Genomic DNA, 72089 nt, shown 5'->3' with positions numbered 1-72089 from the left:
GAAAATACACTTTTAGTGTAAGAGACGATTGAAAAGACTGCCTGAAATTTCGTCCTGTTTGGGCGAGATGGAGTTTTGGCCTGGTGACATTAAATTAGTTAATATACCAATAAGAAAAAGGACTTCCAAAAATTGCTACTTCAGCAAAAGGAAGGAAGATCAGGACCCTGATTCTAGATCATCACTCCTACTCTGTTAAGCTTGATACGGCCCCAGATCCTAAATTCTGTTTCCATTCTCACCTTCTCTCTCTCCTCGAACATCCAGAAGAAGGGGGTCATGGCTCCGATGTCCAGGGCGTGGGTGGTGATGGCCATGATGTGGTTCAGGATGCGAGTCAGCTCTCCGAAAAGAACTGCAAAACAACAGAAGTAGACCCTGAAAAGTCATACTTACTTACGTAACCACTGTTGCCCATCTTCTGCCTGTTTGGAGATTGTGTAACAGGCCCCAGTTCCTCTGTACAGTTGAAGTCAGAAGTTTATATATACCTTGGCCAAATACATTTATACTCAGTATTTCACCATTCCTGAAATTCAATCAGAGTAAAAATGTCCTGTCTTAGGTCAGTTAGGATCACCACTTCAATTTAAGAATGTGAAATGCCAGAATAAGAGCGAGAATGATTTCAGCTTTTATTTCTTTCATCACATTCCCAGTGGGTCAGAAGTATACATACACTCAATTAGTATTTGGTAGCATTGTCTTTAAATTGTTGAACTTGGGTTAAACGTTTCAGGTAGCCTTCCACAATAAGTTGGGTGAATTTTGGCCCATTCCTCCTGACAGAGCTGATGTAACTGAGTCAGGTTTGTAGGCCTCCTCGCTTGCACACGCCTTTTAGTTCTGCCCACAATTTTTTTATAGAATTGAGGTCAGGGCTTTGTGATGGCGACTCCAATACCTTGACTTTGTTGTCCTTAAGCCATTTTGCCACAACTTTGGAAGTATGCTTTGGGTCATTGTCCCCATTTGGAAGACCCATTTACATTTACATTTAAGTCATTTAGCAGACGCTCTTATCCAGAGCGACTTACAAATTGGTGCATTCACCTTATGACATCCAGTGGGACAGTCACTTAACAATAGTGCATCTAAAACTTAGGGGGGGTGGGGTGAGAGGGATTACTTAACCTATCCTAGGTATTCCTTAAAGAGGTGGGGTTTCAGGTGTCTCCGGAAGGTGGTGATTGACTCCGCTGTCCTGGCGTCGTGAGGGAGTTTGTTCCACCATTGGGGGGCCAGGGCAGCGAACAGTTTTGACTGGGCTGAGCGGGAGCTGTACTTCCTCAGTGGTAGGGAGGCGAGCAGGCCAGAGGTGGATGAACGCAGTGCCCTTGTTTGGGTGTAGGGCCTGATCAGAGCCTGGAGGTACTGAGGTGCCGTTCCCCTCACAGCTCCGTAGGCAAGCATCATGGTCTTGTAGCGGATGCGAGCTTCAACTGGAAGCCAGTGGAGAGAACGGAGGAGCGGGGTGACGTGAGAGAACTTGGGAAGGTTGAACACCAGACGGGCTGCGGCGTTCTGGATGAGTTGAAGGGGTTTAATGGCACAGGCAGGGAGCCCAGCCAACAGCGAGTTGCAGTAATCCAGACGGGAGATGACAAGTGCCTGGATTAGGACCTGCGCCGCTTCCTGTGTGAGGCAGGGTCGTACTCTGCGGATGTTGTAGAGCATGAACCTACAGGAACGGGCCACCGCCTTGATGTTAGTTGAGAACGACAGGGTGTTGTCCAGGATCACGCCAAGGTTCTTGGCGCTCTGGGAGGAGGACACAATGGAGTTGTCAACCGTGATGGCGAGATCATGGAACGGGCAGTCCTTCCCCGGGAGGAAGAGCAGCTCCGTCTTGCCGAGGTTCAGCTTGAGGTGGTGATCCGTCATCCACACTGATATGTCTGCCAGACATGCAGAGATGCGATTCGCCACCTGGTCATCAGAAGGGGGAAAGGAGAAGATTAATTGTGTGTCGTCTGCATAGCAATGATAAGAGAGACCATGTGAGGTTATGACAGAGCCAAGTGACTTGGTGTATAGCGAGAATAGGAGAGGGCCAAGAACAGAGCCCTGGGGGACACCAGTGGTGAGAGCGCGTGGTGAGGAGACAGATTCTCGCCACGCCACCTGGTAGGAGCGACCTGTCAGGTAGGACGCAATCCAAGCGTGGGCCGCGCCGGAGATGCCCAACTCGGAGAGGGTGGAGAGGAGGATCTGATGGTTCACAGTATCGAAGGCAGCCGATAGATCTAGAAGGATGAGAGCAGAGGAGAGAGAGTTAGCTTTAGCAGTGCGGAGCGCCTCCGTGATACAGAGGAGAGCAGTCTCAGTTGAATGACTAGTCTTGAAACCTGACTGATTTGGATCAAGAAGGTCATTCAGAGAGAGATAGCGGGAGAGCTGGCCAAGGACAGCACGTTCAAGAGTTTTGGAGAGAAAAGAAAGAAGGGATACTGGTCTGTAATTGTTGACATCGGAGGGATCGAGTGTAGGTTTTTTCAGAAGGGGTGCAACTCTCGCTCTCTTGAAGACGGAAGGGACGTAGCCAACGGTCAGGGATGAGTTGATGAGCGAGGTGAGGTAAGGGAGAAGGTCTCCGGAAATGGTCTGGAGAAGAGAGGAGGGGATAGGGTCAAGCGGGCAGGTTGTTGGGCGGCCGGCCGTCACAAGACGCGAGATTTCATCTGGAGAGAGAGGGGAGAAAGAGGTCAGAGCACAGGGTAGGGCAGTGTGAGCAGAACCAGCAGTGTCGTTTGACTTAGCAAACGAGGATCGGATGTCGTCGACCTTTTCAAAATGGTTGACGAAGTCATCTGCAGAGAGGGAGGAGGGGGGAGGGGCGGAGGATTCAGGAGGGAGGAGAAGGTGGCAAAGAGCTTCCTAGGGTTAGAGGCAGCAGCTTGGAATTTAGCGTGGTAGAAAGTGGCTTTAGCAGCAGAGACAGAGGAGGAAAATGTAGAGAGGAGGGAGTGAAAGGATGCCAGGTCCGCAGGGAGGCGAGTTTTCCTCCATTTCCGCTCGGCTGCCCGGAGCCCTGTTCTGTGAGCTCGCAATGAGTCATCGAGCCACGGAGCGGGAGGGGAGGACCGAGCCGGCCTGGAGGATAGGGGACATAGAGAGTCAAGGGATGCAGAGAGGGAGGAGAGGAGGGTTGAGGAGGCAGAATCAGGAGATAGGTGGGAGAAGGTTTGAGCGGAGGGAAGAGATGATAGGATGGAAGAGGAGAGAGTAGCGGGGGAGAGAGAGCGAAGGTTGGGACGGCGCGATACCATCCGAGTAGGGGCAGTGTGGGAGGTGTTGGATGAGAGCGAGAGGGAAAAGGATACAAGGCAGTGGTCGGAGACTTGGAGGGGAGTTGCAATGAGGTTAGTGGAAGAACAGCATCTAGTAAAGATGAGGTCGAGCGTATTGCCTGCCTTGTGAGTAGGGGGGGAAGGTGAGAGGGTGAGGTCAAAAGAGGAGAGGAGTGGAAAGAAGGAGGCAGAGAGGAGAGTCAAAGGTAGACGTGGGGAGGTTAAAGTCGCCCAGAACTGTGAGAGGTGAGCCGTCCTCAGGAAAGGAGCTTATCAAGGCATCAAGCTCATTGATGAACTCTCCGAGGGAACCTGGAGGGCGATAAATGATAAGGATGTTAAGCTTGAAAGGGCTAGTAACTGTGACAGCATGGAATTCAAAGGAGGCGATAGACAGATGGGTAAGGGGAGAAAGAGAGAATGACCACTTGGGAGAGATGAGGATCCCGGTGCCACCACCCCGCTGACCAGAAGCTCTCGGGGTGTGCGAGAACACGTGGGCGGACGAAGAGAGAGCAGTAGGAGTAGCAGTGTTGTCTGTGGTGATCCATGTTTCCGTCAGGGCCAAGAAGTCGAGGGACTGGAGGGAGGCATGGGCTGAGATGAACTCTGCCTTGTTGACCGCAGATTGGCAGTTCCAGAGGCTACCGGAGACCTGGAACTCCACGTGGGTCGTGCGCGCTGGGACCACCAGAGTAGGGTGGCCGCGGCCACGCGGTGAGGAGCGTTTGTATGGTCTGTGCAGAGAGGAGAGAACAGGGATAAACCGACACATAGTTGACAGGCTACAGAAGAGGCTACGCTAATGCAAAGGAGATTGGAATGACAAGTGGACTACACGTCTCGAATGTTCAGAAAGTTAAGCTACGTAGCAAGAATCTTATTGACTAAAATGATTAAAATGATACAGTACTGCTGAAGTAGGCTAGCTGGCAGTGGCTGCGTTGTTGACACTACACTAATCAAGTCGTTCCGTTGAGTGTAATAGTTTCTGCAGTGTTGCTATTCGGGGGCTAGCAGGCTAGCTAGCAGTGTTGTTTACGTTACGTTGCGTTAAAAGAACGACAATAGATGGCTAGCGAACCTAGAAAATCGCTCTAGACTACACAATTATCTTTGATACAAAGACGGCTATGTAGCTAGCTAAGTAGCTAGCTACGATCAAACAAATCAAACCGTTGTACTGTAATGAAAATGAAGTGAAAATGTGATACAACCTGTGAATGCGACCGGGTAGTTGAGTTCTATACAGAAGACGTTGGCTAGCGTTACAGAAGACAGAAGACGTTGCGACCAAGCTTTAACTTCCTGACTGATATATTGAAGTAATATCTCAAGACATCCACAACTTTCCTACCTCACGGTGCCATCTATTTTGTGAAGTGCACCATTCCCTCCTGCAGCAAAGCACCCCCACAACATGATGCTGCCACCCCCGTGCTTCACGGTTGGGATGGTGTTCTTCAGCTTGCAAACCTCCCCCTTTTTCTTCCAAACATAATGATGGTCATTATGGCCAAACAGTTCTATTTTTGTTTCATCAGACCAGAGGACATTTCTCCAAAAAGTACGATCTTTGTCCCCATGTGCAGCTGCAAACCGCAGTGTGGCTTTTTTTTTACAGCGGTTTTGGAGCAGTGGCTTCTTCCTTGCTGAGCAGCCTTTCATATTATGTCAATATAGGACTCGTTTTACTGTGGCTATAGATACTTTTGTACCTGTTTCCTCCAGCATCTTCACAAGGTCCTTTGCTGTTGTTCTGGGATTGATTTGCACTTTTCGCACCAAAGTACGTTAATCTCTAGGAAACAGAATGCGTCTCCTTCCTGGGCGGTATGACGGCTGAGTGGCCCCATGGTGTTTATACTTGCGTACTATTGTTTGTACAGATTGACGTGGTACCTTCAGGCATTTGGAAATTGCTCTCAAGGATGAACCAGACTTGTGGAGGTCTACAACTTTTTTTTTTCCTGAGGTCTTGGCTGATTTCTTTTCATTTTCCCATGTCAAGCAAAGAGGCACTGAGTTTGAAGGTAGGCCTTGAAATACATCCCTAGGTACACCTCCAATTGACTCAAATAATGTCAATTAGCCTATCAGAAGCTTCCAAAGCCATGACATAATTGTCTGGGATTTTCCAAGATGTTTAAAGGCACAGTCAACTTAGTGTATGTAAACTTCTGACCCAATGGAATTGTGATAGTGAATTATAAGTGAAATAATCTGTCTGTAAACAATTGTTGGAAAATGTCTTATGTCATGCACAAAGTAGATGTCCTAACAGACTTGCCAAAACTATAGTTTGTTGACAAGAAATTTGTGGAGTGGCTGAAAAATGAGTTAATGACTAAACTTCCGACTTCAACTGTATATCCATGTTGACTGTTGAACTCCATGTAGCTAACTACTGCCCCCTAGTGACCTTGTATGAAAGGGTAAATGGGGCCAGATGACCCAAGAAGGTTATGATTCTCACGCTTGTTACTGTTATGCTGGTAAAGGAGAGAGGTGCACCACCTTAATCTCAAATTTCACTTGTTAACCCAAACTGTACCTTTATCTCTGAACCAACAATTCGGGGGAAAAAGCTCATGCAAGTTGGTTTGCTCATCAGTTTGAGGTATTGGTTAGTTCGTCCTTTCTGGTGAGGTCCTCTAGTAGCACCTAGTCTTACCTCTGATCCACTGTGCGCGGGGTGGGGCCTGGATGTTGAGCAGCTTCTCCACGGCCAGAGAGTAGGCCTGCTCGTTACACATCATGGACACGTAGTCCAACCTGTCAAAGTAAGGCAGCGCCTATAGCAAAACACGGGAAGACTGGTCAATGCATTTCATCAAACAAAAACCTGCCCGTTGTAGAAGAGCCTAAACACGAGCTTGTACATTACAAGCATCTTAGTCAGGACACTTATGCTAGTAACTTTCAGGCAATTTGCTATCCTAGCTGACGGCTGAACTATTCTGCCAGGATTTTTGTCTTCTTACATACCTTACTGTCTCTAAGGGTGCTACGTACCTGCAGGTAGGTCTTGTACTCAATGAGTTTTTCTGTGCCGCGGTGCAGCAGGCCCACGTGGGGATCACACTTCTTCACTGACTCCCCGCTGAGCTCCAGCACCAGACGCAGCACGCCATGGGCTGCGGGGTGCTGGGGCCCAAAGTTAATGGTCAGGTTAGACACCTCCTTCTCCATAGGAGCATCCTTATCTGAGAGAGGGATTGAGAGGAGATTTGGCAGTTTAAGTTTATAAGAAAAGCTACTTTCTTGTTTAAAGTAAAAACCAACGCATTTCGACTCTCAGGGTTCAACATAGAAAAAAGAAAGAGGTTGGACAGGCTAGTTGGTTCGGAATTCATGCATAAGTGTTTAGATAAAGCTGAATGGATATGATAAAGTCAAGAGTATGATGTGGAATTAATCTAAATCTATAATAAAGTCAAAGTCACAGAATGAGTTTAGAAACCACTGACAACCACGTTGTGGCCAATCAGGTTCAATGGAGTAGCAGGCAATAAAATGCAACTCCCACATATGGAACTAACAGATTTCAATCATTATACACAACTTTGGACTTGGGCCTAAATAACAACTAGGGATTTGACCTTTGACTGAGTATCTCAAATGAAAAAAAGCTATTTTTAGAACAAGGGCGGCAGTGGGGAAAAATGTGCGCATTCATCTACATGCCAACAGTGAGAAAAAGTGCCTAATTTATCATAAACATTACAGATAACACATCCTAACTGCTAAGTTGCCTCATATATTCAGTCAATAAAAAAATGAGTGCCATTTAAAATACATTTGTTGAAACTGTAAAATCAACTAGTTATATTTTATCGTGGAACACAATTAAAAAGGAAGTAAGCTGACTGTGGCGCTTGCTTGTAGAAGCCTATGGCTGTGCAATGGCATAGCCCTTATCACAGTCAAGACTCCTATTTTATAGTAAAAAAAACATGTAATATAACAGAATAAAATTTGAGTACTCAATTACTCATGCACATCATTAATAACTAGTAGGCCTATAGATGAAGACAGTACACAACCGTGGGGCGTACCATTCCATGGTGGGGGGACCCATTTCTCAGTGATGGCGCTGGGGTACATCACCGCCCCAGCATAGTGCTCCGTCCACTCCACATCTGGCTGCCACTGTTTCTGCCTGGAAAGAGAGAATAACAAGCAACCATGATGCATCAATGGTATTATGGCAATGTGTGGATGTTGTTGACCAAGTGTTTAAACCAGGTGGTTTCAAGCCACTCCTCAGGGACCCCAGCTGTTCCATGTCTTTGAACTAATCCTCAAGCTACCTGAATCAGGTGAGCTAGTTCAGGACTACAACAACATTGTGAAATGTCTAGGAGGTTTGAAAACCACTGGTTTGACCTCCACAGTTTTGTGAGGTTAACTAATGCTTTCTCAGAGCAATAACAAAAAATACATGATCCCTGGCCATGACCCCACTCTGAGGGTGTCTCAGGGGGAGTGGGATATGCAACAAACAAACAAAAACATTTCACACCACACACACTTGTACATGTGTGAAACAGGACAAACATAAGCACCCCTTATTTGACAACCTGTGCCAAGTAAACTCCTAATAAGTCGACTAGAGTCCAGGGTAGGGCATTAATCTGCTCTAGGTCAGCCAAGACAGACTGACGATTTGGTCACTAATCACATTTCACACAAGTAAAACGGTAGGATTAAACAGATTCACTAAATTATTTTATTTTGTGTATAAAACAGGCCTCAATATCAAGCATTATCTAGCTGTTAGTAATGGTCCATAGCGACTTGTCAAGACACAAATGGATCGGGTAGGGTGAACTGTTCCAAGTTACTGTCTAACACATTACGTTTGACTCTGAAGTGGTTCATATGAATGTGTGAGAGGTGTACAACCGGTGTTGACCTCAATACAGTAAATGGCATCAGGTTGTGTAAACACTCATTACACGTTACGTAAAACGTGTTGTTATTGAGCCTAGTTAACTACAATAAGGGAGCTAGCTAGCCTGGATTCCAGACCTATTTTGTGCTAACACTCCACACGTTTTTTCAGACAAAAGTAAGAAACATGCATTTGAATTGCAAGAAATTGCTAGGTAAAGTTAACGTCACTCTGCTTGTTCGCAAGATGACACGCTGGCCATGAATCGGATGTGCTGCAGTGCTGTCAAAACCAACCTGATTCGATTCAAGTAACCTAGCTACTAACGTTAGCAAGGTTGCCAACTAACAGCTGTTTTAATGTTACAGGATTTATACAACAGTTCCTTCTGACATAACAGAAGCGTGATGTGTGTCGTGTCAGGTATGTGAACGACAAGTCGGTGTTGTAGATGAGCAGTGCCTTTTGTTAGCTGGCTAATGCTAGCTGTTATGTGACCGTTTTTGATCCCTAAACGACCTACTTGGACATTATTGATCGGTTAAACTATAATTGCGTCTATAGAACTATGATATTCTCACCTGTTTTGCAGGACAGTGCAAGCAGGGCTGACCAAATTACTATTTCTAATCAATTTTGTTGAAGGACGTCCAAGTTTGCTAAGCGACCTCAACATTGTCCCCGCCATCTTGGCAGTCAAAGTTGCTCTGCACCCGGTGACGTAATGATGTATTCGTCTTTGGGGTTTAGGGCGAACCACATGCTAAAAAGTGTATTATCGCCACCAACTGGGCGGGGGTGAAAAAATTCATAAAAGAAAAGTAAATTCCACTGGGAAGGGAACATTTACATTAATCCACAAAAACTACAAAATAATGTAAAATAAATAAATAATATATATATATATATATATATATATATATCCAGCTCATTCGAAATCTAAAAAACCCGCTCAGGTTGAGGCCTGAAAGGGTGCGACTGCACGAACAAGTACTCCATGTAGCTCCTCAGACGTTAGCTGTCGTTTAATCCCAGAAATAGTTAAACTGCATAAACAATGATATCAACCTTTCAATGTGCACCAGTATTTACCACCATTGCTATGAAAGCAACAGTCCACTTTCTTCACCTGAAGAATTTCTGGGTCCTGTTGATACGCAGGCTGCGGTGTATGTTGCAGTGTAATTCTACCAGTATTTACTACCATCTGACATTCAGACCATTTTAACTGCCTCCTCATAGGAGACAGACTATGCTGCTGGTGACCTCCATTTTTATTACCCTGATCAGGCATTCCAAGGCCTCGTGTTCTCCACCGCAGTGACAACACTTTGCTCCTTGACCTTGGCCATTCTCTTCTGTTAAATTTTTTTATTTTTTGGGTTTGGGAAGCAAAGTTGACAGAATAATGGTACTGCCACCTATCACATGGAAGTATAATGGACGTTGAGTTGGTGCTGTACGGAAAAAAATGTGTGACTTGCTGTTCAAAAGTATTTCTACGGTAGTGGAAGAAGTAACAATTGTTAGTGTTAAATGTAGGCTAGTGCATTGTAGAAGTAGTGATTGTCTTTGTAGTAGTGGAATAGTAGCCTATATAGTAACAGTAGAAATGCTACCGAAATACTAGTAGAAGTGGTAGTGGAAATACCCATGACTGTTGCCCAGTAATAGTGTGCTTTTTCACACTTATATAATATAGTTATTTGGCTTGCTCCTCCAGCATTGCTGCAGTCTATGACCGAAGCCTAACGGGAGTTGACTTGGGAGTGTGGTTTGATGTGTGTGTGTGTCCTTGCCACCACCAAGACACACCCATCTGTCAGAACCTTGCCCACAGCCATTTCCCCCCAGGCAATCATAACAATTCCTGCAGATTGAGTTCAATAACTACAGGCAGATTTATGGTGAGATGCCAGAGGAAGCTTTGAATAGGTCAGTAGCCTACAGAGTAATATGAGAATGCAAGTGCTGAATTTATGTAGATATTAAATGTAGGTCCATGTAAAATAAAACAACCCTTCACATAAAAGCATAGAATCAGTGTTCTGCTAATATAATATGCACCTTTCACTCTCCTTCCCAGCCGATACAGATACTGTGCCTATCGGCACTTTGTCTGGTGGTAATGGACCTACATTGGCAAACATGTCAGAGGGGTCATACCTTCCTGTGTGGTGTCCCGTATACAATAGGCTTCTCCCTCCCCATATTGTCTGATATCATTCAATAATTAAAAAAAAACATTACAAGTAAAAGTTGTGTCTAGTAAAATGTTAATGCCAGGTCTCTCTCCATTCAGAGACATCAGCAACAAGGATGTCTGTCAGTCTGGACTTCATCACATCATCTTGCAAGTCTCCATACACGTTTCCACATCACCAAGTTTAATAACAAACGATACACTAGTAGCACAAATAGAATGCTTAGGGGAAGTTTAGGGATTTTTGTACACAGGGAGAGAAGGGGGAATTACCAATCACCACAGCCCACAATTCGTTCTCTTTGCCCGTTCCTTTTCCCAGGGGTAGTCCTCAAACTCAGGTTCTCAGCCAATCCGGTACACAAGGGGGTTAGTCCGACAGTCCAGGTCACAACATGTAAACTCACAGCTAGCGTGCTCTCTTCTCCCACTCTTCATATCACACTTGGTTCTCTCCTACTCTGCCCTGTTGTGTTGGCTGCTTCCCCCTTTTATCCTCAAACCCTCCCTGGCTTAACGAGTTCCAGTCTTGCCTCGTTGGGGCAGGAAGTCCATATAAGGGCCGTGGGTGGAGCCAACAGACTGACAGATATCTCATCTCAATCACCACTTCCCCTCACCTCTCCCCGCCAGTTGTCACAACACATAGTCACTGTTGTTAGCAACGGCAGTTAGAATAGGTGATATCTGATACATTCAACATGATATTATGTTGAAATTTGAACAGGTCAGACTAAATCTACCTAATTCTGTTCTCCCCGTCAATGACCGTTGGTGAGAAGGCAAGAGGTCAGGCTGGAGGTAAGGTCTTTGCCAGAGCCCCATTGATGGGCATAGCAGCGTAAATCAGCTCCTGGCCCCTCATCAAAGACACTGGTCGGTCGGTCACACACACACACACACACACGTTATGCCCTGGACATTATATGCATCTAAGAAGTAGAAAAGAAGCAACAAATAATGTCAGGTTACATCAATTATTTCTCACAATTGGGTTATCAAATATATCAAAGTAATGAAGTGGGATACCTTCTGTATTTATACAACTGATGAGCCTGTGAAAGCTGTTGCCGCTGACAGGCTAAGGTTGCTGGCCGGATATTTGCCCACATGTGACTGACAGTTCCATTCATATGAATGCTCACAGTGAGGGCGTGTCTGCATGATGCTGATGAGGGCCCCCTTGCTGGTCTTCTCGAGCTGCATGTTCGGCTGCAAACTGGGCATCTCTCAAACAACTGCAGCAGGCAATCTTATGAGGTGGTGTTTACAAGTAGTGTCCTTTTCATAGGAGTCGAGGTAACTCTGGCAACAACGGAAGAGATGTCACAAGGGTACTTCCCACTGGGCAAAAACTGGTTGAATCAACATTGTTTCAACATAATTTGTAAATGTATTTTGACGTAGAATCTATTTTTAAAATACTTTGTTTTGCAGAATCGTGAGAGAGAACTGTTGGTTTGAGGGTGACATTTCAACCACAGGATTATGTCATCACGGTAACCAATTTTCTACATAAACTAACCTTGTATAAATATGTTTAATTTGTACCTTTTAGACAATGTCAGATCTTCAATGTTATAGCAACTATCAGAAAAAAACAGTAGGTTGAGAATGTATCTATCTACAGCTTTCCTTTGGTCTACCATCCAGGGTTATAACTGAACCAGGCCTGCTTCTCTTAGATATTTGTCAATGTGCTATCGTGAGAATTATTAGAGAATCCTCCTCTTAAAAATGAAATAGATTCACTGTTGCTATCGAAGTCATATCAAAGAGTAAGTTTAACAGAGCAAATTAAATTTAACCATATTTTATGAATCTTATATAAATCAATGAGACTATTTAGGCCTATATGGCATTTGCAGAGTCATCAACAGCTATTGTTTCTATTCAACCCAGGATTCATCTAAAACTAGACACGGTCCTAGGTCCTAGGGTTTCAAGGATTCACGTCTCCATCTCAACCAAAAAAACAAAGTTAAATAATAGGACTAAATCAAATCAAACTTTATTTGAAGGGCATTTAAAGTTTGATTTGATATAGTCCTTTTCATTAACCTCGAGTTTTGGTTGAGATGGAGACATGAATCCAACATATGAATTATTCATTTGTAGAAAAATGTAATTGCCTTCTGTACGTTTAAGAAACATTGCCTTGTGCCTTGAAATTCCATTACCAAAACTCCACATTTAATTTTTACCTTTATTTAACTAGGCAAGTCAGTTAAGAACAAATTCTTATTTTCAATGACGGCCTAGGAACAGTGGGTTAACTGCCTGTTCAGGGGCAAAACGACAGATTTGTAACTTGTCAGCTCGGGGATTTGAACTTGCAACCTTCCGGCTACTAGGCCAACGCTCTAACCACTAGGCTACCCTGCCGCCCCATACCGTATCTTTAAGATATTTTCACATTTTTCTCCCTGATTAGGAGGCAGGATTTAAAAAATGTCACATAAGTAACAAGTAAAGGTAGACCTATCAATTAGTTCTAATGTTTTTACTGATGTAAATGTTGTTTAAAGTATTAAGTGACTAAAACTACCAAATTGGTAACGGAATTTCCCAAAAATTAGTAATGGAATTTCTGCAATTGAATTGGCTACAATGGGAAATCACAGTTTGGACAGCTCAGTGCAATACAGTACAGCACAGCACAGTACATGGGGTACAGTAAAGAAAAGTAGAGTATAGTTCAGTACAATACAGTCCTGTAGAGTTCAGTACTGAACTATACTCTACTGAACTAAACTCTACTGTACAGAACTATGTTCTACTTTACTGTATCTGCTGTACTGAACTCTACTCTAAGGTTCTGTGATGTACTCCACTGAGCTCTACTGTGCTCTATTTTGATATCCAAACTTGTGAAATATAGACGTGTATGATGGCTTAGATTTGGTGCAGTCTGGACCAACAAAATTTGGTCTTGTTTGGGGGCAGAGCTCATTAAAATAATAGCCATTGTGTAGAATAATACACACTGTGCCTTCAGAAAGTATTCAGACCCCATGACTTTTTCCACATTTTGTTACGTTACAACCTTATTGTAAAATGTATTAAATATTTTGTTCCCCCTCGTCAATCTACACGCAATGCCCCATAATGACAAAGTAAAAACGGTTATTTTGAAAATTTGTGAAAATGTTTTTGTTTTTTTAAAGGAAATATCACATTTACATAAGTATTCAGACCCTTTACTCAGTACTTTGTTGAAGCACCTTTGACAGCGATTACAGTGTAGATTTTTCTTGGGTGTGAAGCTAAAACCTGGGCTCACCTGTATTTGGGGAGTTTCTCCCATTCTTCTCTGCAGATCCTCTCAAGCTCTATCAGGTTGGAAGGGGAGCGTTGCTTTATAGCTGTTTTCAGGTCTCTCCAGAGATGTTCGATCAGGTATAAGTCCAGGCTCTGGCTAGGCCACTCAAGGACTTGTCCCGAAGCCACTCCTGGGTTGTCCTGGCTGTGTGTTTAGGTGAACCTTCGCCCCAATCTGAGGTCCTGAACGTTCTGGAGCAGGTTTTCATCAAGGATCTCTCTGTACTTTGCTCCGTTAAACTTTGCCTCGATCCTGACTAGTCTCCCAGTCCCTGCCGCTGAAAAACATCCACACAGCATGATGCTGCCACCACCATGCTTCACCGTAGGGATGGTGCCAGGTATCCTCCAGACATGACGCTTGACATTCAGGTCAAAGAGTTCAATCTTGGTTTCACCAGACCAGAAAATCTTGTTTCTCATGGTCTAATAGTCTTTAGGTGCATTTTGGTAAACTCCATGCGGGCTGTCATGTGCCTTTTACTGAGGACTGGCATCCGCTGGTCACTCTACCATCAATGCCTGATTGGTGGAGTGCTGCAGAAAGGGTTGTTCCCAGAGGAACTCTAGAGCTCTGTCAAAGTGACCATCAGGTTCATGGTTACCTCCCTGTCCAAGGCCCTTCTCCCCCGATTGCGCAGTTTGGCTGGGTGTCCAGCTCTAGGAAGAGTCTTGGTGGTTTCAAACATCTTCCATTTAAGAATGATGGAGACCACTGTATTCTTGGGGACCTTCAATGCTGCAGACATTTTTTGGTACCCTTCCCCAGATCTGTGCCTCGTCACTCATGGCTCTCTGAGTGACGATCTGTGCCTCGTCACTCATGGCTCTCATGGTCCTCATGGCTTTGTTTTTGCTCTGACATGCACTGTCAACTGTGGGACCTTATATAGACAGGTGTGTGCCTTTCCAAATCATGTCGACTCAATTACATTTACCACAGGTGGACTCCCATCAAGTTGTAGAAACATCTCAAGGATGATCAGTGGGATCAGGATGCATCTGAGCTCAATTTCAAGTCTGATAGCAAAGGTTCTGAATTACTTATGTAAATAAGGTATTTATTAAAAATGTATTATTTTTAAGAAATTTGCAAATATTTCTAGAAACCTGTTTTTGCCTTGTCATTATTATCTAGGATGATTAGAACATTATTTTCTTAAATACATTGTAAAATAAGGCTGTAACATAACAAAATGTGGTAAAAGTCAAGGGGTCTGAATACTTTTCAAATGCACCGTACATAACAAGATAAATAATAAGCAGTATATGGTCTAGCTACTGTTATACACACCACCATTGTGTCAGGATTTGGCCAGGGTTGTTCCGGTTTTTGGTCACTAGATGCCCCCATTGTGCCTTTTGACCTTTTGTTTTCCCTTGATCCCCATTATTATTTGCACCTGTGCCTCGTTTCCCCTGATTGTATTTTAACCCTTTGTTTTCCTCAGTTCTTTGCTCTGTGTTTGTATGTTAGCACCCAGCCCTAGTACTCTGTGAACTCTTGTTGTTCCCGGTGGACTCTCTTGTGGAATTCTGTTTTTTTGTTCTTGTTTGTTTGTTTTTTGAGTATCTTTTGAGGCTTTTTGTGCTTTACCTTCCACCGACCGGTCTAAGATCACATATATCATCAACCTGCTGTCGGAAAAAGCCCTGGCCTGGGCTACTGCTGTGTGGGATGCCCATAGTTCCCCTTGTGCCAGCTACTCTGCCTTTGCTGAGGAATTCAAACGAGTGTTTCAAGGCCCAAGCAGTGGTCCTGACTCAGCCACACAGCTCCTGACTCTCTACCAAGGTCGGCGCAGCATGACGGACTATGCCATCCAGTTCCGCACGGTGGCAGCAGCGAGTGGCTGGAACAACGAGGCGCTCACGGTGTGCTTTCTGAAAGGCCTTTCCGACACTATCCAAGATGAACTGGCCACTCGGGAACCACCGGACAATCTCGAGTCCCTGATCAAGTTGGCCTCACGCATTGACCAGCGTCTGAGAGAGAGAGAACTCAACCGTAGACCTCTAGCCCCTATCAGTCCCAGCTCCGAGTCCCCACCTTTATCCTCGCTGGCTCCACCGGAACCCATGCAGATTGGACGCATCTCCCAGGCTGAGAGAGACCGCCGGATGAGGGAGCGACGCTGTCTATATTGCGGCAAACCGGGCCATTTCCGTTCCACGTGTCCCGGGCTCCAGGGAAACGCTCTGTCCCGTACAGACCGGGGGAACTGTAACGGGAAACAACCTCCTCCCATCCGTCCAACTCCCGTCTGCTCATTCCAGTCACCCTTTCCTGGGACAACCACAAGCTTCACCTTCAAGCCTTGGTAGACTCTGGAGCCACAGGTAACTTCATGGATGGTGTCTGGGCGAAGGAGAATGGCGTTCCCTCTGAACCTCTAAGTGACCCCATGAGGGTTACTACATTGGATGGAAGCCCTTTGGGATCTGGACTTGTCACTCAGGTCACTACCTCCTTGCGACTTTCAGTTTCACAACACCAGGAATTGATGAACTTTCATTTGATCTCCTGTTCCGAGTTCCCTCTCGTCCTTGGATACCCCTGGCTTCACAGCCATAACCCTCACATTGACTGGTCTGTGGGCACTATCAAGCAGTGGGGTCCTACGTGCCAAGCTACTTGTATTTTCCCGAATTCCCCGAGTTCTACTCCCGAGTCTTTAGAATCCATCGACCTGACCCGAGTTCCCGAGTGTTACCATGACCTCAAAACTGGTATTTAGCAAACAGAGGGCCACCATGCTACCACCCCATAGACCTTATGATTGCCCCATCGAACTGTTTCCGGGCACTTGCCCCCCCAGGGGTCGGATCTTTTCCCTATCTCCACCCGAACGAGCTGCTATGGATACCTACATCAAGGACGCTCTGGAAGCAGGCCTCATGCGTCCATCCACCTCCCCGGCGGGAGCAGGGTTTTTCTTTGTGGCCAAGAAAGACGGTGGATTACGTCCTTGCATCGACTACCGGGGACTCAATGCCATAACCGTCCGTAACCGTTACCCGCTACCCCTTATGGCCACAGCCTCCGAGCTGCTCCAGGAAGCAGTTGTTTTCACTAAGCTTGACCTGCGGAACGCATACCATCTTGTGCGGATCAGACCTGGTTACGAGTGGAAGACCGCTTTCAACACGCCTACTGGTCACTATGAACACTTGGTGATGCCCTTCGGCCTGACCAACGCCCCAGCGGTGTTCCAAGCGCTCATAAACGATGTGCTTAGGGATATGCTTAACATATTTGTGTTCGTTTACTTGGATGACATCCTCATCTTTTCGAGCTCTCTTCAAGAACGCACTAAGCATGTCAGACAAGTACTCAAACGCATCCTAGACAGCCATCTGTACGTTAACCTCTTGCTCCTACCTGGCACGCAGGCGTCCCATCTAGAGCTCTGGAAATGCAAATGCGCTACGCTAAATGCTAATAGTATTAGTGAAAACTCAAACGTTCATTAAAATACACATGCAGGGTATTGAATTAAAGCTACACTCGTTGTGAATCCAGGTAACAAGTCAGATTTTTAAAATGCTTTTCGGCGAAAGCATGAGAAGCTATTATCTGATAGCATGTAACACCCCAAAAGACCCGCAGGGGACGTAAACAAAATAATTAGCATAGTCGGCACTACACAAACCGCACAAATAAAATATAAAACATTCATTACCTTTGACCATCTTCTTTGTTGGCACTCCTAGATGTCCCATAATCACTATTGGGTCTTTTTTTCCGATTAAATCGGTCCATATATAGCCTAGATATCGATCTATGAAGACTGTGTAATAAACGGAAAAAAATAGCGTTTCATAACGTAACGTCATTTTTTAAAATTCAAAAAGTTGACGATAAACTTTCACAAAACACTTCGAAATACTTTTGTAATGCAACTTTAGGTATTAGTAAACATTAATAAGCGATCAAATTAATCACGAGACGAAGTGTTTTCTATAGGGGTCCGTCTTGAAATACTGTCCGTGTATTTCTCAACCAAAATATCCGGTCTGAGACCGGAAGAAATGGACTGTCTCTTGTTCGTTTGACCAAGAAACAAATCCTAGGCAAATGACAAGACTGCTGACATCATGTGGAAGCTGTAGGTACTGCAACCTCAGCCCTATTTAATGTCTTTCGCCCATAACAATGGGTTGAAGCGGCGGATGGATATATTTTTCCACTTTCAGTGATCAGATTTTCCTGCACTTTTCAATGAAACGCACGTTCTGTTAAAGTCACAGCCGTGATTTAACCAGTTTTATAAACGTCTGAGTGTTTTCTATCCACACATACTAATCATATGCATATACTATATTCCTGGCATGAGTAGCAGGGCACTGAAATGTTGCGCGATTTTTAACAGAATGTTCGAAAAAGTAGAGGGTCGACTGAAGAGGTTAAGCCGGAAAAATGTGAATTCCATTCATCCCGAGTACAATTCCTGGGATTTGTAGTGGAACCCGGTCGAGTCCAAATGGACCCCAGGAAGGTAGGGGCGGTAGCGGATTGGCCCACCCCCAAATCCGTTAAGGAAGTTCAGCGTTTCCTGGGCTTCACAAACTTTTACCGCAAGTTCATCAAGAACTTCAGCTTGGTGGCAGCCCCTCTCTCAGGTTTAACCAAGGGTGGCAATGCAAGGTTTTTGTGGGGAAGAGAAGCTGAGACGGCCTTTCAAGGACTCAAGCAGCGGGTCCTCTCTGCTCCCATCCTGATACTACCGACTACGGATGAACCGTTTGTGGTGGAGGTAGACGCCTCAGAGGTTAGTGTTAGAGCTGTCCTGTCTCAGAGGGGTGAAGACAAGAAGCTTCATCCGTGCGCTTTCTTCTCACACCGGCATACCCCGGCTGAGAGGAACTACGATGTGGGGGATCGTGAACTCCTAGCGGTTAAGATGGCATTGAAGGAATGGAGACACTGACTCGAGGGGGCTTCTCACCCGTTTCAAGTGCTTACGGACCACAAAAATCTGGAGTATATCCAGCAGACGAAGCGGTTGAACTCTAGACAAGCTAGATGGTCTCTTTTCTTCAATCGATTCCAGTTTATCCTCACCTATCGGCCCGGGTCGAAGAATCTCAAACCGGATGCCCTGTCCCCAGTCTACGCTCCTGCCATTCGAGATGACACGGACCTGCCTGTCCTTCCTGCTGCTAAGATCGTGGCTCCGATCTCGTGGCAAGTTGAGGATACTGTGAGACGAGCTCAAGCTATTGAACCGGACCCGAAAGGAGGTCCTGCCAATCGGTTGTTTGTCCCCAAGGCAGTGAGGACTCAGGTCCTTCTGTGGGGGCACTCCTCTCGCCTCACCTGTCACCCGGGCGTAGGTCGCACCTTGGAGTTCATCCAGCGTAAGTTCTGGTGGCCTACCATAAGAGAAGACGTTGCCACTTTCGTCAATGCCTGCCCCGTGTGCTGCCAGGGCAAATCTTCTCACCTCCGCCCGCAAGGACTCCTTCACCCTTTACCTGTTCCCCACAGACCCTGGTCCCATATCTCGTTGGACTTCATTACTGGCCTTCCTCCATCCCATGGCAATACTACTAACCTAGTCATTATCGACAGGTTTTCTAAGGCGGCCAGGTTCGTCCCTCTGACTAAGTTACCTTCTGCCAAGGAAACGGCTGAGTTGGTAATTGTGTTCCGAGTCTTCGGCATTCCTCAAGATATGGTTTCTGACAGAGGTCCCCAGTTCGCCTCTAGGTTTTGGAAGGCCTTCTGCCAACTCATGGGGGCTTCTGCCAGTCTATCTTCAGGGTACCATCCAGAGTCCAACGGCCAAACTGAGAGGATGAATCAAGAGCTGGAAACCACCCTCCGACGTATGACTCGTAACAACCCGTCCACATGGTCGTCCTTCATTGTTTGGGCCGAATACGCGCACAACACCTTGCGCTCCTCCTCCACTGGTATGTCCCTGCACGAGTGTCAGTTTGGCTATGCCCCTCCATTGTTCCCGAACCAGGAGGCAGAAGTCAGAGTGCCTTCAGCCTTGAAGTTCGTCAGACGCTGTCGGCTTATGTGGAGGAAGACCCGTCTTAATCTTATGCGTTCCTCACAGAGGTACCAACAACAAGCCAACAGACGTCGCCGTCCCGGGCCTACCCTGCGTCCCGGCCAGAGAGTCTGGCTCTCCACAAGAGACTTACCACTACGGGTGGAGTCTCGCAAGCTGTCCCAAAAATACATCGGTCCCTTTAAGGTTGCCAGGAGAGTTAACCCAGTTTCTTATCGCCTACACTTACCCAGATCCCTTAAGATTAATCCCACATTTCACATTTCCTTATTAAAACCTGTTGTTTTTTCTCCCCTTGTCCCGGCAGACAGACCTCCCCCTCTGCCTCGTGTCATTGGAGGCCAGCCGGCTTATACCATCCATCGGATACTGGATTCCCGCCGGGTGCAGCGGTCCTGGCAGTATCTGGTGGACTGGGAAGGCTACGGTCCCGAGGAGCGCTCCTGGGTTCCTGCCAAAGACATACTGGACCCTGACCTCATTCGTCAGTTCAGGGCCCTCCACCCTGAAAGAGCTGGTAGGAACGTCAGGAGCCGTTCCTAGGGGGGGGGATTCTGTCAGGATTTGGCCAGGGTTGTTCCGGTTTTTGGTCACTAGATGCCCCCATTGTGCCTTTTGACCTTTTGTTTTCCCTTGATCCCCATTATTATTTGCACCTGTGCCTCGTTTCCCCTGATTGTATTTAAACCCTTTGTTTTCCTCAGTTCTTTGCTCTGTGTTTGTATGTTAGCACCCAGCCCTAGTACTCTGTGAACTCTTGTTGTTCCCGGTGGACTCTCTTGTGGAATTCTGTTTTTTTGTTCTTGTTTGTTTGTTTTTTGAGTATCTTTTGAGGCTTTTTGTGCTTTACCTTCCACCTTGTGGATTTACCTTTTTGTCTTGGAGGATTACCTTTGTTCTTGTGGAATTCCTTTTGAGGTTGTGGAGTTACATGTTTTCCTGAAGAACTTCACTTTTTACTTCATTAAATACACCGTCTCAAGTACTGCTGGGTCCTTCAGCAGGGCATGCAAATCATAGCTTGCTGTGCATCTTGCTGGAAGCATTCATTGTCGAACCGGAGCTGGAGGCATGGTCAAGCCATATAGGGATTTTCGGTCTCAATTGGCCATGATTCTTTGAACGCATTGGGGATGATGAAACAACGGAGGCCCATTCAATGAAGGAAGCGTATGACTTGGGTGACTGGCGTCGTTGACAATTATTTGGGCCTTCCTCTGACACAGCCTAGTATATAGGTCCTGGATGGCAGAAATCTTGGACCCATGCTAAATCTTTACAGTCTCCTGAGGGGGAAAAGGTGTTGTGGTGCCCTCTTTATCTTGGTGTGTTTGGACCATGATAGTTTGTTGGTGACGTGGACACCAAGGTACTTGAAAATCTCCACTCTCCACTACAGCCCCGTCGATGTTAATGGGGGCCTGTTCAGCCCTCCTTTTCCCGTAATCCACGATCAGCTCCTTTGTCTTGCTCACATTGAGGGAGGGGTTGTTGTCCTGGCACCACATTGACAGGTCGCTGACCTCCTCCCTATAGGTTGTCTCATCGTTGTTGGTGATCAGGCCTACCACTTGTGTCATCAGCAAACTTCATGATGGTGTTTGAGTCGTGCTTGGTCTCGCCGTTGTGGGTGAACAGGGAATACAGAAGGGGACTAAGCGCGCACCCCTGAGGGGCCCCAGTGTTGTGGATCAGCATGTCAGATGTGTTGTTGCCTACCGTTACCACCTAGGGGCGGTCCGTCAGGAAGTCCAGGATCCAGTTGCAGAGGGAGGTGTTTAGTCAAAGGGTCCTTAGCTTAGTGATGAGCTTCGTGGGCGCTATGGTGTTGAACACTGAGCTGTAGTCAATGAACAGTATTCTCTGACTGAAAACGGCCTATGTGGCATCGATAGCAAAGGGATTTGTTGGTTTTGAGGGGCAGTCACTCTAATCGTTAGCCGTAATTAAATGTGTTTCGATGTGTTTATTTATTTTACATTACGTTGGGTTGTAGGTAATACTATATGTTGATTGTGTAACCGACGCTGGAGTAGAGAAGCAGGTACAGAGAGTGAACATTTAATTTTGCACAGACATGGAACAGGACAGGAACAGCATCAGAACCGGGTAACACAATGACAAACGACAATTAATGCTGAAGCGGGGAACACTGTGGGGGAACAGACAGATATAGGGGAGGTACTAACACAGGTGATTGAGTCTAGGTGAGTCCAATGAAGCTCTGATGCACGTGACGAGGGAAGTAGGTGTGCCTAATGCCGGGCAGCCTGGAGACCTCGAGTGCCAGGGAGGGAGAGCGAGCTCTGGACCCGCCGGCTGGGGCGTAGAAGCCAGACGAACGGGCAGAGGCGTGGGAGCCTGGCTAACCGACTGAGGCGTCAGAGCCTGATGATCCCTGTGGAACGTGGGAGCCTGGCGAGCCGGCTGAGACGTGGGAACCTGATGATCCGGCTGAGGTGTAAAAACCTGACAATCCGGTTGAGACCTGACCTGGGATGGGCGCCTGCCGAGCCAACCAGGGCAAGGCAACATTTTGAGCCAGCTATGGCGTAGAAGCTCGACAAGCAAGCTGAGGCAACCCTGTTCCATCGGCGGTGGCCCCCGGACCCGACGTCACCACCAACCGAAAAGCCTGCACTCCCCGATGCTTCGCATTCTGTAAGAGTCAACGCTGGAGTACAGAAAAAAATACGGAGAGTGAACATTTAATTTTGCACAGACAGGGAACAGCGGCAGAACCGGGTAATACAAAGACAAATGACAATTAATGCTGAAGTGGAGAACAGAGCGGGGGAACAGACAGATATAGGGGAGGTACTAACACAGGGGATTGAGTCTAGGTGAGTCCAAAGAATCGCTGATGTGCGTGACTAGGGAAGCAGGTGTGCGTAATGATGGTGGCAGAAGTGCGTAATGCTCGGCAGGCTGGCGCCCTGGGGCAGACGTGACAGATTGTGGGGGAAAACACAAAATAAACTGAATTCTCCGAATTGGTAGTTATCACCATTCCCCCGAAAGCATCACATGACATGATTTATTTTATAAAAAACAGTGCTTTTTATTTCTGTTATACTGTGGAAAAATAATTACATACCATTTTTTAAAAATATTGGAGATAATGAAATTAAAAAATGAAAATTTGATCACTTTCTGTTGTACATCTTTTGAACAGTTTTTTTTCTGCTACGTAGAACAGTACAATAAGATAAACATTGTATTTCTAAATTCAAAGACACAATAATACAGGATACAGTCCTACCAGAGGTATAAAAGTATTGGAACAGGATCGTGAAGAGAAATGATATGGACATATTACTGAAACGCACTCACACACATGAACACATACAGACATGCACACACACATACTGTACACACTGACATGCATACAGTCACATTCACACGCAGGTAGAGAACTGTATGTTTATGCATTACACACACACACACACACACACACACACACGCACACACACACACACCTATACAAACACTGTACAAATAGATGTGCATACACACACTCTCTCTTTCACGCACAAACATTCTCACAATCACACTCCGCTATCCGTATATCAATAGTGTAGACAAACCTTCATTGAACCTCTCCACACACATTCTCCTCTGACCCTCATTGCTGATTGTGTGTGAGGAGGAATGAATGATGAAAGCATTACCGCATGTTCCCTAAGGCCACTCTTATACACAGCATCTCACTAGCCTGGTCCCAGGTGCTGTTTGTTCGCAAGCGTGACAATGACCGTAGGAGTGGGCAAGACAGCATAACCAGATCTGCAACCAGGCTACCACGTCACCTCTCTCTATTTCAGCAGGGGGCACCAAGCTAAGGTTTATAGCCTGGATCCAAGCGGAATCCGCTATGTTTCACCATATAAAATATGTAGTTCATATAAATGGTGAAACGTAGAAAATTCAGTTTGAATGCCAGGCTAGCAGGCTTATACTGTAGTTCCATACGCCCGGACTGCCTCAAGGCCTGAACACAACACCTTCCCACAGAAGGACTTCCTGCATGGTATCTACTGCATTTAAATGCTTGTAACCCCAGATTTACATCAAATAAAGAGCAAACATGGACACTTGGAAAAAAGGTTCTTGTATACCCTCCCCTTCCTGAATCTTGCCAGTCATCATGGCTGACAAAAACAGGTACTCAAATACTTCTTCGTGTTTCTCTTTGTTTGTTGAGGTGAATATCACCCAAACAAAGACTAAACACTCTCAAGTTTGAACATCTTGGTCCACAGACACTTCCTTCACAGAAATATGACCAAAATAATTCGGTAAAATGTTAAAAAATAGAATAGAAAGCTCTAGTTTGTTGGTGTGCAAATGAAAACAGACTCATATAATACAGATATATGTAGATGATGGATTTCTAAGCAATGAATACTGTTTGTAATGCAGTGCAAAACGTACGATGACCCCACTAACCAGCACCAATGGCGCCAATGAAGTGGAGCAATGTGGGATATATATGTGCTCTAAAATCACTGTATAAAACAACAACCAGCTAAAACAAAATGGCGGCCAGTCATGGCCCTCCACTGGTTGAGGTTTCTCCCGCCCTTCGAATGAGTACCATACTTGACGGTCAATTTCTCCATGATATGCCTTACTGTAATATTTGGCAATCGAATATGGAATAAATTGCCTGTAACGCTCCCTCTCGTCATTCACAACAATCTAAATTCATAGCACACATGCTATTTATTTCGATAATTAACATCTAAAGATCTTTTGTTCTCTCTAGTCCCGTCTTCTCTGGTCTTGATTGGACTTTTGCTTTCCGCTCTTTCAGAGTGAAGATCTGAACACTGGGATTGTGGGAATTCTAGATTACCAGGAATTCACTCGTTATCCACTGATCTGGACTCTCTCTTTCTCACACCCTCCCTGTCTCGTGGGGAAATACTAACTTCTCTGTGTGTGTGTGTGTTTGTGTGTATATCTGCGTGTGTATGCTCACGTGTACAGTATATGTGCGTATGTTTGAGAATGTGAATGCGTGTGTGCGGCCTCTGTGTGCATCTGAGTGACAGTGTGTATGAAAATGCACCCTCACCGTCTATGTGACTGTGCACTGTATGTCAGCTATCCATCTCACACATGTGTCTGCATCCTCTGTGTGTGTCCTCTGTGGCCGTAGTCAGAGTGCTGTGAGGTATAGGAGAAGCGGGTGGAGCTTCCATACTTCCCCAGTCCAGTCTCTGACCCTGACGGAGTCGCCCCCCGGCCCCACCCCCACACCAGGCCCCACCCCTGGCACAGGCCCCACCCCCGACCCCACCCCGTACATCTCATAGGAAGGCCCGGTTTCCAATGGAGCCAGACTGGGCGGGGCAAAGCCCATGCGGTAGGGGGTATAGGGGTGAGAGGGATAGCCGTAGTTGTCATAGGCCAGCTGAGGGGAGTCCAACAGGCTGCAGTCCCCAGGGAAGTCGCTGGTCTGCGGCGGGGGGTTGGGAGGGGGCTGCTGGCTCTGCCCAGCCCGGGTGAAGGTGTTGAACTGGGCATAGCTGTTGTGGGAGAGTCTGGAGGGGGGGCCGGGGGTCGTAGCAACTGGGGCGACCGGGGGTGGAGAGGGTCCCTGGGCCTGGAGGGCCTCCTCCGCTGGCTGTGGCCCCTGATCCTCCAGCACTGCTGCTGACAGAGGCAGCTCCCCCTGGGGTGTTGGAGGGCCGGTAGTCGGAGTAGTGCATGGAGCGGGAGGCGGGGCGACCCTCGTCAAGGGTGGAGGCTCGCACATTGTAGTAGCCGTTGGTGGGGTCCTGGAGAGAGCAAGATTAGAAAACATATTGTCACTAAGGTGTGTGTGTGTGTGTACATGTGTGTACATGTGTGTCTGTGTATGTACAGTGCCTTCAGAAAGTATTCCTATCCCTTGACTTTTTCCACATTTTGTTGTGTTACAGTCTACACACAATACCCCATAATGATACACAATACCCCATAATGACAAAGTGAAAACATCTTTTTAGAAATGTTTGCAAATGTATTGAAAATTAAATACAGAAATATCTCATTTACATAATTATTCACACCCCTTTGCTATGATAAGGTACTCCAAATTGAGCTTAGGTGCATCCAATTTCCTTTGATCATCATTGAGATGTCACTACAACTTGATTGGAGTCCACCTGTTGCCAATTCAATTATAAGGCACCACAATTGCATGTCAGAGCAGAAACTATACTGTCTGTAAATCTTCGCGATAGAACTGTGATGAGGCATATATCTGGGGAAGGGTAGAAAACAATTTCATTTATTTGTCATTTTTAAAGTTTTTTTTTTTACCCCTTTTTCTCCCCAATTTCGTGGTATCCAATTGGCATTAACAGTCTTACATCTCAGCTGCAACTCCCACAAGGACTCGTGAGAGAAGAAGGCCGAGAGCCGTGCGTCCTCCGAGACACGACCCAACCAAGCCGCACTGCTTCATGACACAATGCCCACTTAACCTGGAAGCCAACCACACCAATGTGTCGGAGGAAACACCGTACACCTGGCGACCTTGTCAGCATGCATGCGCCCGGCACACCACAGGAGTCGCTAGAGCGGGATTGGACAAGGACATCCCTGCCGGCCAAACCCTCCCCTAACTCGGACGACGCTGGGCCAATTGTGCGCTGTCCCATGGGTCTCCCGGTCACGGCCGGCTGCGACAGAGCCTGGAGTCGAACCAGGATCTCTAGTAGTACAGCTAGCAACTGCGATGGTATTTCTAGAGTGTTTAAAGTTTCCAAGAGCATGTCATCTCCATCATTAGGAAATTGAAAAAAATTAGAAATATGGAGGTGACCAAGAACCCAATGACCACTCTGACACAACTACAGAGTTCCTTGGATGAAATGGGAGAACCTGCCAGAAGGACAACAGTCTCTACAGCATTTCACCAATCTGGGCTTTATGGGAGAGTGGCCAGACGGAAGCCACTCCTGAAAAGAAAGAACATATGACAGCACGCCTGGAGTTTGCAAAAAGGCACGTGAGACTCTTGAGAGCACAAGAAATGAGATTCTGTGGTCTGATGAGACAAAAATGTAACTCTTTGACCTGAATGCAAAGTGCTATGTCTGCAGAAAACCTCTCATCACCCTTCTTACACCATCCCTACTGTGAAGCATGGTGGTGGCAGCATCATGCTATGGGGATGCTTTTCAGCAGCAGGGACTGAGAGACTGGTAAGCATAGAGGGAACAATGAATGGAGCCAAATACAGGCAAATCCTTAATGAGAACCTTCTTCAGAGTGCAAACGACCTTAGACTGGGATGAAGATTTATGTCCCAACAGGACAATAACCCAAGCATACAGCCAAAGCAACACTTGAATGGCTTCAGAACAAGAATTGAAAAGTCATTGAGTGGCCTAGCCTAAGCCCAGACTTGAATCCCATTGAAAATCTGTGGGAAAAACTTGAAGATTGCTGTTCACTGCTGCTCCCCATCTACTTTAACAGAGCTTGATCAAATCTGCACAGAAGAATGGGAGATATCCCCAAATCCAGATGTGCAAAGCTGATACAGACCTACCCAAGATGACTCAAAGCTGTAATCGTCACCAAATGTGCTTCTACAAAGTATTCACTTGTTGCATTTAATTTTCAAGAAACTTGCAAAAATGTTTTTGTTTTTTTAAAGCAAACTTTTTTTTATTTAATCCATTTTGAATTCAGGCTGTAACACAACAAAATGTGGATTACGTCAAGGTGTATGAATACTTTCTGAAGGCACTGTATGTGTGTAAAATAATCTCACCTTCAGGTCGTACTCCTGGCGAGTGTCTAGCGTATCGCTACGCAGGTCCTGCTTGAGTTCTATATCGTCTTTAAAGGGCTGAGAGGAGGGAGAGAAGGACACAGAAGAGGGCAGAATCTAAACCATCAAACAATGAAAAAACAACAAAGGAGGGGAGGAATCCAACATAAGGAGGGACCGAATAATAAAAAAGAAAAAAAGAAGAGGGAAGGAAGAGAAAGTGACAGATCGTATTTTAAGTTGAAAAGGGTCATCTTTAAGTGTTAAAAATTATTTTGAAAAGATAGAACAGCATAAGTTGATATGACAGAAATGTTAGTGGTTAGTGTTAGTGGTTAGTTGTAAAGTAATAGCGTCAGAGTTGAGGCGTCGTTGGAATTATTGAAAAAACACTTTAGTGATCGCCTGATGGGAAACTTGGGTAACATAAACCAAAGGAAGCAAAGTTCAAGGCAACCTGCTGTAGCGTTGTGATGGCGACTCACCGAGTACATGGCCTTGACCATGCGTGATGCCGTGGAAACGCTGCCGGAGTCCTCCTCCAGACTATGGGTCTCCTTGTTTATTGTCTCTACCTTGATGTCTGGCTTACCCAGCGTGACCCCACGACGACCTGGAAGCACAACACGACAGCACAGCACACAGTTGAATACTGCTGGATATATGTCAGGGTATATTGATTTGGATACAGTATGTGTATGTACTTTATATGTTTAAGTGTATGTATGTAAGTGTAAACATGTGAATAATATATTGCATTCTGAGGAAGTTCAAGTGTATACTGTATGATGTTTTCAATGCATCCGTATCTGAAATATTATTTGTATGTGTTTTCTACTGTATTTTACAGGTGTATGTGTTTGCTACTGTATTTTACAGGTGTATGTGATTGCTACTGTATTTTACTGGTGTATGTGATTGCTACTGTATTTTATAGGTGTATGTGATTGCTACGGTATTTTACAGGTGTATGTGATTGCTACTGTATTTTACAGGTGTATACATTTGATATTTCCTAGATGGAGTTATCACTTACTGCCTTTGCGCTGTCGGTAGAAGATGAGCACCAGGACTAGTAAACACAGAAACAGCAGGATTGTGCAGCCAACAGTCCCTCCTGCTATTATACCCACTGGTACCTCCTCTGAGAGGGGGAATAGAGAGAGAGAGAGAGAGAGAGAGAGAGAGAGAGAGAGAGAGAGAGAGAGAGAAATAGAGAAATGGAGAGAGAGAGAGAAATAGAGAGAGAGAAGAAGAAGGATAGAGGGAGAGAGGTTAATGCAATAGGGTTCAGTTAGCTGTTTATACAACATGCGATTCAGCTAAAACATTATAATAGAGCACACATGAATACATGCTGGTTATTGTTTTTGAGGAGGGATGTCTGGTTGCATCAAGTTACGATGATTAATATTTTTTTCAGCTTTTATTTAACTAGGCAAGTCAGTTAAGAACAAATTCTTATTTTCAATGACGGCCTAGGAACAGTGGATTAACTGCCTGTTCAGGGGCAGAACGACAGATTTGTACCTTGTCATTTCAGGGATTTGAACTTGCAACCTTCCGGTTACTAGTCAAAGGTTCTAACCACTAGGCTACCCTGCCGCCTCAATATAATGCTACTGAATATAACGGTGTTGTTGCTGTCCATCTCTGGGCATACCGGTCTCTTCCAGGGTGATGATCATGGTCCCGGGTCCGAAGGAGTTCCAGGCGGTACAGTTGTAGGTGGACAAGAAGTCAGCCTCCATGACGTTGTTGATGGTGAGGGTGGAGAGGACAGCCCCTCCCTCAGACAGAGGTTTACTCTGCTCCACCGTGTACCTCTCCAACAGAGTCCCCTTCTCCTTCTCCCACACGTTCTCCTTCCACGCCCACACCTGAAACACAGGCAGGCAAACAGGCGCACATTAACACACACCCACATACCATACTGCATGTGCTCTGACACACACATGCATTATGTACAAACACATATAAGCATAGATGTGCATATGCACATATGGAGGAATATACACACAGGGGTGGACTTAGTGATTTGAAGGGTAGAGCCCCCTCCCCCCTGAGCCCCCCCCCCCCCCCCCCCCCCCCCCATGTCTATTAAACAAAATCATGGCGACTGAACGAGGAGCTGTTCAGAGCTGGCTCTTTCAGGTGAACGAAGCTGAATGAAAAGGCTAACTGAAAAGACTTGAAATACCCTTCAATAGTAAAGGTCTTTGCATCACCTTGTAGAACAGGGGTGGGCAATCATTTTGTCTTGAGCGCCACATCGGGGTTTCAAAATTAAACGGAGAGCCGTACAGATTTGTTTTCTGAACGATTTGTTCATCAAAAGGAATTAGCAGGCCAGAAAAGGGACCGTTTTTAAAATAAATATAGGCCATAGGTCCATTATAATCTCTATATACTTTATATCTGGTTTTAGGTAGTTAGGGATGCACTGATGTGGCAATTCTGGGACAATATCTATACATTTGGTGATTGTATGGCCTTCTTAACCAATCAAGCACAGATACAAACTGCAATCAAGTTTCTATGTTCATGAAGCTAATAAGAAAAGATGTCAAATCACTCAAACATGGGAAAGGTGTAACCATTTTCATTGGCATCACAAAGTGAGTGAAATGGATCAGAAAGATATTGGAAAGACGCACGTTGTTTTGCAATTGCGGTTCTGTCACAGTCCCTTCCGACATGTCCTGCGCAGCTTGGGAGTGGCGTAGAGGGAAACAGAACGAGTCGAAGCTTTCAGGAATGGGATCATACTAGCTTATAGATCTAACAGTTTAAAAGCTAGGGCAAAATTCAGAGGAAGAAAAAAGGAATCCGCTCCGTTTGTCACAACCAGAGATGGCCACAGCCTCTAAAATAGCGCACATCGGATGAGGACCTCAAGCCAAAGAAGAAGAAGGCAAGACAACAGAGATATTATGTATTATTAAACAAAGCGAAGGCAAGTTCTGCCACTGTGTACACATATGTACTGTGTACACAAAGACACACACACTAAAGTAAACAAATGAGCACATACATTCCAAAACATTCACACACACTTACAACGCCCACATTATGAGATTCACACACGACCAGCGGCAACTGTTCCAAGCAGCTAAATCGCTCTAATCCTGGACTTTAGAGTTACATGCGGTGGTTTTAGAGTTGGTAAGAATCTTACACACTTCCTCCACTTCCAAGCCACTAAAAGCTATTATTCACACTGAAGCATGAGAGACCATTTGAAATTGCACAAGGCCACGTGTTCCCGTAATCTACCATTCATTCTGAAAAACGAGGAACCTCGGGCAGAGGAATTTGCAGGGACAACTGTGCCTGTCCTTCATATTTTATAACTATTTTTCTGTCCCTGCATTAGAGACGCGCCCTGGTGCGTCAGAGAGAATTAAACTCACAAGGTTTAGAGAGGAGAGGGGGGCGAGACCAACTGCACGCTGACTGCATCCAAAGTGGCATCCTATTCCCTATACAGTGGTACACTATGTACACCATATGGTACACTATGTAGGGACTAGGGTACCATTTCAGACACAGACATCTGTCTGAGTGCATCCGGACCAGAGAGACAAGTGGAGTGAAGGCGATAGAAGTGTCCCCAACTAGACACATTGGGTTTGTTGACATGGTGGGTCTCAGGACAATTCCGAAGGATTTTGACGGCCGTCACATGACATAAAAGCTGCGAGAGTGTTGACTATGTCAGTCCCACGATGACGATTATGTACAGGTGGTAATGTGTAATGGTAATGTAGAAGCTTGCAGTAGAGTTTGTACAGTATCCACTGTCCACTTACTATCTTGTCCGGTGGAGGTGTGCTGGCGATGTAGCACTTGACCTCTCCTCTCTCCCCCCTCACTGCATACTGAACAGGCTCACTGGAGATGATGGGGGGACCTGGATAGAAAGAGAGAGAGAAAGTGTGGGGAGTGGATATTCCATATTAGAAACTGGGTGGTTCGAGACCTGAATGCTGATTGGCTGTCAGCTGTGATATATCAGACCACAGGTATGACAAAACACTTGTTTTTACTGGTCTAATTACATTGGTAACCAGTATATGTACATTATGTACATGTTCCTTATCCCCTTACACCCTTACACTGTGTATAAGACAGTAGTTTTGGAATTGTTAGTTAGATTACTTGTTGGTTATCACTGCATTGTCGGAACTAGAAGCACAAGCATTTCGCTACACTCGCATTAACGTCTGCTAACCATGTGTATGTGACAAATACAATTTGATTTGATTTATATAATAGCAATAAGGCACCTCTGGGTTTGTGGTATATGGCCAAATATACCACAGCTAAGGGCTGTGTCCAGGTGCTCTGTGCATAAGAACAGCCCTTAGCCATGGTATATTGGCCATATACCACACCCCTCTCCAGGCCTTACGGCTTAATAGTACTTATTATCTTTGAACCCTTTGAAGAACCCTTTTGGGTTCCATGTGGAACCCTTTTTTTCTGAAAGGGCACTGTTGTGCGTGACCTTTGGTGTTACGTACCGTTGACAGTGAGAGTGACCTCTGTCTCTCCCACTCCGATCCTGGGGACGATGGCCTTACACACGTACTGCCCAGCGTCCGCCTGGCTCACTGACTTCAGGAACAGCTGGTTGTTATTACTAAGGACCTGTAAGGGATGGAGAGATAGAGGGAATCAGGGACAAGCAGAGAGAGAGAGAGATGAACAAAAGAAAAGGGGAGTGCGATGATGTGGCCTGACATCATTCTACTTTCCTTCAGGGGCAAAATATGATAAAAGAGGAAGACTTGAGGAAGAAGAAATGAGAGATAAAAACGCAGGTTGGCATTTATTGGGATGACTCACGTACTGGAGGCAGCTCTGCAGAGTGGTTACTAGCTGGCACAGCCACAAAGTCAAACCTAACCCTAACCTTAACTACACTGCTAACCGTAATACCTAACCCTAGTCTTGTGTTGCCATACCTACAAAATCACATTGTTGACAATTATTGTCAAACAGTTTTGTTACATTTCAGTCTTCTGTGATGTACAGTATCTCAAGTGGAATATTGGTATGCAAACTCAAAATTGAATACACTTCAACTCTATATCTGACATGATACAGGTGGCTCCTTTTTTAAAAGCCCATAACCCTGTGTGAGGTGTATACTTTTGTTTCAACGTAGATTTGTTTAAGACTACCAAGAATCATCCCTCTGTGTGACCCTGATTTAGCCCACTGCAATAAAAGGTTCATCATATTATCAAAATCCTGCTATAAAGAGGGGTTCTTTCTCTAATGTGTCTCTGTTTCTGTGTTGTATACTCAAATGAACATTTCCTTTTTGTCTAGTCGAAAGCTCTCCAATCTGTTTTATTTGATTGTCACTCTCTCAGTATATCAGCTATGTGAATCCACTTGGCAGCTTATCACATGGCAGGCATCACCAACATAGACCTACAGTATGATGTTCTTTTGTTTCTTTCATTTTAGCAATGTTGCTTGCAAATTGATTGCAGTTTTCCCCCATGGATAGACAGTACATGGTGGCTCTATGTATCACTGACCCTGCATAAGCTAGCGACTGGGCTAACTTTTTAGGTCAACAATATGCTGTTTTTATGAACATTTTGCTGGCTTTATAATCGTCAGAGAAGTTAGTTATATCTAGGTAGCTTACAAGGTTAGCTGACTTTTCCAAAAAACGAACCTCGTTGTGGCTAGCTACGTCTTGTCCCTTTATGCTAGCCTTTACAGACACATATCACTTCAGAAACTTCAAAATAAAAAACATGGATATGGTCAGTGTTGTAGACAATTTCTCCCCTTTTGCTGCAGCTTTAGCTCATCTCAAAATATAACATTGAAATGCTGTGAAAACCAGAGTGCTGCATACATTCTAAAATGTTTTGTCCTCACGCACTGTTGCCCCTACCGCACTAATCCAGGGGGCACCTTTGGAGCTCCGCCCAAACAAGGCATTTGATTGGTATGGCGTGTTGCGCGGCGTCACTGATTTACACCGGGTTCTGACACCGCTTTTGCTGATTTCCTCCATGGAACTTCCCCAGGCTTCCCCCTAGCTCGATTGTCCATTGTTTGTAATCTATGTATGCTTGTGTTCCCTCATGTGCTTTATGTATTGATTTGTTGTTAATAAAAAAATATTTTAAAATAAATAAATAAATAAATATATATATTTTTTAAACTTCCCCAGGCTTCCCGCCCAGGCTCCCTATTTAGGGAAGCTTGTTTCGGGACGAACCTAGCCTAACCTTAACTTTAAAGCAAAACCAAAAAAGCGCATTTTCCCCCCATGAATTTTACGATATAGACATTTTTTACTTTGCAGCTGGCCCATCTTGCGGAAATTGCTCAGTTCTGCCTCCAAGGCAAGATTCATGACAATAAACGTCAACCTGCGCGAAAAAACAGGCAGAGGTGAAGAAGGACGGGATAAAATAGAGAGGGGGACTATAAAAAGATAGAAAGAGATTAGGATGGGAGAGAGAAATGGACACTGAAGGAATGAAAAATATAATAAAATAGAGACAGAAAAGTGAAGAAGTGAGAGAGAGAGACCGATGGAGGAGAGAAGGGGGGGAATCAGGAAAAAGCCAAGAGAAAGAGAGAGATGAACAGAGCAGAACAGAACATAAATAATAGAGAGACAAAGGATAGAAGAGAGAGAGACGATAAAGATACAGACAGCAAAAGAAGGGTGGAAAGTGGGGCCTCCTGAGTGGCGCAGCGGCCCAAGGCACTGCATGACCGCGAGTCCCATAATGAGGCAGGGGGGTGGCTTTACTTGGCTCATCGTGCTATAGCGACTCCTTGTGGGGGGCCGGGCACCTGCAGGCTGACTTCAATCAGCAGTTGAACAGTGTTTTCTCCGAACACATTGTTAAGGCTGGCTTCTGGGTTAAGCGGGCAGGTGTTAGGAGCACGGTTTGGAGGGTCATGTTTCGGAGGACGCATGACTCCACCTTTGCGTGTCTCCCAAGCCCGTTGGAGTGTTGCAGCGATGAGACAAAATTGCAATTTAATATCACAAAATTGGGGAGAAAAAGGAGTTAGAGAGCGAGCTGGTTCTCACCATGTTGGAGCCCTTCTTCGTCCAGGTGAGGGTGAGAGGAGGGTTGCCAGCCCATTTGCAGTTCAGAGTGACATCAGAGTCTATGTCCACGGTCACTGGCCTAGGCTCCACTATCAGGATAGGACCAACTGGAAAGAGAGAGAGAGAGAACATTCGCCTTTACTTAACCAAGTCGGCTAAGATAACAAATTCAAATACAATACAAAACCGACTTGCTACAGGGAGAAAGCGAGAGATCAAGAGAGAGAGGGTATAGATGATTAGGTTTAGGAGATAGGGGTACAGTATGAGGGGAGATTGAGATCGAGTCAGGGGTGAAAGTAGATGTCATTTCTTAACGGTAAGGACATCCTGTGTGTGCACGCGCTTAATCATGGAATTACATATAGAATCCCTATTAATTCAACAGGATCTCTGTGTGCCGAGTCGTAAAGGTTTGTCATGTCACATTCAAAATGTATTAGCTTTTGTTGTGGCATAAACACAACCAGTCATGATGTTTTCATCTGATTGTCAAACGATCACTTCAAAGGGCTCCTTTAGTGGGCTCCTTTAGTGGGCTCCTTTACTAGTCTACCTGCGCAAGTTCACCCACTCGCAACACATTTCCAGTCTTCAAACAGTGGTGAATGGAAAGAGACATCTTTTTTTAACGTAAAACACCACAAAGAGTAATGACATTTTGCCAATTGTCATTAATCCAGAATTGATGCATCCACTGCTGTCCGCCCGCCGTCTCGATGTCGGCCATTCATCTCTGCCTTGGCAAAACGTCAGTGTTCTCGTTGAACCACATCGCATTTAGGAGCGTAGGCTATACCACTCGTTTTCAAGTCCATTCGCTCATTTTTTATGTCTCTGACATGCGGTAGCCTAAAGATAAATAATGGTGTAATAGCCTACAGTTTCCTTGAAATGTTACCGACACGGCGTACCCCCACTATTTATTTTGCCGGGACGCCGTACCGGACCGCACCACATTACTTTCACCCCTGACAGAGTATTTGCCAGCCATGGCGGTTCAGAGACTCACAGTGCACATCGACCAGGATGCTGACGTTGGTTTTACCCACAGCATTGAACACGGAGCAGGACACAGGCTCTGTGAAGAAGGAGTGGTCCGCCTTGGTGGTGAACACACTCTCTCTGGCCCCCTGCAGGATCACTCCACCCTTAGCCCACCTGAGAAAGAACACACATGAATGTATGAATAAACATGCACTGCCAGAGCTGTGGGTTCGATCCCCGCATTGGCCAAACACTTTGCTCACAAGGAAAAACACACGAAACCCAGATAAACACAACGATCCAGATAGATTCATGCACGGCTAGAGAGGCAGGTGGACATATAGACAGAAAGATCAACAGATCTATAGAAGTCGACGGAGGTATACAGTACATACATGTATCCCATGATAGGAGGGTTGGCGGAGGCGGCGCAGGTGAAGGTGACTCTGTCCCCCTCTAAGACGGAGCGGGGCTCGATGGACAGGGTCACCATGGGGTGGTCTGGGGGAGAGGGCAGGGAATCTCTAAGTCACTCCGATACATCAGCGAATAAGCAAATTATAAAGAGAAGGAGGGAGTGGTGGGGAGCAGAGAGAGCCGACGGAAAAAGAGAGAACCCCCTCAAGGTTCCTGGGCAGTGATCTAAGTGTACTTCCTGGTTGTCACTAGACACCGTTGTCCTTAAATAAGTTCAGATATTCAGTCGTACAGTAAATAGTGAATATGTGTCAAGCTAAAGGGATGGTTGTGAACAAGTCGCTGCGGTGTACATTGAGGGTGACTTACGGTGTACGTTGAGGGTGACGGTGGTGTGTTTCCCAGTGGGGACAGCCAGGTTGCTGGCCACACAGCTGTAGTTCCTCCCTGTGTCTGTGTCCACTGGGTGGATGGGCAGGAAGCTGTGGGTCGTCACCCTCTTCCTGTCTGGGAGCACCTCCTGATGGAGAGAGAAGAGAGAAGAGAGAAGAAGAAGGAAGACAAGACAGCCAATAGAAGGATGAGAAAGAGTATAGGTGAAACATGATTGAGTGTGTGTCTGTGTTTGTGTTGTAATACAAGGTGCATGTGTGTGTAGATGCATTTTTAATTGACTCACGGTGGTGCTGACTGCTCCGTCTACGGGGAGCCCGTCTTTTTGCCACTCTATCATGGCAGGAGGCTTGGCCCCACGGGACACACAACTCAGGTTATAGTGGTCGCCTGCATTCAACAACACCTCAGGGGCCCCGTCGATCACTGGGTCATCTGGAGGGACTGGACACCGGGCAGGGGGGTTACGCGCGCACGCACGCACGAACGCACGCACACACACACTAACACACACACACACGCATACATGGAGGTACATACACACACACATTTGCTGTATCTTACTGAGGACAGTGAGTTTGGCTCTTCTAGAACGTAGCGCAGCGTCTGGGGCCTGACACTCGTACAGGGAGTCATCAGACAGCTCAGCTGAGATAATCTCCAGGTTATACTGGCCCAGCTCCTGCACCCGCATCACACGGTACCTCGGCCAGGCTGGGGGAAGGGGGGGAGAGAGAGAGAGTCAGACATGTAGGGACAACCAGTGGAGGCTGGTTGAATGATAAATGGGAGGGAAAGGCTTGTTTGGAATGTATTGGATGTAATAATAGCTAACCAAAAGCACCTGTACATAATCCCTAATGCAAATGCACACAACCATGCACATATTTACATCTCTCTCTGTCTGTCGCTCTCTCTTTCTCACTCGCTCTCTCGCTGTCTTTCACAGTTCCAGTGGTGCCATACATTCTCCCCAGTAGATGGCAGCCATGCTCTCTTTCTTCAGCCAGGGAAGAAATGCATGCATTTATGACAATGACATTTTAGAGGACTCCAAACGGACAGAAATGCTGGTGCAGATTTCATGTCCTCTCTCCTTACCATAAATTCCATCTGAATCTCTCTGTCACTGTAGCATGTACTGTAGACTTCAAATGAGCTTTCTCTCCCTAACCTTGTGTGTCCTTGTACGTGGCATTGCATGTGTGTCTGTGCGTTGTCTATGGGTGTATTAGCATGTGAAATGTCAAACGAGCGAAAGCGTATGAAAGGGAGAGATAAAGGAAGAGGGAGAGAGAGCAAGGGTAAGAGGGTCTGCTAAATGACTAAAATGGAGAAGGAGCGAGGGAGCGAAGCAGGGAGAGAGCGAGTGAGGGAGCGAGGGAGAGAGGCAGGGTGCGGGCGAGAGAGCGAGGGAGAGAGGCAGGGAGAGGGCGGGAGAGCGAGGGAGAGAGGCAGGGAGAGGGCGAGAGAGGGAGCGAGGGAGAGAGGCAAGGAGAGGGCGAGAGAGCGAGGGAGAGAGGCAGGGTGCGGGCGAGAGAGGGAGCGAGGGAGAGAGGAAGGGAGAGGGCGAGAGAGCGAGGGAGAGAGGCAGGGTGCGGGCGAGAGAGCGAGGGAGAGAGGCAGGGAGAGCGCGAGAGAGCGAGGGAGGGAGAGAGGCAGGGAGAGGGCGAGAGAGCGAGGGAGAGAGGCAGGGAGAGGGCGAGAGAGCGAGGGAGAGAGGCAGGGAGAGGGCGAGAGAGCGAGGGAGAGAGTCAGGGAGAGGGCGAGAGAGCGAGGGAGAGAGGCAGGGAGAGAGGCAGGGAGAGGGCGAGAGAGCGAGGGAGAGAGGCAGGGAGAGGGAGCGTGTGTATAAGGGAACCAGTGTTCATTCACATGTTTCTATTTAAAAGCTTTGGCTTGAAGCACTGAACCATTACAGTAACAATGTGATTAAAAGAGACGGAGAGAGAGAGAGAGAGAGAGAGAGAGAGAGGGGGGAATGGTGAGGGGACAGACGAACAGGACGAGGGGAGAAAGCAGCAGAGGAAAGGAGGGAGGGAGGGAGAGAAAGAATGAGAGAGGGTTTGAGAGAGAGCAGAGGCAAAGAGAGAGGAGAGTGTGAAGGAGAGGAAGAGAGCGGCAGAGGGGGGAGAGAGGGAGGGAGAATGATAGAGGGGTTGAGCATGAACAGAGGAGAGAGGGAGAGAGAGGGAGGAACAGGCAATCAAGCAGGGAGAGAAAGCTGCAAAGAAAGAGAGAGGAAAGAGGGCAGAAGTGTGGCATGAAAGATAGAATAACAAGCCTTTATTGTACAAGTAGGAGAGAGAGAATATGAAATAAAATAAAATGTTATTGGTCACATACACATATTTAGCAGATGTGCTTGTGAAATACTCGTGTTCCTAGCTCCAACAGTGCAGTAGTATCACATTCACAACAATGCACATAAATCTAAAAGTAAAATCTAAATGGAATTACGAAATATAGAAATATTAAGACAAGCAATGTCGGGGTCCAGATTTTAAATATACAGTATATATATATATATATATATATATATATATATATATATATATATATATATATATATATATATATATATATATATATATATATATATGAACAAAGTATACATGCAACAATTTCACCAATTTTACTGAGTTACAGTTCATTTAAGAAAATCAGTCAATTAAAATAAATTCATTAGATTTCACATGACTGGGCAGGGACGCAGCCATGGGTGGGCCTGGGAGGGCATATGCCCACCCGCTTGGGAGCCAGGTCCACCCACTGGGGAGCCAGGAGGGTATTATGGTGTTGAAGGCTGAGCTTTAGTCAATGGACAGCGTTCTTACATAGGTATTCGTCTTGTCCAGATGGGATAGGGCAGTGTGCAGTGTGATGGCGATTGCATCATCCGTGGATCTATTGGGGAGGTATGCATATCGAAGTGGGTCTAGGATGTCGAGTAACGTGGAGGTGATATAATCCTTAACTAGTCTCTCAAAGTTCTTCATGACAGAAGTGTCATTTATAGTCATTTAATTCAGTTACCTTTGCTTTCTTGGGTACAGGGACAATGGTGGACATCTTGAAGCAAGATGAGGACTGGGATAGGGAGAGATTGAATACGTCCGTAAACACTCCAGCCAGCTGGTCTGCGCATGCTCTGAGTACGCGGCTAGAGATGCAGTCCTGGACGGCAGCATTGCGAGGGTTAACACGCTTAAATGTCTGACTCACGTCAGAGAATGAGAGCTCACAGTCCTTGGGAGAGGCCCTTGTTGGAGGCACTGTAATATCCTCAAAGCGGGCGAAGAAGATGTTAAGCTTGTCCGGAAGCCAGACTTCTGTGTCCGGGACGTGGCTGGTTTTCCCTTTATAATCCGTGATTGTCTGGAGTCCTTGCCACATACTGTACGTCTCTTGACTGAGCCTTTGAATGACTTTGTCTCTGTACTGATGTTTTGCCTGTTTGATTACCTTACAGAGGGCATAACTAGACTGTTTGTATTCGATCACATTCCCAGTCACCTTGCCGTGGTTAAATGTGGTGGTTTGCGCTTTCAGTTTTGAACGAATGCTGCCATCTATCCACATTTTGGGGTTTGGATAGGTTTTAATCGTCACAGTGGGAACAAAATCCCCTATACACTTCCTGATGAACTCAGTCACTGTGTCAGTGCATACGTCAATGTTATTCTCAGAGGCAACCCGAAACACATCCTAGTCCGCGTGATCAAAACAGTCTTGAAGCATGGATTCTGATTGGTCAGACCAGCGCTGAATAGACCTTAGCATGGATACTTCCTGTTTGAGTTTCTGCTTATAGGAAGGGAGAAGCAAAAATGGAGTCGTGCTCTGATTTGCCGAAGGAAGGGTGGGGGAGCGCCTTGTAGCTATCTCGGAAGGGAGAGTAACAATGGTTGAGAGTTTTTGAAGTGTGAGTACTGCAGGCGATGTGTTGATAGAACTTCGGTAGTGCTTTCCTTAGATTTGCTTTAGTCCCAAGCTATAATAAATACAGCCTCATATTGGCCATTTCCAATTTGCACAAGGTCCAGTGTAGTTCCCTGAGAGCCATCGGGGTATCGTCTTAAGGTGGAATATACACGGCTGTGACGCTAACCAAAGAAAATTCTCTAGGGAGGTAATGGGGTCGACATTTGATTGTGAGGTAGTTCTATGTTATGTGAACAAAAGGATTTGAGTTCCTGTACGTTACCAAAATCACACCATGAGTAGTTAATTTGTATAATACAGATATATAGGTATAGAGAGAGATGGATAGATAGAGAGAGCGCCAGGACCACACATACAAATTCCATCTAGACACTGTTGCCCGAAAGCACACAAAAAACTATACATACCTCGGCCTAAACATCAGCAACACAGGTAATTCCACAAAGCTGTGAACGATCTGAGAGACAAGGCAAGAAGGGCCTTCTTTGCCATCAAAAAAGGAACATAAAATTCGACATCCCAATTAGGATCTGGCAAGAAATACTTGAATCAGTTATAGAACCCATTGCCCTTTATGGTTGTGAGGTCTGGGGTCCGCTCACCAGCCAAGAATCCACAAAATGGGACAAACACAAAATTTTAAATCAACATGCAGAATTCTGCAAAAACATCCTCTGTGCACATCAAAGAATGCATGCAGAGCAGAATTAAGTCGACACCCGCTAATTATCAAAATCCAGAAAAGAGTCATTAAATTCTACAACCACCAAAAAGGAAGAGATTCCAAAACCTTCCATAACAAAGTCATCACCTACTATACATAGAGATAAACCTAAGAGATGAACCCTAAGCAAGCTGGACCTGGGACTCTGTTCACAAACACAAACAGACCCCACAGAGCCCCAGGATAGCAACACGATTAGACCCAACCAAATCACCAGAAAACAAAAAGATAATTACTTGACACATCAGAAAGAATTAACCAAAAACTAAGCAAACTGGAATGCTATTTGGCCCTAAACAGAGAGTACACAGTGTCCGAATACCTGACCACCGTGACTGTCCCAAAATTAAGGAAAGCTTAGACAATGTACAGACTCAGTGAGCATAGCCTTGCTATTGAGAAAGGCCACCATAGGCAGACCTGGCTCTCAAGAGAAGACAGGCTATGTGCACACTGCCCACAAAATGAGGTGGAAACTGAGCTGCACTTCCTAACCTCCTGCCAAATGTATGACCATATTAGAGACACATATTTCCCTCAGATTACACAGACCCACAAAGATTTCAAAAACAAATCCACTTTTGATAAACTCCCATATATATTTGGTGAAATACCAGAGTGTGCAATCACAGCAGCAATATTTGTGACCTGTTGCCACAAGAAAAGGGCAACCAGTGAAGAACAAACACCATTGTAAATACAACCCATATTTATATTTATTTATTTTCCCTTTTGTACTTTAACTATTTGCACATCGTTACAACACTGTACATATGTTTCTGATGCCAATAAAGCCCTTGAAATTGAATTGAGAGCCTGATATTGAAAGACATAGATAGACTGAAAGACACAGACACAGAGAGACAGACACAGAGAGAAAAACACAGAGACAGACACAGAGACATACACAAAGAGAGACATACACAAAGAGAGACAAACACAGAGAGACAGACACAGAGAGACAGACACAGAGAGACAGACAAAGAGAGACAGACACAGAGAGACAAACACAGAGACATACACAAAGAGACAGACACAGAGACATACACAGAGAGACAGACACAGAGAGACAGACACAGAGAGAAAAACACAGAGACATACACAAAGAGACAGACACAGAGACATACACAGAGACAGACACAGGGAAACAGACACAGAGAGAAAAACACAGAGACAGACACAGAGACATACACAGAGAGACAGACACAGAGAGACAGACACAGAGAGACAGACACAGGGAAACAGACACAGAGAGACAGACACAGAGAGACAGACACAGGGAGACAGACAAAGAGAGACAGACACAGAGAGACAAACACAGAGAGACAAAAATAGAGGCTTTTTCAGGAAGGCAACTATAGACTGGGTCTCGGGTGTTGGGTTTCGGGTGTTGTTTTGACTTGGGAGGTGTTAGAGTTGTACTAGTCTCACCCCTGAGGTCCTCTCCGATGCCCAGGGCCAGTCCATCCTTGGTCCACTGCACAATGCCTGAGTAGTTAAACACAACACAGGACAGAATCACCCTCTGGCCCCGCACAACCGACTGGTCCGCTGGCTCCTGGGAGAAACGCGCTGTCCACACTAGGGTAGGAGAAGGAGGGAGCGGGAGAGAGAGGCAGAGAGAGGGAGAGAGAGAGAGAGTGAGAGGGAGAGAGAGAGAGAAAAAAAGAGAAGAGTGCATAAACATGGTTACAAACATCATGTGTTAATGTTACATACACAGCTGTGTTGTTGTTACAGTATATACATACAGCGTCATTATACACAAACTGAGAATTAATATATAAATTGTAGAAGCCAAAGAGGAGTATTTCACTCATTGGAGTTTTTGTGGTAATATGAGACAGCCTACAAGCTAAATTCTTCTTAATCTACAATGATCTACAATTTCAGATGGTGTGTTTGATATCGTCTCTCTTTCTCCTTCAACAGAAGACAGAGATAACAAGTTGGAGATGTAGAGGGAGTGCATTAAGAAAAAGAAAGATGGAAAGGGATTGAGGGAAAAGTGAGAAAAATAATTGAACAATGGAGGGAGAGAGATAGGTTGTGAGACTTGAGCTGAGTCAGGAGGAAAAGAGAGGGGAAAGAGAGGAGAAGAGAGGAGAAGGGAGGAGAAGGGGGGAGAAGAGAGGAGAAGAGAGGAGAAGGGAGTAGAAGAGAGGAGAGGGGAAAGAGAGGAGAAGAGAGAAGGGAGGAGAAGAGAGGAGAAGAAAGGGGAAGGGAGGAGAAAAGAGGGGAAAGAGAGGGGGAAAGAGAGGAGAAGAGAGGAGAAGGGAGGAGAAGAGAGGAGACGAGAGGGGAAAGAGAGGAGAAGGGAGGAGAAGAGAGGGGAAAGAGAGGGGGAAAGAGAGGAGAAAGAGGGGAGAAGAGAGGAGAGGGGAAATACAGGGGAAAGAGAGGGGAAAGAGAGGAGAAGAGAGGGGAAAGAGAGGGGAAGAGAGGCGAAGGGAGGAGAAGAGAGGAGAAGAGAGGGGAAAGAGAGGAGAAGGGAGGAGAAGAGAGGGTAAAGAGAGGGGAAAGAGAGGGGAAAGAGAGGAGAAGAGAGGGGAAAGAGAGGAGAAGAGAGGGTAAAGAGAGGAGAAGGGAGGAGAAGAGAGGGGAAAGAGAGGGGAAAGAGAGGAGTAGGGTGGAGAAGAGAGGGGAAAGAGAGGGGAAAGAGAGGAGAAGAGAGGGGAAAGAGAGGGGAAAGAGAGGAGAAGAGAGGCGAAGGGAGGAGAAGAGAGGGGAAAGAGAGGGGAAAGAGAGGGGAAAGAGAGGAGAAGAGAGGGGAAAGAGAGGGGGAAAGAGAGGAGAAGAGAGGAGAAGATAGGAGAGGGGAAAGAGAGGAGAAGAGAGGGGAAAGAGAGGGTAAAGAGAGGAGAAGGGAGGAGAAGAGAGGGGAAAGAGAGGGGAAAGAGAGGAGTAGGGAGGAGAAGAGAGGGGAAAGAGAGGAGAAGGGAGGAGAAGAGAGGAGAAGAGTGGGGAAAGAGAGGAGAAGAGAGGGGAAAGAGAGGGGAAAGAGAGGAGAAGGGAGGAGAAGATAGGAGAGGGGAATGACAGGGGAAAGAGAGGGGAAAGAGAGGAGAAGAGAGGGGAAAGAGAGGGTAAAGAGAGGAGAAGGGAGGAGAAGAGAGTTGAAAGAGAGGGGAAAGAGAGGAGTAGGGAGGAGAAGAGAGGGGAAAGAGAGGAGAAGAGAGGGGAAAGAGAGGAGAAGAGAGGCGAAGGGAGGAGAAGAGAGGAGAAGAGAGGGGAAAGAGAGGGGAAAGAGAGGAGAAGAGAGGGGAAAGAGAGGAGAAGAGAGGAGAAGAGAGGAGAAGAGTGGGGAAAGAGAGGAGAAGAGAGGGGAAAGAGAGAGGAAATAGAGGAGAAGGGAGGAGAAGAGAGGGGAAAGAGAGGAGTAGGGAGGAGAATAGAGGGGAAAGAGAGGAGAAGGGAGGAGAAGAGAGGAGAAGAGTGGGGAAAGAGAGGAGAAGAGAGGGGAAAGAGAGAGGAAAGAGAGGAGAAGGGAGGAGAAGAGAGGGGAAAGAGAGGAGAATGGAGGAGAAGAGAGGGGAAAGAGAGGAGAAGAGAGGCGAAGGGAGGAGAAGAGAGGAGAAGAGAGGGTAAAGAGAGGAGAAGGGAGGAGAAGAGAGGGGAAAGAGAGGGGAAAGAGAGGCGAAGGGAGGAGAAGAGAGGGGAAAGAGAGGGGAAAGAGAGGGGAAAGAGAGGAGAAGAGAGGGGAAAGAGAGGGGGAAAGAGAGGAGAAGAGAGGAGAAGATAGGAGAGGGGAAAGACAGGGGAAAGAGAGGAGAAGAGAGGGGAAAGAGAGGGTAAAGAGAGGAGAAGGGAGGAGAAGAGAGGGGAAAGAGAGGGGAAAGAGAGGAGTAGGGAGGAGAAGAGAGGGGAAAGAGAGGAGAAGGGAGGAGAAGAGAGGAGAAGAGTGGGGAAAGAGAGGAGAAGAGAGGGAAAAGAGAGGGGAAAGGGAGGAGAAGAGAGGGGAAAGAGAGGGTAAAGAGAGGAGAAGGGAGGAGAAGAGAGGGGAAAGAGAGGGGAAAGAGAGGAGTAGGGAGGAAAAGAGAGGGGAAAGAGAGGAGAAGAGAGGGGAAAGAGAGGAGAAGAGAGGCGAAGGGAGGAGAAGAGAGGAGAAGAGAGGGGAAAGAGAGGAGAAGAGAGGAGAAGATAGGAGAGGGGAAAGAGAGAGGAAAGAGAGGAGAAGCGAGGAGAAGAGAGGGGAAAGAGAGGAGAATGGAGGAGAAGAGAGGGGAAAGAGAGGAGAAGGGAGGAGAAGGGAGGAGAAGAGAGGGGAAAGAGAGGAGAAGGGAGGAGAAGGGAGGAGAAGAGAGGGGAAAGAGAGGAGAAGGGAGGAGAAGAGAGCTTCCCTTTTCTTAAACCTATCTTTGTCTCTCTCTCTCTCTCTTTCTCTTCTCTTCCATCTCTCTCTCTATCTTGCGTCTAACTACAGTACATGTCATTGTCTATACTCTACAGGGCTGTTCCAGCTCTCGGTTGAGAGCCACCACAGTTCTTTCTGCAGTATAAAACTGTGCCGTATTCATCTGATGAAGTGTTGTGACTGCTTGTCCAATATGAAAAAGGTTTTGTTCCACAGTACACAACACACAGTAAATACGCCGCTCATCATGACGAAGGCCGTTAAACGATGAGAGAATCCAAGTTGGATTGCGGTTGTGTTGTTTTCTTTCTCTTGTCTGCACTATAATGTTGTTGCTACATGTCCTCGTAAACAATGAAAGAATGGCAATCAAAGTTGCATTTCTCCCATTTACTTGTGCTGTTTCTCTCTCTCTCTCTCTCTGAACGTGGATAGCTGTTATAAATGTATACATATGTTGTACATGTAATTTCTTCATACCACATTCCTCATAAACAATGAAATAATGACAATCAAGGTCCCACTTCTGTCTCACTTTTTGGTGTTGTTTCTCTCCCCCTCTCCCCCTCTCACCCTCTCTCTCTCTCTCTCTCTCTCTCTCTCTCTCTCTCTCTCTCTCTCTCTCTCTCTCTCTCTCTCTCTCTCTCTCTCTCTCTCTCTCTCTCTCACCCTCTCTCTCTCTGTATGTACTGTATACAGACGTTCTTTTCCCATACTGCTTTCAATTTAATTACATTTTTTGTATTTGATGATATCCAAATGCAATCCAATTACGATCTTGTCTCATCACTGCAACTCCCCAACGGGCTCGGGAGAGGCGAAGGTCGAGTCATGCGTCACCCGAAACATGACCCGCCAAACCGCGCTCTTAAACACCTGCCCACTTAACCCAATGTGTCGGAGGAAACTGTTCAACTGACAACCGAAGTGAGCCTGAAGGTTCCCGGCTCGCCACAAGGATTCGCGATGAGCCAAGTAAAGCCCCTCCCGGCCAAACCTTCACCTAACGCTGGGCCAATTGTGCACCGCCCTATGGGACTCGTGGGCATGGCCGGTTGTGACACAGCCTGGGATCGAACCTGGGTCTGTAGTGAACCTGGGTCTGCGATGCAGTGCTTATTAGGATGCTGCGCCACTCGGTAGGCCAGGCCATATTGTTTTCTATTTCCGTGGTCGTCCTCCTTCTCTAGTGGTTGGAGGGGGTTTAGAGCCACGCTGTCACAACCCATTTATCATATTAAATATCAGCCCTCTAGCTTGGCTATTTCTCTCTCTCTCTCTCTCTCTCTCTCTCTCTCTCTCTCTCTCTCTCTCTCTCTCTCTCTCTCTCTCTCTCTCTCTCTCTCTCTCTCTCTCTCTCTCTCTTACTTCTCCTCCCTCTCTCTCTCTCTGAACCCTCCAGCGTTCCTCTGTAGGTCCCCATCTCTCTCACTTTCTTAACAACTGGCATATGCCTGCTCACCCCTCCCCCCATGACCCAAAGTCTCTCTCTCTAACTCCCTCCATATCGCTCTTTTTTACTATAACCCCCCCAACCTGATTGAATTTATGTGATTTAAGGAGGTAGCCTACAATATGCCTGATATCATGAAAAACACAGCCATGTATAAATAATGTCCCAGTCAATAAAATTTTTAAAAGCTTTCAGACAGAAACAGAACGTACATTTTTCCAAAGAGAGAGTAAAACATCATGTAGATAGATATTATCTTCATTTGTATATCTAGCATAGGCCTACTACAAGTCAATCACAGAAAATAGAAAAAATCAGTGGTCCTAGAATTGAGCCTTGTGGCACACCACGATAAAGAAAAGACCGCTCCCAAAGTGACAATATCAACGTGATCCACCATTAGTCCAAACATAAGCTGTGCGATGACCACGAAAACTTCTAAATTAGGACTCCTACCCAGTCAGATTAAATCAATGTAGCTCGCTAGATACGCTATCTAATCTGTTAGCCTCCTCTGACCACTGAGATGAGGCCGTAATGCTATGCTCCAACAACAACTATGGACTAAACAGCATCAGAGCAGGCAAGGCATCACTCCCGGTCATTTCTCACGGTCATTTAAAACCACAAACAAGATCCACAGTGGGAATGCAGACTACACACTGGGACAACGGGGATGTCAGGCTTTTTCAATAGCTTGACAAGGAGAACACTCAGCAGCTTCCCAGGTAATGCATACATTAGGGGTCCACAAAAAAAAATACAGATCCTCGCCCAAATCTGTATGGTCTTTTTGTAGGCCTCTTCTCTGTGTATTTCCATACTACTTGCTCATATCATTCTTCAATATGTGAGTGTCTGAGCAGGAGAGAACACGTGAAAAAGCTATACAAAGAGAGTAGAGAGAGAGAGGCAGATGGGAAGAAAGAAAAGACAAGAGAGAGAGAGAGAGAGAGAGAGAGAGAGAGAGAGAGAGAGAGAGAGAGAGAGAGAGAGAGAGAGAGAGAGAGAGAGAGAGAGAGAGAGAGAGAGAGAGAGAGAGAGAGAGAGAGAGAGAGAGAGAGAGAGAGAGAGAGAGAGAGAGAGAGAGAGAGAGAGAGAGAGAGAGAGAGAGAGAGAGAGAGAGAGAGAGAGAGAGAGAGAGAGAGAGAGAGAGAGAGAGAGAGAGAGAGAGAGAGAGAGAGAGAGAGACAGAGAGAGAGAGAGAGAGAGAGGAAGCTCATGTATTCTTTTATTATGTGGGTTATGCTGCAGTGACAAATTTAGAGTGTCCTGATTTCCTTGAGTCAGTGATCCCCAGATGCCATCGAGAGACTCCGAGTACCCTGACCGCACAAAGACATGGTCACAAAGTGACCGTGTGCATGCGCGTGCGTGCACACACACACACACACACACACACACACACACACACACACACACACACACACACACACACACACACACACACACACACACACACACACACACACACACACACACACACACACACACACACACACACACACACACACACACACACACAGAGCCCTAATGAAACACACACACAAAGAGGCACACACGCGCACATACATACATGACTAAACCTTTGCCACACAGACATATGACAACATCCTACACCATGTCTTCCCAGACACACACACACACACACACACACACACACACACACACACACACACACACACACACACACACACACACACACACACACACACACACACACACACACACACACACACACACACACACACACACACACACACACACACACACACACACAGTCAGACCCTGACCGGTGACCACATAGAAATAGGACACACCCATCAACACAAACACGGTCAAACCAAACATTGACCACATTGGCTGGTGATGGTGATGATGTGGCCGGATAGAGACATCGCAGTCACCAAACTCTTATCCACACAGACACTGAGGTAAAGCAAGCCCTGTTGTTAACATAGCCACACTTGACACACCAAAGCCTGACCACACAGTCACGGAGACCTACAATTAACACCTTTTGTGTCTCACAATCCCATAATCTTAACAACAACATGCTACAGATTTTCTTTCGCTCTGTGTGAAATGTGATGCTTTGTCTTCTATCACAATAGGCCTAATCCCAGCCCCCGTGCTAATAAGAACGCCATCAAGACAGAATACATGCGCCTTTAATTCCTAGATAGGTAGGGGCAGAACATCCTATCTCCCCACGCGTACGCGATCAACCTAAAAATCCATTTTTGAATTCAAAGTTTTCCTGTCTCCTAAGCAAACAAAAGGCTACAACATGATGCCATGACGTCAGGGCTTTGTCTGATGTGCCTGAATGAATTTAGTGCCATGCTATTAATCCTGTTCAAGCAATAACGTTTGATAAAATCACATTTGTATGGATCTGTCAATCAATCTAATGATCTCTATCTGCCTATCTATCCCTGTATTCCTCCCTCTCTCCCTCTCAGTCCCTCTCTCCCTCTCAGTCCCGCTTTCCCTCCCAGTCCCTCTCTCCCTCTCAGTCCCGCTCTCCCTCTCAGTCCCGCTCTCCCTCTCAGTCCCGCTCTCCCTCCCAGTCCTGCTCTCTCTCCCTCTCAATCCCGCTCTCCCTCTCAGTCCCGCTCTCCCTCTCAGTCCCGCTCTCCCTCCCAGTCCCTCTCTCCCTCTCAGTCCCTCTGCCCCTCTTCCTCTCTCCAGTTTAGCCAATCCTGCTCTGTCGTTGGATCACAGACTTGCGTCACCATGGCAACAGCTGACGTCTAAAGTAACTGCCCCCCAAAAAAGTGTTTTTGGTGTATGTGTGTGTGTGTGTGTATGTGTGTGTGCATGCATGAGGGTGTGTGTGTGTGTCTGTCGAAAACCTCCCTTGTTTCTGATACAACCATTTTCTGCAAAACGTTAATCATGACCTCATCCTCCCTCCACCTATCCAGTTAATTGTCCAGTGCACCTCTCTCTCTATTCCCTTTCAGGCCATATTATCCATATTCACCTTTACTATCTTATCCATTCAATACGGTATGTCGTCTCTGTTTCCTATGTGTGGACGGCGGTTGGTGATACTTAAATGTCTGAAATACCGAAATGGCAAAACAAGGAGATGGACGGATGACAAAACTGTGATGACGATGAGGATGATGATGAGGATCGGTTTACGGGTAAGGGCACAATGACAAAGTCAGGAGTGCCACTGTTGCTGCCCGATACCACCTGAGTCTAACTGACAATAACCGCATGGCGGTATGGTAGACTAGACTGGGTATAACCTACCTCACCATGGCAATACTGTTATATAGCATAAAGATAGAGAATGAGAGAAAAAGGGACCATGTTGCCATCATGTCAGTCAACAAATGAAGGTGACTGGCTAGAGGTGGAGAAGTAACAGGGGAAGAAAAGGAGAAAGAGAAAGAGGGGAGGCTCCTTTCTTTGTCTGGTGCAGAGCACATTTTTCCCCTCCTCTGTCATCTTCCCTCTCTATCCTCCCCTTGACAATAGTCCTAGACCCCTCTCTTTCTCTTTGTCACCATGTAACCCCGGTTCCTTCCCTCTCTCTTTCTCTTTGTCACCATGTACCCCCGGTTCCTTCCCTCTCTTTCTCTTTCTCTTTGTTACCATGTACCCCCGGTTCCTTCCCTCTCTCTTTCTCTTTGTCACCATGTACCCCCGGTTCCTTCCCTCTCTTTCTCTTTCACTTTGTCACCATGTACCCCCGGTTCCTTCCCTCTCTTTCTCTTTCACTTTGTCACCATGTACCCCCGGTTCCTTCCCTCCCTTTCTCTTTCTCTTTCTCTTTGTCACCATGTACCCCCGGTTCCTTCCCTCTCTCTTTCTCTTTGTCACCATGTACCCCCCTTCCCCCGGTTCCTCTCTCTTTTTCTTTGGTCCTTCCTTCCTCTCTCTCTCTTTTCTCTTTCTCTTTCTCTTTCTCTTTGTCACCATGTACCCCCGGTCCCTTCCCTCTCTCTCTCTTTCTCTTTGTCACCATGTACCCCCAGTTCCTTTCCTCTCTCTTTCCCTTTGTCACCATGTACCCCGGTTCCTTCCCTCTCTTTCTCTTTGTCACCATGTACCCCGGTTCCTTCCCTCTCTCTTTGTCTCTTTGTCACCATGCACCCCCGTTCCTTCCCTCTCTCTTTGTCTTTGTCACCATATTCCTTCCCTCTCTTTCTCTTTCTCTTTGTCACCCCCCGGTTCCTTCCCTCTCTTTTGTCTTTTCTCTTTGTCACCATGTACCCCGGTTCCTTCCCTCTCTTTTCTTTTTTGTCACCATGTACCCCGGTTCCTTCCCTCTCTTTCTCTTTCTCTTTGTCACCATGTACCCCCGGTTCCTTCCCTCTCTTTCTCTTTCTCTTTGTCACCATGTACCCCTGGTTCCTTCCCTCTCTTTCTCTTTCACTTTGTCACCATGTACCCTCGGTTCCTTCTCTCTCTCTTTTTGTCACCATGTACTTCCTTCCCTCTCTTTCCCTCTCTTTGTCACCATGTACCCCCGGTTCCTTCCCTCTCTCTTTGTCCCCATGTACCCCCGGTTCCTTCCCTCTCTTTCTCTTTCTCTTTGTCACCATGTACCCCCGGTTCCTTCCCTCTCTTTCTCTTTGTCCCCATGTACCTCCGGTTCCTTCCCTCTCTTTCTCTTTGTCACCATGTACCCCCGGTTCCTTCCCTCTCTTTCTCTTTCTCTTTGTCACCATGTACCCCCGGTTCCTTCCCTCTCTTTCTCTTTCTCTTTGTCACCATTTACCCCCGGTTCCATCCCTCTCTTTCTCTTTCACTTTGTCACCATGTACCCCCGGTTCCTTCCCTCCCTTTCTCTTTCTCTTTCTCTTTGTCACCATGTACCCCCGGTTCCTTCCCTCTCTCTTTCTCTTTGTCACCATGTACCCCCGGTTCCTTCCCTCTCTTTCTCTTTCTCTTTGTCACCATGTACCCCTTCCCTCTCTTTTTCTCTTTGTCACCATGTACCCCGGTTCCTTCCCTCTCTTTCTCTTCTCTTTGTCCCTTCCCCCTCTCTTTCTCTTCTCTTTCTCTTTGTCACCATGTACCCCTGGTTCCTTCCCTCTCTCTCTTTCTCTTTGTCACCATGTACCCCCGGTTCCTTTCCTCTCTCTTTCCCTTTGTCACCATGTACCCCCGGTTCCTTCCCTCTCTTTCTCTTTGTCACCATGTACCCCGTTCCTTCCCTCTCTCTTTCTCTTTGTCACCATGTACCCCCGGTTCCTTCCCTCTCTCTTTGTCTTTGTCACCATATACCCCCGGTTCCTTCCCTCTCTTTCTCTTTCTCTTTGTCACCATGTACCCCCGGTTCCTTCCCTCTCTCTTTCTCTTTGTCACCATGTACCCCCGGTTCCTTTCCTCTCTTTCTCTTTCTCTTTGTCACCATATACCCCCTTTTCCTTCCCTCTCTTTCTCTTTCTCTTTGTCACCATGTACCCCCGGTTCCTTCCCTCTCTTTCTCTTTCACTTTGTCACCATGTACCCTCGGTTCCTTCTCTCTCTCTTTCTCTTTGTCACCATGTACCCCCGGTTCCTTCCCTCTCTCTTTGTCCCCATGTACCCCCGGTTCCTTCCCTCTCTTTCTCTTTCTCTTTGTCACCATGTACCCCCGGTTCCTTCCCTCTCTTTCTCTTTGTCCCCATGTACCTCCGGTTCCTTCCCTCTCTTTCTCTTTGTCACCATGTACCCCCGGTTCCTTCCCTCTTTTTGTCTTTCTCTTTGTCACCATGTACCCCCGGTTCCTTCCCTCTCTTTCTCTTTCTCTTTGTCACCATTTACCCCCGGTTCCTTCCCTCTCTCTTTCTCTTTGTCACCATGTACCCCCGGTTCCTTCCCTCTCTTTCTCTTTGTCACCATGTACCCCCGGTTCCTTACCTCTCTTTCTCTTTGTCACCATGTACCCCCGGTTCCTTCCCTCTCTTTCTCTTTCTCTTTGTCACCATGTACCCCGGTTCCTTCCCTCTCTTTCCCTGTCCCTTTGTCACCATGTACCCCCGGTTCCTTCCCTCTCTTTCCCTGTCCCTTTGTCACCATGTACCCCCGGTTCCTTCCCTCTCTTTCCCTGTCCCTTTGTCACCATGTACCCCCGGTTCCTTCCCTCTCTTTCTCTTTCCCTTTGTCACCATGTACCCCCGGTTCCTTCCCTCTCTCTTTCTCTTTGTCACCATATACCCCCGGTTCCTTCCCTCTCTTTCTCTTTCTCTTTGTCACCATGTACCCCCGGTTCCTTCCCTCTCTCTTTCTCTTTGTCACCATGTACCCCCGGTTCCTTCCCTCTCTTTCTCTTTCTCTTTGTCACCATATACCCCCGGTTCCTTCCCTCTCTTTCTCTTTCTCTTTGTCACCATGTACCCCTGGTTCCTTCCCTCTCTTTCTCTTTCACTTTGTCACCATGTACCCTCGGTTCCTTCTCTCTCTTTTTCTCTTTGTCACCATGTACCCCCGGTTCCTTCCCTCTCTCTTTTCTCTTTGTCACCATTTGTCACCATGTTTCCTTCCTTCCCCATCTCTTCTTTTTCTCTTTCCCTTTGTCACCATGTACCCCGGTTCCTTCCCTCTCTTTCTCTTTCTTTTGTCACCATGTACCCCCGGTTCCTTCCCTCTCTTTCTCTTTGTCCCCATGTACCTCTGGTTCCTTCCCTCTCTTTCTCTTTGTCACCATGTACCCCCGGTTCCTTCCCTCTCTTTCTCTTTGTCCCCATTACTCTGGTTCCTTCCCTCTCTTTCTCTTTGTCACCATGTACCCCGGTTCCTTCCCTCTCTTTTCTCTGTACCCCTTTCCTTCCCTTTGTCACCATGTACCCCGGTTCCTTCCCTCTCTTTCTCTTTGTCTCTTTGTCACCATGTACCCCCGGTTCCTTCCCTCTCTTTCTTTCTCTTTGTCACCATCCCCGGTTTGTCACCATGTACCCCCGGTTCCTTCCCTCTCTTTCTCTTTGTCACCATGTACCCCCGGTTCCTTCCCTCTCTTTCTCTTTGTCACCATGTACCCCGGTTCCTTCCCTCTCTTTTGTCACCATCTTCCTTCTCTTTGTCACCATGTACCCCGGTTCCTTCCCTCTCTTTCCCTTTGTCCCTTTGTCACCATGTACCCCGGTTCCTTCCCTCCCTTTGTCACCATCCCCGGTTCCTTCCCTCTCTTTCCTGTCCCTTTGTCACCATGTTTCCTTCCCTCTGTCCCCATGTCCCTTTGTCACCATGTACCCCGGTTCCTTCCCTCTCTTTCTCTTTGTCACCCATGTACCCCTTCCTTCCCCTCTTTCCCTGTCCCTTTGTCACCATGGTTCCTTCCCCCTCTTTCTCTTTCCTTCCCTCTCTTTCCCTTTCTCTTTGTCACCATGTACCCCCGGTTCCCCTCTCTTCCTTTGTCCCCATCTCTTTCCTCTTTCTCTTTGTCACCATGTACCCCGGTTCCTTCCCTTCTTTCTCTTTCTCTTTGTCACCCACCATGTACCCGGTTCCTTCCCTCTCCCTTTGTCACCATGTACCCCCGGTTCCTTCCCTCTCTTTCCCTGTCCCTTTGTCACCATGTACCCCCGGTTCCTTCCCTCTCTTTCCCTGTCCCTTTGTCACCATGTACCCCCGGTTCCTTCCCTCTCTTTCCCTGTCCCCGGTTTGTCACCATGTACCCCCGGTTCCTTCCCTCTCTTTCTCTTTCTCTTTGTCACCATTACCCCTTCCCTCTCTTTCCCTCCCTTTGTCACCATGTACCCCGGTTCCTTCCCTCTCTTCTCTTTCCCTTTGTCACCATGTACCCCGGTTCCTTCCCTCTCTTTCCTTTGTCTGTCCCTTTGTCACCATGTACCCCGGTTCCTTCCCTCTCTTTCCTGTCCCTTTGTCACCATGTACCCCCGGTTCCTTCCCTCTCTTTCTCTTTGTCCCATGTACCCCGGTTCCTTCCCTCTCTTTCTCTTTCCACCATGTTCCTTCCCTCTCTTTCCTGGTTCCTTCCCTCTTCTTCTCTCTTTCTCTTTGTCACCATGTACCCCGGTTCCTTCCCTCTCTTTCCCTTTGTCACCCCCGGTTCCTTCCCTCTCTTTCCCTGTCCCTTTGTCACCATGTACCCCCGGTTCCTTCCCTCTCTTTCCCTGTCCCTTTGTCACCATGTACCCCCGGTTCCTTCCCTCTCTTTCCCTTTCCCTTTGTCACCATGTACCCCCGGTTCCTTCCCTCTCTTTCCCTGTCCCTTTGTCACCATGTACCCCCGGTTCCTTCCCTCTCTTTCACTGTCCCTTTGTCACCATGTACCCCCCCGGTTCCATTCCTTTGTCTGTCTGTGGCACATACTCAGAAATAATCATGCCCTCCCTCCCATTGCTCCACCTCTATCTCTTTACATGTTCCGTCTCTGCCTCTCCACCTCTCCGCTCTTATTTATTTTCCTTGTTCCCGCTCTTTATTTCTCACTCCCTCTATCATTAAAGCCCCTGGTAAAAGGGTTGCTATAGGAACATATTTATTTGGAAATGAAGAGAAGAGAATAATTTATACGCTCTCTCTCTCTCTGTCTCTCTCTCTCTCTCTCTCTCTCTCTCTCTCTCTCTGTCTGTCTGTCCGTTTGTCGCTCTGTGTGTATGTGTCGTTTTCTCTTTGTCCTCTTCTCTCGGGCTAATCTCCCATATTTCACATCTCAAGTGCTTTATTTGTATTGAACCACCTTTACAGACATCGTTACCATGGCTACAGCCAGTGAGGACCACTGACACAATGATAGACACACAGTGGCCATGACAACCCCCTGGAGCAGTGCAGGGTGATATGATAATTCCTGGTCAAAGTGTCTGACACGTTATGAGACGACATGAATATGCTGGGCTTTTCACAACTCCTCTCTTCAAGATAACCCAGCCCGTCCTTTCTGAAATGAGCATGCAAATGAACGACAAAGAATACTTGAAAGGTAACCAAGGGTGACCACCACAGACTTACAATGTCAGGCCGCATCGAACCCTGATCAAGGGCTACGCTATACAGAATTATCAAAGTGGAGTTTTGTGGTAACATAAGTCCTCGGTCAAGGGATATTTTGTTTCGTACTCTGAATTAGCTAGCAAAATCAATATCGTTATGAATCAATAATTCACAAGAGTGATTTCCAAATAAGCGACTGTGACTGTTTTGAACTGCGTTTGGGAAGTAAAGATAAACATGGTTTTAAAAAGGTGGTGGTAATATTTCAGTCAGTACAGGGAAACAAATCGTCGGCCGCTGAATTTACCCTGTTCAACGTACGAAGAGACCACTTTTTGGGGGGACAAGCTATATTTTCAAAGCTGTAATGTTCATGTGAATACTGATTATTTACAGGGACACACAACATCCTGAAATATATGTAGATGTCTTTGTTAGAAAGAATACGGTGTTTCCCTTGACGGAGTAATGCTGAATGTAAAATAAAAAGGGCTCAACTTACACAACTCTCTCCTTATGGAATTGATGTGAATGTGCTGCATGCAGCCATATCCTTCCAACCAACATTTTCTTTTTTTAAACGATTAGGATAATAAAAACAACAACAGTTGAACCGTTAACTAAATATGTTCCCATTTTTACTGCGGGCTACATGGCTGTATGGCTTGCAATGTAGACCAGGCACATAACTGTAGGCTTATTAGTTAGATGGCTAGCTGTAATGTTGTTATCGTAGAGAGAGAGAGACGGATGGAGCGACACAAATCTCCCTACCCTTCTCGAGGAGAAACTCCGAGAGCGAGAAATCAAATGACATCATCACCCGGCGGCCACATTCCTACAGGGGGAGGAGGGTGGAATAGAGGGATAGGGGATGGAGGGAAGGATGGTGGTGGAGAAGGGGACAGTGGGCGAAGAGGGGGAGGGGGAATGTCCCAAAACTTTTGAGGGAGAAAAACACAGCCCAACGACAGCAGTGAATCCCATCTCGTGTGTGTGTGTGTGTGTGTGTGTGTGTGTGTGTGTGTGTGTGTGTGTGTGTGTGTGTGTGTGTGTGTGTGTGTGTGTGTGTGTGTGTGTGTGTGTGTGTGTGTGTGTGTGTGTGTGTGTGTGTGTGTGTGTGTGTGTGTGGTTGCAGGTCTGTGTGTGTGTGTACAGGGTGGCTGCACTCTTCCTTCATCATGTGCTCTTTTAATTCATGTGCTTCTTCTTCTGACCCCTCCCCCTCTCCTTTTTTCTCCTCGCCTTTCCACTGACTAAAGGAATGCAATAACCACATCTGGAACTTATTAGAGAGAGAGAGAGGGGGGAGAATTGAGCTTAGCTAGCAGAAAGAAGGAGGATAAATGGAAGGACAGAGAGAAGGGAAAGAGAAAAACTGAGGGAGGGTAAAAAAATCAAACTGAAAAAAGAGGGAGAAGAAGAGAAGTTTCAACAGTGATTAATGCCAATTAATTCTAGTCTAAGCCAAGGCATGTGCAGAGGCATCTTCTAAGGCCCAGAGCTCAGGGAAGGAGAGAGAGGCCTCAGATGTGGGTTAAAGAATTCTGATTTGAGAGTAGCACTTTGAACTCTCTCTTCCATATTCTATGTCAATGAGGTGTGTGTGTGTGTGTGTGTGTGTGTGTGTGTGTGTGTGTGTGTGTGTGTGTGTGTGTGTGTGTGTGTGTGTGTGTGTGTGTGTGTGTGTGTGTGTGTGTGTGTGTGTGTGTGTGTGTGTGTGTGTGTGTGTGTGTGTGTGTGGCCAACTGTCCCTACAGAGCAGCCAGTCAGGCTTGAGTAATCGTCCCTTTCTCTCCCCCTGGCCCCCAACCCCTCCCTCTCCCTCCCTATTCCTGCCTCTCTCTCTCTCTCTCTCTCTCTCTCTCTCTCTCTCTCTCTCTCTCTCTCTCTCTCTCTCTCTCTCTCTCTCTCTCTCTCTCTCTCTCCCTCGCTTTCTTTCTTTTCATCCCCCACTACAACCACCCTCCGAATAAAAACTCTAATCGGTCTTGATCTGGGCCCCCTCGACTTCACCCACCTGCCCACCAGACCACCTTCCCCACTATCGCCACACAAGACCCCCCCCCCAAACACAACTTTTTACCACCCCTCCCCCGACCCCCAAATTGTCTCTCGGCAAAATGTAGACACACACAGTTAGAAAACATGGCAGAGGCACAGTCAGATGTGTCTCTTTCTCTCTTCTATTCCTCTCTCTCTCTCTTTCTCTCGCCCTCTTTCACTCTCTCTCTCTCTTTCCCTTTCTCTCTCGCTTTGTGGTTTTAAAAACTCCATTGGTTAGGCCAGTCAAACAGCTTTAGTAGGGTCTTTAACGTCTACTGCTATTGGCCCGGACGGCTTGCTGTCATTTTGAGTTGCTACATAATGCTATAATTTAATATGTTTAATTTATTACACACATAAATTTAGATTATTTTATAGATTAGTATACTATATATACATGATAAACAATGAGCCTCAACAGGCGTAATCTAATTTGTAGTTTTCTAGCAAGTTTCATTGTCTGTTTTTGTACCTTTACAATAAACAATAGGACAGCCCTACTACTAGGTAGTAGTATGTCCGCATCCAACTCACACCCTCAAACACTCTCAAACACCTAGATCCCCTGAACGCAGCTCACTCTCCAGATCCTAATCACCTGAATTCTAATCACCTGTTCACACACCTGGAGGTCATTATCACACACTATTTAGTTCCGTTCTTTGCACCCCATCACTAATGACGCCTTTTGCCTATTCCCTATCGGATTTCCCATTACCTACCTATTGCCTGATCTCCCGTACTACGTTACTAGCCTTTTCCCTGCCTGTACTGTTGCCCTTTTTGACCCCCTGTGTATGACCTTCTGCCTGCCCCTGGACCCAGCTACCTGCCTCCTCCTGTGGTCCTTTGCAATAAGCACCACCCTGTGCTTGAATCCAGCTCTCTGTCTCCCCTCGTGTTCATTACATTATGTGTCAAAATTAGTTTTAAAGCGTCAAGTCACATTGTGTTGACATTGAACGTCACACTGTAGCATAGCCATAACTAATGTGAAGAAAATGTTAACTATTACTTGATTACATTATGGAATTGTGAGTATATCTCATTGTTACATCCACATTATGAATAGACCCACATGTGACTTAAACTACACAGTCTCATGAGCTACATGTTCCATTTCAATGTTTTTTAGCAATATTTACACAAAAAAACGTTGAAATAGAATATGTAGCTCATGAGACTGGGTTGGGTTGTTTGGTCGGTAGTGTGTGTGTGTGTGTGTGTGTGTGTGTGTGTGTGTGTGTGTGTGTGTGTGTGTGTGTGTGTGTGTGTGTGTGTGTGTGTGTGTGTGTGTGTGTGTGTTGTGTGTGTGTGTGTGTGTGTGTGTGTGTGTCTGACAAAACCCTCCCTTTTTTTTTTGATACACCCATTTTCTGCAAAATGTTAATCATGACCTCATCCTCCCTCCACCTATCCAATTAATTGGGGTACATAACCTCATCATTCCCTTTCAGACCATATTATCCATATTCACCTTTACTATCTTATCCATTCAATACGGTATATCGTCTCTGTTTCCTATGTGTGGACAGCAGTTGGTGATACTTAAATATCTGAAATTCAGAAACGACAAAACAATGCCAGTCTAGTGTATACATGAAGTAGTTGTGACATTGTTCATTAAGGACAGAGGCTGACAAATGTTGCACCTGCACTGAGGCCTTTATTATAGCAGTCTAGGTAGGTACATTAGCAACACCAAGTTGCAGTGTCACAAATTTACCAGGTGTAGGCTACTAACAACAATTTCAATTTCATAGATTATAAAGAGTCTTTGCAGGACATACATTTACATTTCATACCATATGAAATGCCTGTTAAGAAAACTAGAAATGTGGAATAGTTTTGATCTTCAAGTGTTTTGAGAGCAGTGTTTTGGACAGGCAGTTGGAAGAGTATAGCCTACACATGAATGATAAAATTGTGACATTGTACCATTGCCATAATGAGCGCAGTGTGTGACACATAGTTTACAGCCACATAACTAACGTGTGTGTGTGTGTGTGTGTGTGTGTGTGTGTGTGTGTGTGTGTGTGTGTGTGTGTGTGTGTGTGTGTGTGTGTGTGTGTGTGTGTGTGTGTGTGTGTGTGTGTGTGTGTGTGTGTGTGTGTGGCTTGTAGCAGAACCACTCATGTGCACTGATGGATTTATGAGAGAGAAAACTGCTGTCAGGGAGCCGAGGAGGGCTCCCTGCAGAAAAACAACAAGAATTTGCATGTTGATTTGGGTTGAAGGGGTTACATTGTATTTTGTGTGTGTGTGTGAGTGAGTGAGTGCATGCATGCTTCAGCTTCGATCCATGTGAATAAGATGTATTAGTATGTTTTGTAGTGTGTAATGACCATTCATAACGATTACTGTTTATAGCTGCCACACTATAGGCCATCTGTCAGTTGTTTTACAGGATTAGGCAGTGAAAAGGTGATACAATACTAACATTTAGCATTCCGTGTATAGTTATACTAGTATACTAATATTGTGTATGGATGTTGAGTGAAGGACAAAAGAGTTGCGCTAGCCTATAGTGATCTAAAAAGAGACACAGGCTACATGGATGACATCATCCTATATAGACCTTTCAAACACGCCCCTTACCTACGATAAAGTGCTAGGCTGGTCAGTACCTGCGCGTGCCCGCACATTCACAGTACACGCACTCTCTGACTGTCACGGCACAACAAGGTAGACAATGAAAAGGGAGGGTTGCCTTGTGCCGTGCGCGAGCACAAGGAAGATGCTGTAATCGAACAGGTAGTCCAAGAAATCACGTCCACCTTGAGCACATGTCTCCTAGCAACTACGTTATGTCAATGCGCATGTATTAAATATATGTCATCTAGATGACATTATGGGTATTATACGTGAAGCTATGATGGCCATACCTCGATTCGAAATGAAATCCATGGCCAAAAAAAGTCCCCATTCCAATCGTTGTGTCGCGCGCACGAGCAGAGCAGGATACAGCGGCAGCCACGCATGGCAAACTGGAGACTGTCTACAATGGCCTTGGTGTGTGTGTATGTGTGCGTGCGTGTTATTAGGCTACATTTATATCTCAGGCACCAATAAAAAAAATGGCAAGCAACGTTTGAATGATTAACACAAGCCGTTCCCAAATTACAATATCAAGCACCTTTGGTAAATCATTTTAGACGCGCACTGTCATTCGAACACGTCATTTCTGCCTAACATCATATTTGAAAAATGCAATAGGTTACTGTATGCACAGGACTAAGGTCATATGGTAGATACTAGATTTTCGCACCAATCAGGCCATGATCATGTTAGACACACACACACACACACACACACACACACACACACACACACACACACACACACACACACACACACACACACACACACACACACACACACACACACACACACACACACACACACACACACACACACACACACACACACACACACACACACACACACACACACAAACACACACTGTGGAATAGCCTACCATTCGCACTGCCCCGCATATGACAAACTCGAGGCCATATACGCAGAAAAGAGGAGCATCTACTTCTATCGCTCTCTCACATACACATACACACACACGCGCGCACACACACAAGCACATAACTGAAACGAATCTAGAGCAACTTTCCCCCTCATCAAGTTTAACAAGCCTCGGTATTGTTCGACAAAACATGAAACATTGTCTCGTTTATTAGGGAAGGTAACCCTTATCTTACCACGGTGAAAACTCAACGCCAAACTCAGGAGCAGAAGCCTATGCATCGTTCAGAAGACCAGCAAGCCCGTTAGCTCAATTCTCCGTGAGGACAGCATCAAAAAAAACCGTTGGATTTTATTCACCACTATCGGGCAATTGTAATCCTTCCAGTGAATATATGTGACGATTTCGTCGTTATCCACCGCCCCTTTCTAATCTTTTTTTTACGGTTTAGATCATTTCTCCGTTTTTTCCCCCTCTCTCCTTCTTGCTGTCTGCTCTTGCGTGCTCGGCGACGGTCCGTTTTCTCATTAGCGGCGCAGTCCTTTCTGTCTCGCTCTCTCCTCTCACGTACGTCAGCACCACAGCACACACCCCTCCTCTTTCTAGTCTGAATCTCGCAGTAGATGGTAGTGATACATCTATTATATTTTCATGTCTTTGTCACCAGAGAAAAACTACACGAATTTGTCCATAATGTTTGTTGTTTTTTTTGCCATTATCTCTGTGTTTGTCTATTGAAGAGAGATTGAGTAATAGGTCACAGATCTAATGACATGTCATGGTAATGGAGTGCTGATTTAGTTGAATCCTTCTGCCAGCAAATCCTTCTGCAAACATTCTGCATGGCAAAACCAAGTTCTGCCCCAGAAGTGGCAGCGTCTGTCTCCTCCTTTCTCTCAAAGTAATGATGAAGTAGAGGCTATATAGCCTATTATAGCCAGCTACATAGGCTATACATACATGTCGTTTTCAATGTCCCCATTGCGCCTGTATAGTGGGCTGTAGGCTGCTCTCATATCCATCTCTCTCGGCTTTGCATCAGCCCAGGCTACAACGCGGTGTTGGAGCGCCCTCAAGTGCACTGACTCAATAATTACTCCCAAACAACTGGAAACACTATTAAAATGCATACACACGGATGCACCTCGTAGAAACAACACATTAAGTTACACAAATGTATTCACTTAAACATATAGCCACTCTAATTAGGATTCCAGGTATTGTCATCATTAAATTGTTCTGCTGTTGGACCGTTATTGCATGTATAGCTAATTCACTGGACTGGCATTGATGTATTTTTTACTAAATAAGTGATTCATTTTCTACCATTATTCAGAGGATCTACTTGAGAAAAACTATATTGGAATGGATTGTTTGTGCGGGGAAATAAATCTGTCTATAGTAGCCTAGCCTGAATTGTTGTTATAATTAAGGTCTAGCAAGAATTTCTGTTTTATAATTACCTTGATATTGTAATGCTCAATAAGTGGTCGAATATGCTATTCTATCAGGTAAATATATATATTTTTTAAATGAATCATTATTTATTTGATATCAATTATTATTATGGTTAGGCTATGTGATACATACAAGTATAGCCTACATATCATGGGATGTAGAGATGTAATGAAGTGCAGTATTATATTTAGAACATTTAGATGGATGCATTGAATGAAAAGGTGCCTGCAGTTTATTATCGGACAGTATTAATTACATTATACATTTTCTGTAATAAAAAATCCGCAGGTCTGCCATGTGGCACCCAGAGGTGACCCATCTCTGCCGGGACTCGAACCCGGAGCCTCTGGATTAGAAGTCCAGCGCGCTATTCCATTGCGCCACAGAGACTGCGCCAATAAACATGATTCCGGCACGGTTTAGATACTCACATCCTGCTATGTCGACGCTTTCAGCATCCCTGCAGCATCAGGACCACTCTTCTTGGACATTTTGGCTCTAAGAAAAAGGCCGGTAGAGGGCGCTGTACGCGGTCTCTTCAATGCAATTCGCACGCTCGAGCCTCTCTCCAGAGCCAAAATGGCGATGTGGTGAACATGTATTTAATTTAGGCTTTAATACAAAGCGTTGTGCAATAAGGAGCTTGAAAGACAATAGCCAAATAATTGTGTGGAATAGTAGATATAGCTTGCGTCGTTACATCATCCTCCTTTTCTGTATACTAACTGAGGGATTTTATTATTTTGGTGAATCCGCACAGAATAAAACACGCTCAATCAAGTAAACTGTCTGTAAACTACTGTTACTTTCTCATTATTTTAGCGTAATTTGTTCAAATTTTTATCAACCATCACACCATGCACGGATGGGTGGAAATGAATGCACAAGTGGACAGACAGCATCGACAGCACTCAGCGTCTGTACCAGAATCTTAAGTAGCCCCAGCTACATTGCACCGCTGTTGCATCATAACATCCCCATTGGACATTCCTTTTTCATAAGGTTCCATACTGGATAGATTAGGATGATTGACAACATTGTATCAGGTATGATTGCATTTAGCTTTACTGCTGTCAGCCAATAGAAATGCATTGAAAAACAGATTCACTACATGGAACAAGAGATAGTAAAACCAAAAAAATGAAAGGAAGTTTCTTCTGAAGATTAGGAACCTAGGAAAAAACCTAGAGAGGAACCAGGCACTGGGGGGGTGTCAAGTCCTCTTCTGGCTGTACCAGGTGGAGATTATAACAGTACATGGACAAGATGTTCAAACGTTCATAGATGACGAGCAGAGTCAAATAATAATAATCAGAGTGGTTGTAGAGGGTGCAACAGGTCAGCACCTCAGGAGTAAATGTCAGTTGGCTTTTCATAGACAATCATTCAGAGTTAGAGACCGCAGGTGCGGTAGAGAGAGAGAGTCGAAAACAGCAGGTCCGGTGAACAGGTCAGGGTTCCATAGTCACAGGCAGAACAGTTGAAACTGGAGCAGCTGCACAACCAGGTGGACTGGGGACAGCAAGGAGTCATCAGGCCAGGTAGTCCTGAGGCATGGTCCTAGAGATCAAGTCCTCCAAGAGAAGAGAAAGAGAAAGAGAGAATTAGAGGGAGCATACTTAAATTCACACAGGACACCAGATAAGACGGGAGAAATACTCCAGATATTACAGACTGGCCCTAGGGCTCAGGTCCTCCGAGAGAAGATTATTAAAAAGAGAAAGAGAGAAAGAGAAAGAGAAAGAGAAAGAGAGAAAGAGAGAGAGAATTAGAGGCATACTTAAATTCACACAGGACACCGGATAAGACAGGAGAAATACTCCAGATATAACAGACTGACCCTAGCCCCCCGACACAAACTATTGCAGCATAATTACTGGAGGCTGAGACAGGAGGGGTCGGGAGACACTGTGGCCCTGTCCGACTATACCCCCGGACAGGGCCAACCAGGCAGGATATAACCCCACCCACTTTGCCAAAGCACAGCCCCACACCACTAGAGGGATATCTTCAACCACCAACTTACTACCCTGAGACAAGGCAGAGTATAGCCCATGAAGATTTCCCCCACGGCAAAAACCCGAGGGGGGCGCCATCCCAGACAGGAAGATCACGTCAGAGACTCAACCCACTCAAGTGACGCACCCCTTTCAGGCACTAAACTATCTCTATATATTCTTCCATCATTTTTTACATCTGGTACTGGGGACCTTTAGAAGAGTCTTGTGAGGCTTGTGTTCATGAGAGTCTCATCGTTTATGTGAGAGTCTCAGCTTTCAATATTTTGTATTTTTTTATTTCACCTTTATTTAACCAGGTAGGCCAGTTGAGAACAAGTTCTCATTTACAACTGCGACCTGGCCAAGATAAAGCAAAGCAGTGCGACGCAAACAACAACACAGAGTTACACATGGAATAAACAAATGTACAGTCAATAACACAATTGAAAAATCTATATACAGTGTGTGCAAATGTAGTAAGATAGAGTGGTAATAGTTGCTAGGCCAAACTGTTTGGACTCTACGTACATTTTTGTGAGAAGACCGGATTTCGGGATGTCTCATTGTCTGACAAACACCACTCTAGATCTGCCACCTTTCACTGCAGATGTGGACGGGCGAGATCGGTGGAGGCGGTGAATTGAGAAGTTGCCCATGAAACGTTTGTATTATGTTAATTCGATTTCCTCAGGGCGCGACCATTGTAGGCCAAGGGTTCAAACATAACTGTCCTCCTGGTCAGAGTTCAATTCCTACTATGGTCTTTAGGACCCACCACTAAAGTGGTTTTCAGAAGTCTTTTTTTCAGGTGGAATCCTGTCCTTTGACTGGCGCTATACAGGTGCTCACTGCATATTGATACCTTACTCACAGTACTCAAATGATTCACCATTGTACCTGAAACATCAGAAATGAGAGGACTGACATTGTATAGTTGTTGTCACAGTTATAGTCCTTAATATTTCACACACGACTTAATCCGGAAAAACCCTGGGCCATAGTTATAGCTTTTAAATAGGGCCAAGTTTTTCTTGGTCAGGCCACAAGTCAGATAAAACTAAGCGTCATATAACAACAGAAAAATCTGCCAACAGAAGAATCTCTTCACAATTTCTATCTTGTTTAATATGAACACTCATCCACAAATAGCCTTGTATTGACCTTTGAGTGGTGGAGGAGCGGGAAGTAGAATAGTATTCACCCGTAGTAGAGCTGGTGGTCTTCTGTGACATGATTGGCTGGGAGCCAGCTGCAGTTCATGGCCTTAGAGGAGTAGATGGAACACAGGAAGTTCATCATCATCTCTGTTATAGGAGAGAGAGATTTACACCCACGTCAATTACATTAACTTAACTCTTTAATATATAGGGCGATTTGGAACAGAGCCTTAGTCTGGGTGATGGGTTTGTTGGTTGGTTTGGTCTTTTATGTAAATATACTCTATATGTCTGTGGAAAATAATTTGACCTTAAATTTGCCCAGCAAAACTTAGAATAAATATTATTCAGTGCCAGACTACAAGTGCTGCTGCTAGGTGTGGGAGGAAGAAGGTATTTGTATAACTGCAGCACACCTGTAGAAGCATCAGAAAACAGTGGGCAGACAGCCGTACATGTTCAACAGACATCTCTATTCGGTTCCATGAACGCTTCCTGCAGAACTCGTTCATCCAAGATAAAGTCACATTTCTTGGTGATAGGAGCTCGAAATAAAGAAACAATAGCAACACTTTTTATGGTCATGCTCAAGGGGTTTTAATTAAGCAATAAGGCCCGAGGAGGTGTGGTATATGGCCAATACACCACGGCTAAGGGTTGATCATATGCACGATGCAACGCAGAGAATTTGTATGAGAATTTCACATACAACCATTCGGGTGATTTCATAGCAGGACAAGAGGGAGAAGAAAATACTTTCATTCCATTTATACCAGATCTGGCTTGTTTATATTCAAAATCAATTGTTGACCAAAGCACAGACCAAACCAAAGGTTATAAAACGAAGATATCCAATCAGGTTGAACCAGCCAACATCCCCTAGCAAGGGGGTCACATCTAGGTGTGGTAATTTAAGGGAGTGGGCTCGGTTACAATAGAGATAATTCCTTTGAGTACAAAAGAGATTGTACCATACAGCGTCGTCAGAGTTCACTCTGAACAACCACACTTTACAACAAAGATCATACATCCATATAGATGGCATCAAAGTTTTAGATCGATGTCAAACATAGCTGCAGTAGTTTTATCCTATAAGCCCATAGAAGTATTTGGCCATTTGCCATGAGGCCAGAGGTGGCAGAGAGGTCAGTTTAGGGCCGAGCCTACAAGACCAATCCTCCATACAGAATCTTTCCAGATTCTTGATATCTTTCATCTGCGCTTATGGACTGCTCTCTTCAACTCAAACCAATAGAGTTCAAGTCCAGAGACTGATATGGCCATAGCAAAATGGTGATTTTTTGTTGTTGTTGGTCAATGAACAATTTCTTTGTGGATTTTGATATGTGCTTGGGGTTACTGTCTTGCTGGAAGCCTCACTTGTGACATGGCATGTGTATTTGGAAAAAGTACTAATTTGTCATATTTGAGTAAAAGTGAAGATGCCTTGATAGAAAATGACTCAAGTAAAAGTAAAAGTAATCCAGTAAAATACTACTTGAGTAAAAGTCTAAAAGTATTCGGTTTTAGATTTACTTAAGTATCAAAAGTAAATGGAATTGCTCAAATATACTTAAGTATCAAAAGTAATAGCATTCATAATGTATAATTCCTTATGAAAAAGCAAACCAGACGGCACAATATATACAGTACCAGTCAAAAGTTTGGACACACCTACTCATTCAAGAGTAGAAAATAGTAAAAATAAAGAAAAACCCTACAAATGAGTAGGTGTGTCTAAACTTTTGACTGTTACTGTAAAAAAATATATATATAATAATAATAATTGATATATATATATATATATAATTATTATTATACAGTTGATGACGGAAGTTTACCTACACTTAAGTTGGAGTCATTGAAATTCATTTTTCAATTACTCCACAAATTTCTTGTTAACAAACTATAGTTTTAGCAAGTCAGTTAGGACATCTACCTTGTACATGACACAAGTCATTTTTCCAACAATTGTTTACAGACAGATTGTTTCACTTATAATTCACTGTATCACAATTCCAGTGGGTCAGAAGTTTACATACACAAAGTTGACTGTGCCTTTAAACGGCTTGGAAAATTCCAGAAAATGCCATGGCTTTAGAAGCTTCTGATAGGCTAATTGACATAATTTGAATCAATTGGAAGTGTATCTATCAATCACTTCCGGGTTGGAGCGAGCGGTCACATCGGCACTTCGCTCCGCAGGTAGTATAACTTTTTCATTACATTTCATTACATTTCATTATAGCACAACGGTTTGTTTTGTCTAATCTTAGCAATTTCTTCTTAGCTAGCTACATAGCCGTCTTTGTATCAAAGATAATTGCGTAATTATCATATTTCGCCGTCCTAACGTAGTCTTCACTAGCCAGCTAGCTAACGTCCACTGATTAGCTGCACTGTAGAACTATTACACTCAACTGAACGACTTGATTAGTGTAGTGTTAGCTAGCTACATAGCTGTCTTTGCTGTCTTCGTATCCAAGATAATTGTGTAGTTTAGAGTGTGTAGTCTTAGAGTGATTATCTTAATTTACCGAGGTTAGCTAGCCAGCTATTTGTCGTCCTTAACGTAGGAGACTCTGCTAGCTAGCCAACAGCTAGCCAACAGCTAGCCAACAGCTAGCCAACGTCTACCGAATAGACTCACAACCCGGTCGCATTCACAGGTAGTATCACATTTTCATTTCATTACAGTACAACGGTTTGATTTGTTTGATCGTAGCTAGCTACATAGCTAGCTACATAGCCGTCTTTGTATCAAAGATAATTGTGTAGTCTAGAGCGATTTTCTAGGTTAGCTAGCCAACTATTGTCGTTCTTTTAACGCAACGTAACGTAAACAACACTGCTAGCTAGCCAGCTAGCCCCCGAATAGCAGCACTGTCGAAACTATTACACTCAACGGAACGACTTGATTAGTGTAGTGTCAACAACGCAGCCACTGCCAGCTAGCCTACTTCAGCAGTACTGTATCATTTTAATCATTTTAGTCAATAAGATTCTTGCTACGTAAGCTTAACTTTCTGAACATTCGAGACGTGTAGTCCACTTGTCATTCCAATCTCCTTTGCATTAGCGTAGCCTCTTCTGTAGCCTGTCAACTATGTGTCTGTCTATCCCTGTTCTTTCCTCTCTGCACAGACCATACAAACGCTCCACACTGCGTGGCCGCGGCCACCCTAATCTGGTGGTCCCATCGCGCACGACCCACGTGGAGTTCCAGGTCTCCGGTAGCCTCTGGAACTGCCGATCTGCGGCCAACAAGGCAGAGTTCATCTCAGCCTATGCCTCCCTCCAGTCCCTCGACTTCTTGGCACTGACGGAAACATGGATCACCACAGACAACACTGCTACTCCTACTGCTCTCTCTTCGTCCGCCCACGTGTTCTCGCACACCCCGAGAGCTTCTGGTCAGCGGGGTGGTGGCACCGGGATCCTCATCTCTCCCAAGTGGTCATTCTCTCTTTCTCCCCTTACCCATCTGTCTATCGCCTCCTTTTAATTCCATGCTGCCACAGTTACCAGCCCTTTCAAGCTTAACATCCTTATCATTTATCGCCCTCCAGGTTCCCTCGGAGAGTTCATCAATGAGCTTGATGCCTTGATAAGCTCCTTTCCTGAGGACGGCTCACCTCTCACAGTTCTGGGCGACTTTAACCTCCCCACGTCTACCTTTGACTCATTCCTCTCTGCCTCCTTCTTTCCACTCCTCTCCTCTTTTGACCTCACCCTCTCACCTTCCCCCCCTACTCACAAGGCAGGCAATACGCTCGACCTCATCTTTACTAGATGCTGTTCTTCCACTAACCTCATTGCAACTCCCCTCCAAGTCTCCGACCACTACCATGTATCCTTTTCCCTCTCGCTCTCATCCAACACCTCCCACACTGCCCCTACTCGGATGGTATCGCGCCGTCCCAACCTTCGCTCTCTCTCCCCCGCTACTCTCTCCTCTTCCATCCTATCATCTCTTCCCTCTGCTCAAACCTTCTCCAACCTATCTCCTGATTCTGCCTCCTCAACCCTCCTCTCCTCCCTCTCTGCATCCTTTGACTCTCTATGTCCCCTATCCTCCAGGCCGGCTCGGTCCTCCCCTCCCGCTCCGTGGCTCGATGACTCATTGCGAGCTCACAGAACAGGGCTCCGGGCAGCCGAGCGGAAATGGAGGAAAACTCGCCTCCCTGCGGACCTGGCATCCTTTCACTCCCTCCTCTCTACATTTTACTCCTCTGTCTCTGCTGCTAAAGCCACTTTCTACCACTCTAAATTCCAAGCATCTGCCTCTAACCCTAGGAAGCTCTTTGCCACCTTCTCCTCCCTCCTGAATCCTCCTCCCCCCCCTCCTCCCTCTCTGCAGATGACTTCGTCAACCATTTTGAAAAGAAGGTCGACGACATCCGATCCTCGTTTGCTAAGTCAAACGACACCGCTGGTTCTGCTCACACTGCCCTACCCTGTGCTCTGACCTCTTTCTCCCCTCTCTCTCCAGATGAAATCTCGCGTCTTGTGATGGCCGGCCGCCCAACAACCTGCCCGCTTGACCCTATCCCCTCCTACATTTACATTTACATTTAAGTCATTTAGCAGACGCTCTTATCCAGAGCGACTTACAAATTGGTGCATTCACCTTATGACATCCAGTGGAACAGTCACTTTACAATAGTGCATCTAAAACTTAAGGGGGGGGGGTGAGAGGGATTACTTATCCTATCCTAGGTATTCCTTAAAGAGGTGGGGTTTCAGGTGTCTCCGGAAGGTGGTGATTGACTCCGCTGTCCTGGCGTCGTGAGGGAGTTTGTTCCACCATTGGGGGGCCAGGGCAGCGAACAGTTTTGAATGGGCTGAGCGGGAGCTGTACTTCCTCAGTGGTAGGGAGGCGAGCAGGCCAGAGGTGGATGAACGCAGTGCCCTTGTTTGGGTGTAGGGCCTGATCAGAGCCTGGAGGTACTGAGGTGCCGTTCCCCTCACAGCTCCGTAGGCTCAGTAGATCTATCGGCTGCCTTCGATACTGTGAACCATCAGATCCTCCTCTCCACCCTCTCCGAGTTGGGCATCTCCGGCGCGGCCCACGCTTGGATTGCGTCCTACCTGACAGGTCGCTCCTACCAGGTGGCGTGGCGAGAATCTGTCTCCTCACCACGCGCTCTCACCACTGGTGTCCCCAGGGCTCTGTTCTAGGCCCTCTCCTATTCTCGCTATACACCAAGTCACTTGGCTCTGTCATAACCTCACATGGTCTCTCCTATCATTGCTATGCAGACGACACACAATTAATCTTCCCTTTCCCCTTCTGATGACCAGGTGGCGAATCGCATCTCTGCATGTCTGGCAGACATATCAGTGTGGATGACGGATCACCACCTCAAGCTGAACCTCGGCAAGACGGAGCTGCTCTTCCTCCCGGGGAAGGACTGCCCGTTCCATGATCTCGCCATCACGGTTGACAACTCCATTGTGTCCTCCTCCCAGAGCGCTAAGAACCTTGGCGTGATCCTGGACAACACCCTGTCGTTCTCAACCAACATCAAGGCGGTGGCCCGTTCCTGTAGGTTCATGCTCTACAACATCCGCAGAGTACGACCCTGCCTCACACAGGAAGCGGCGCAGGTCCTAATCCAGGCACTTGTCATCTCCCGTCTGGATTACTGCAACTCGCTGTTGGCTGGGCTCCCTGCCTGTGCCATTAAACCCCTTCAACTCATCCAGAACGCCGCAGCCCGTCTGGTGTTCAACCTTCCCAAGTTCTCTCACGTCACCCCGCTCCTCCGTTCTCTCCACTGGCTTCCAGTTGAAGCTCGCATCGCTACAAGACCATGGTGCTTGCCTACGGAGCTGTGAGGGGAACGGCACCTCAGTACCTCCAGGCTCTGATCAGGCCCTACACCCAAACAAGGGCACTGCGTTCATCCACCTCTGGCCTGCTCGCCTCCCTACCACTGAGGAAGTACAGCTCCCGCTCAGCCCAGTCAAAACTGTTCACTGCTCTGGCCCCCCAATGGTGGAACAAACTCCCTCACGACGCCAGGACAGCGGAGTCAATCACCACCTTCCGGAGACACCTGAAACCCCATCTCTTTAAGGAATACCTAGGATAGGATAAGTAATCCCTCTCACCCCCCCCTTTAAGATTTAGATGCACTATTGTAAAGTGACT

The 72089-nt window shown here is 46.1% G+C and overlaps 1 protein-coding gene, 1 non-coding gene and 1 pseudogene across 2 annotated transcripts in view; all 3 read right to left on the bottom strand.

Annotated features, from left to right (window-relative positions):
- Positions 1-8915, bottom strand: part of ndufs2 (NADH:ubiquinone oxidoreductase core subunit S2) — a 15065-nt gene extending 6150 nt beyond the window's left edge. Inside the window, exons 1-5 of the mRNA XM_046328572.1 lie at positions 8769-8915; positions 7349-7452; positions 6306-6496; positions 5965-6085; positions 243-355 (exon numbers count right to left, since the gene is read on the bottom strand). Coding sequence (XP_046184528.1) covers positions 243-355; positions 5965-6085; positions 6306-6496; positions 7349-7452; positions 8769-8875 — 636 coding nt within the window. The 5' untranslated portion in view covers positions 8876-8915. The remainder of the gene's footprint in view (positions 1-242; positions 356-5964; positions 6086-6305; positions 6497-7348; positions 7453-8768) is intronic.
- A 13864-nt stretch (positions 8916-22779) lies between these two features.
- On the bottom strand, positions 22780-61859 carry LOC124014121 (annotated as a pseudogene).
- A 1232-nt stretch (positions 61860-63091) lies between these two features.
- On the bottom strand, positions 63092-63165 carry trnar-ucu. The gene has a single exon. It is a non-coding gene; the product is annotated as a tRNA-Arg (tRNA).
- Positions 63166-72089: the final 8924 nt, after the last annotated feature.

The sequence above is a fragment of the Oncorhynchus gorbuscha genome, linkage group LG25, assembly GCF_021184085.1.
Source record: "Oncorhynchus gorbuscha isolate QuinsamMale2020 ecotype Even-year linkage group LG25, OgorEven_v1.0, whole genome shotgun sequence".
Lineage (NCBI taxonomy): Eukaryota > Metazoa > Chordata > Actinopteri > Salmoniformes > Salmonidae > Oncorhynchus > Oncorhynchus gorbuscha.
The sequence above is the reverse complement of the archived record's forward strand: the minus strand, read 5'-3'. Positions and strand labels throughout refer to the sequence as shown.